The 69488-nt window shown below is 42.0% G+C and overlaps 5 protein-coding genes and 1 long non-coding RNA gene across 13 annotated transcripts in view; all 6 read left to right on the top strand.

The window, feature by feature from the left end:
- The window catches only part of dnmt3bb.1 (DNA (cytosine-5-)-methyltransferase 3 beta, duplicate b.1), a 32224-nt gene extending 27023 nt beyond the window's left edge, over window positions 1-5201 (top strand). For 3 of the 4 annotated variants that reach the window (XM_031566086.1, XM_031566087.2, XM_031566084.2), the window contains 6 exons: window positions 596-686; window positions 927-1075; window positions 1326-1411; window positions 1638-1707; window positions 1994-2112; window positions 2695-5201. In XM_031566086.1, coding sequence (XP_031421946.1) covers window positions 596-686; window positions 927-1075; window positions 1326-1411; window positions 1638-1707; window positions 1994-2112; window positions 2695-2857 — 678 coding nt within the window. In that variant the 3' untranslated portion in view covers window positions 2858-5201. The remainder of the gene's footprint in view (window positions 1-595; window positions 687-926; window positions 1076-1325; window positions 1412-1637; window positions 1708-1993; window positions 2113-2694) is intronic. The other variant, XM_031566085.2, reaches the window with a different exon arrangement.
- A 6069-nt stretch (window positions 5202-11270) lies between these two features.
- LOC105906750 lies at window positions 11271-24340 on the top strand. Of its 2 annotated transcripts, XM_031566081.2 has the most exons (26): window positions 11743-12402; window positions 12504-12703; window positions 13106-13228; window positions 13467-13612; window positions 14013-14193; window positions 14324-15855; window positions 15973-16132; window positions 16278-16343; window positions 16431-16522; window positions 16614-16661; window positions 16947-17096; window positions 17295-17402; window positions 17561-17711; window positions 19378-19668; window positions 19888-19932; window positions 20061-20140; window positions 20536-20648; window positions 20838-21021; window positions 21164-21248; window positions 21370-21515; window positions 21703-21793; window positions 22189-22337; window positions 22447-22532; window positions 22762-22831; window positions 23032-23153; window positions 23354-24340. In XM_031566081.2, the coding sequence occupies exons 3-26, from the start codon at window positions 13114-13116 to the stop codon at window positions 23529-23531; spliced, it is 4389 nt and encodes a 1462-aa protein (XP_031421941.1). In that variant the 5' UTR covers window positions 11743-12402; window positions 12504-12703; window positions 13106-13113; the 3' UTR covers window positions 23532-24340. The 2 variants fall into 2 exon arrangements, with proteins under 2 accessions (XP_031421942.1, XP_031421941.1); XM_031566082.2 differs by lacking the exons at window positions 11743-12402; window positions 12504-12703 and adding an exon at window positions 11271-11730.
- Window positions 24341-25757: 1417 nt separating this feature from the next.
- Window positions 25758-34792, top strand: mapre1b (microtubule-associated protein, RP/EB family, member 1b). Of its 2 annotated transcripts, none has more exons than XM_012835032.3 (7): window positions 25758-25894; window positions 26864-26991; window positions 27153-27298; window positions 28203-28401; window positions 28687-28796; window positions 28934-29086; window positions 32925-34792. In XM_012835032.3, the coding sequence occupies exons 2-7, from the start codon at window positions 26871-26873 to the stop codon at window positions 32985-32987; spliced, it is 792 nt and encodes a 263-aa protein (XP_012690486.1). In that variant the 5' UTR covers window positions 25758-25894; window positions 26864-26870; the 3' UTR covers window positions 32988-34792. The 2 variants fall into 2 exon arrangements, with proteins under 2 accessions (XP_012690486.1, XP_012690487.1); XM_012835033.3 differs by lacking the exon at window positions 32925-34792 and adding an exon at window positions 30960-31133.
- Window positions 34793-34907: 115 nt separating this feature from the next.
- LOC122132839 (WD repeat-containing protein on Y chromosome-like) lies at window positions 34908-47902 on the top strand. Its single transcript, XM_042707520.1, has 24 exons — window positions 34908-35470; window positions 35633-36227; window positions 37081-37184; window positions 38402-38588; window positions 39478-39595; window positions 39762-39846; window positions 40054-40178; window positions 40387-40457; window positions 40907-41037; window positions 41338-41405; window positions 41482-41630; window positions 41871-42008; window positions 42091-42204; window positions 42736-42963; window positions 43318-43388; window positions 44358-44562; window positions 44851-45030; window positions 45340-45465; window positions 45603-45818; window positions 46246-46504; window positions 46566-46805; window positions 47036-47168; window positions 47387-47558; window positions 47891-47902. Exons 2-24 carry the CDS (start codon window positions 36117-36119, stop codon window positions 47900-47902), a joined length of 3243 nt encoding a protein of 1080 aa, XP_042563454.1. The 5' UTR covers window positions 34908-35470; window positions 35633-36116.
- A 22-nt stretch (window positions 47903-47924) lies between these two features.
- LOC122132844 lies at window positions 47925-48715 on the top strand. The gene is made up of 2 exons (XR_006152343.1): window positions 47925-48112; window positions 48428-48715. It is a non-coding gene; the product is annotated as an uncharacterized LOC122132844 (long non-coding RNA).
- A 1677-nt stretch (window positions 48716-50392) lies between these two features.
- acss2 (acyl-CoA synthetase short chain family member 2) lies at window positions 50393-67214 on the top strand. Of its 3 annotated transcripts, none has more exons than XM_031566079.2 (20): window positions 50393-50590; window positions 51076-51242; window positions 52073-52268; window positions 55455-55546; window positions 55963-56066; window positions 56314-56386; window positions 56933-57008; window positions 58350-58458; window positions 58944-58988; window positions 60786-60923; window positions 61386-61556; window positions 61809-61942; window positions 62210-62342; window positions 62579-62635; window positions 62820-62900; window positions 63524-63632; window positions 64034-64102; window positions 64395-64571; window positions 65015-65089; window positions 65321-67214. In XM_031566079.2, exons 2-20 carry the CDS (start codon window positions 51116-51118, stop codon window positions 65446-65448), a joined length of 2094 nt encoding a protein of 697 aa, XP_031421939.1. In that variant the 5' UTR covers window positions 50393-50590; window positions 51076-51115; the 3' UTR covers window positions 65449-67214. The 3 variants fall into 3 exon arrangements, with proteins under 3 accessions (XP_031421939.1, XP_031421940.1, XP_012690485.2); XM_012835031.3 differs by having other exon boundaries at window positions 50394-50590; window positions 58941-58988; XM_031566080.2 differs by lacking the exon at window positions 58944-58988.
- The last annotated feature ends 2274 nt before the right edge of the window (window positions 67215-69488 follow it).

Below are 69488 nucleotides of genomic sequence, written 5' to 3'. Positions count from 1 at the left end.
ACTCATACCCTCCCCCCTCTAGGCTGTAAGAAGAGTAAAATGGAGGAAAGGAGGGAGATGAGATAGGGGGGTGGGGGTTGGTTTGTGTGATGTTCTACCACAGGGGTGCTCGGAGCACAGTGCCACTCCTCTCTCTCCCCTCAGGCTGAAAAAGAGCTTTTGTTGTGCGAGGAGGGTATGGGGAGCTGAGGGGGGAATAGGTGGTGGTGATGGTTGTGTGTGTGTGCATGTGAGGGGAGTGTTAACAGGAGCAGTACACCATAGGGGCATGAAAGTGACACGGGGCTCTATGGAAGTCAGTAGCACTGGACTCTGACATAGTGGCAGCAAGAATGTTTGTGTCTGTGCATGGGTTTGCATGCTTCATTAACCAGTAGTTTTGCATGCCACACAGATATGATTAACCTATGCCAACAGGAAATTGCCATGTGATTACTTTATGTGCTTCATTATTCAATGAAGCGCTACATCCATCTCCAAGTTCTAAGCTGGATTCCATAAGACTTCATGGACAATCATTACAGGAAATAATTCACACACAAGAAACGTGTAGTATACTGTTACTAACAGTAGATGGCACTGTTGTGTTACACAGATTGATGAGTGGGGCCCATTTGACATGGTGATTGGTGGAAGTCCATGCAATGATCTCTCCATTGTAAACCCTGCCAGGAAAGGCCTCTACGGTAATTGCCTTAACTATTCCATTGAGTCAAAGTGCATTCACAAAAGACTTCCCTTGCTGTAGAGACATTTCTGAGCAAATAATTAGCCATTACTATAAATACACCTTATTAAAGGGCCTCGAGCAGCCATCAAAGAGGCTGTTGGACTTTGATCCTCTTTATTTAGAGATTCATTTTGCAATCATCCTCTTGAGTTCCTAGTTTAACCCAGCGTTCCTGTCGTGTGGTGTTCTTCTGCAGAGGGTACTGGCCGGCTGTTCTTTGAGTTCTACCGCCTCCTGAGCGAAGCAAGGCCCAAAGAGGGCGAGGACCGACCCTTCTTCTGGATGTTCGAGAATGTGGTGGCCATGGGTGTCAATGACAAGAGGGACATCTCCCGCTTTTTAGAGGTTTGTCTCTCAGCCCATCATCAGAGCGTGCTGGATGTGTTGCGGCCATGCAAGCGCAGGGACATGACTCCATCCATATCTCCAGCTCTACCGTTAACTTGAAATGTTTTGTTCAAAGTAGGAAAACGATGTTAGAAGAAGTGAACCCAGGCCAATTACAGTATATGCCCCTTCCCATAATTAATAATAATGCCCTGTTTGTGTGTGTGTGTGTGTGTGTGTGTTTGTATGTTTGTACTTGTGTTTACAGTGTAACCCTGTCATGATCGATGCCATTGAGGTTTCTGCGGCTCACCGGGCACGTTACTTCTGGGGAAATCTGCCAGGCATGAACAGGTATGTGGATCCCGTTGTCAGAGGCGCCTTTCACACACGTCTCACCCTGACATTTAACTGCCTTTAACCAGAGCCTCATTCACCCAGCCACCCACTCGACTGATTAGACTGCTCATCATTCCAGACATGATTAAATTAGTCTTCATCCAAAACTAATAATTACATAGTGAGTGCCCTGCAGATTGACACTGTGGAGTTTAACCCGATGAATTTACCCATTGTTCAGGCCTCTCTGTGCTTCTGGCATGGATAAACTGGAGCTTCAGGACTGTCTGGAACATGGACGCGTTGCAAAGGTAAGAAAGCTGTAAACTTGCCAAGAAAAACAGCACAGAATGATTGGTGCAAGAATGAACCAGTATGGAGGAATAATTGGGGCACAGATCTTTAGTAAAGACAGATCTGTCTAGGTAGGTCACAAGCCTCTTACCCCTAGGTCAGAAATTCTTAAGGGATGATTATTAAAGCAAGTACCAACCTAAACACTGAACTGGGGGGGGGGGAATCCCACCTCTAAAATCACGAGAAGCTAAGCTAAGTTCTTTGTTTCTGTTGCTGACTCACATGCCCTCCTCTGTGTAGTTCGGCAAGGTGCGCACTATCACCACACGCTCCAACTCCATCAAGCAGGGCAAGGACCAACACTTTCCCGTCCTGATGAACGGGAAGGAGGACATCTTGTGGTGCACCGAGCTGGAGAGGTGAGGCACCTACACACCAGTACACACCAACGCTACCATGAAATACCTCACAATCCTGCAGAGACCAGTGCATCTGTCTGTCTGTCTGTCTGTCTGTCTGTCTGTTCACCCCTAGATGAATTTGATCTCACATAGAAACATTTTGTGGCCCACAAAACCCTTTTTAAAGCTACCTTCATCTCAGTATTGTGATAACTTAATTTAGTCATTCTGTTGCAAAATGAACATGTCTGACTTATTTCCTTATATTTTCCCCCTAGTAATCCCACATCTTCAAGCCTTCTGATATGGTGTGTGTGTGTGCGTGTGTGTGCGTGTGTGCGTGTGTGTGTGTGTGTGTGTGTGTGTGTGTGTGTGTGTGTGTGTGTGTTAGGGCCATTAATGACAGGAAGCTAACCTGAGAAATCCCCGTAGTGTCAGCTTTTTTTTTAATTGATTGACCATTATGTTCAACTCAGCCAACAGGATTCTGAAATTAAATGAGTCTAATCAGAATGACTAGCTTTTATTGTGTGCTTTGTACTTGCTTATGTTTGAGACTAAAGACGTGTCTGTGCTTGTGTTTTTGTGTCCTTGACTTAGTCTTACCGTGCATTTCCACAGGATTTTCGGGTTTCCTGTCCACTACACAGACGTGTCCAACATGGGCAGAGGCGCTCGGCAGAAGCTGCTGGGAAGGTCCTGGAGCGTGCCGGTGATCCGTCACCTCTTCGCCCCACTGAAGGACTACTATGCCTGTGAATAATCAGCCCTTTGGCATCAAGTCCTGCTCCTCCACTGTCACATACACACACCGGGCGTCTGTCACCGCAGCCCTTCTCTGATGGTAGAACAGAGCTCAAGGCGCCATCAATAGCATCCAGGCCCACGTAACTATCCCTCTCTGGTGGACCAACCAAGAACCTCAGTTTGAAAATACCCAGCAAAGGCAAAGCAACCTGGCCCTGAATGTGATTTTGTGTGTGTGAGAGAGAATGTTTGTGATTCATATGATAACTACTTGTTGTCAAGCATGTCCAGGGGCTTCACTAAATGACAGGAGTAAGGTTAAAGGCAAAGGTGCCCAGTTCAATAGCCAAGAACGGCAGGTGTCACGTTACTGTATAGTGACCACATGTCAGGCTCCAAGTTCAGCCTCGGCATCATTCCCAAACTCAGGGTAAGATACATTTAGTTTATAATTGTCTGTAGACACTGTGCTGTCGATAACCCGTGTCATTTATGTCAGCAAAGAAAAAAACACTTTGTATAAAAAGATAATCAAAACTGAACATGTTTCATCATAAATGAATGGGAACATTTTTTATTTTTATGTCCAGTTCTAAAGAGATACTTGAAATTGTAATCAATGCAAAAAAAAAGGCCTTTACTAAGCGCAGACCATTACTAGCACCAGTTACTTTTGGACTGGATCTGGGCACTTTGGTCTATTTCCATGTACATTGCATGGCATACCCCTTTGCTAGAGTGGTGTGTTTCCTTTGCAAAAAAAATGCAATTGTACATTTGTGCAATGTCCACCAGAAAAAGAAAATATAGAGTATTATCCAAGAAGAAATAGAGTAGTCTTGGTATCACTTTGAAGGGTTAAAAAATGCATGCAAGAAATGCATTAAAGTGCAAGATATTTTAAAGTTTAAGATATATCACTTAGACCAATCACTTAGCATACGTATAATCAAACTCAGATAAAAAAAGTTCCCAATTTCAAAGTGCATAGATTCAGTAATGGCCTGAATTGTTCCATTGTGTGTGTTCCTGGTTTAGAATTTGTATGTTTTTATCCAATGAGAACATAATTATTTTAAGTATAAGAGACATTTATGTCATCTCCACAAGAGGGCATTATCTTCTTGCATTTTTTGAAGATTTTTGAAAGCATGTCCATACATTGTCTTGACACATCACCTGTCATTGTAATTTTTAATTGAGATTTGTACTGTACTGTATCTGGTCTTTTGACAAAAACCATGTTTACAACTCACGATTGCTTTTTCAATGTAAAAGTCTTAAGAAATGGAAAGTCCAACAAATCAAAAGAATGCCAGTGTTTGGTAGTGAACACGGAGAACACTTTTAATGGCTTAAAAACCTCTTGTTTTTTCCGTAGTGACAGGTGTAAGTGGTGGGAGAGATTAAAAGGTGTTAGGTTTGCATTAATAACAGAGCACTCTGCTGTAGCTTTTTACATTGAAGAAAATTGGTGTACTTAATTCTTGCTTTATGCTAATCATTTCTGTAATTAGCCTCTTTGTCCTTTACCTGTATGTATACTATGCCTTTTGAACAACTGCTAGTATATTCTCTATATGTAAGTTGTATTTTCTTGGTCTACATACCAACTGGACATTACAGAGTTTTATATGATCATTATCAAGAGAGGTGTTAGCCTGTAAACAAACATTTTATAAGTCTTAAGTGCACTACAAGAATACACATTGTTGGAGTTACTGTTCTCATTCTTTCTAGTCTTTCAGTCTTTTGAAAGTGTCTATTACTTCACCCCTGGTGCCTTTTGGTGGACAGATTTAGTGAATGTCCTCATGCATCACAGCATGTAATGAAAGATTCCTTCAAGTCAGTTACTGAAATATGGAACTTTCACAAGTCTCATCCAGTCGAATTCCTAGTGGATATGCTTGAAAAGACAACAGCTTTCTCTTGGCTAATGGGCGTTCTGCCCTGCAGATATCATATTCCTAACCCACTATTTTTTACTCGTGTTTTTGAAACTTGCTTGCTTGATGTATACATAAAGCCTTTATGTTTAAAGAAACAAAGTAGAAGAAAGGACAGCTTTTTAAATAGCTTTGAGTAGTCTTTGATTTTATATTGTGGTATATAAATATATTTGTGTTTTTTAACTTCTGTGAAAGAATAGTTTGTGGTATACTCATGCCTTTTCCTGTATTAGTACCCATTTGTTTTTTCTTTAACCATAGTTGTGGTTTTATTCTAAGAATAAAACATGTATAAAACAAGAGTTTCCTTTTAACATAAAAACACCCACAACTCTATTTTTATACCTTTTTACTTGATCAGTATTTTGTCGAACACTGCCAATAAAACTGATAAGACGTTATGTTACACTTTGCTTGTTGTGAATCTTATTTTGTTTTGACATCCTACAGTAAAGCTACACTTTTCAGCGAATAGAATTCAGGATGGGCCACGAGTATTGCAACCATCCAGAACAAATAATCAACATGTTTCTCATTTAGGACAAATTAAAAGAGAAACTAATTATTTGACACACTCTTGATAAAGCTGGTAGAGAGCCCTCTCCTGGCCCTCTACTGGTATAGCAGTCCTATACCTTGTAGCAGTCATTTTCAGGGTCACCACATCATCGGCACTGACTGCCTCATTGACTCTGGATGACCAAGTGAGTGACAGACAAGGTCATCAAGGATGGTAAATAAGGGCACTGACACAGGAACTAGGAACCATATGAACAAGCTTTGTATGTCAGATTTATAAATCTTTCTAAAAACAAAAAATATAGATTAAACCTATTCTCAGCTGGAACTACATGAGGCCTGACACAAGAGAACAGCTAATCAGCTATGGTTAAGATCTTTCACCAGTGGCTTTTTGACTTCAGTCTCCAGTCTTCAGTCTCCAGATCAAAATAGAAATGTTACCTTCAGAATGTTAAATATTACTGTACTGAAAGTGGTACTCCATGGACAGACATCAAGTTTTCTGTGTGTCCTTTTAACCGGCAATTGTTGGTGTCAACATCTTCGCTGCTTATCAGTTTAGCTTTCCATCTCAATTTGTGGATATATTGAAAGCCACGGCATACATCCAACGGGGGCCATTCAGAACTGCTGTAGATGGGGAGAGTTAAAAAATATTCTGTCCTTGAAATCTTCATGGAAACAGACCTCTGCCATTCCATAAGAAAAGAAAATCTTTAAATAAGATCTCCTTATTATCTCCTTAGTTTCTCCAAGTGCTACCTCCTCTGTTTCTCTCTCAATGAGTATGAGACACAAATTTTCACACGAAAGTGCATTTAACATTTAACGATTTTTTTGTCAAGTGCCTTGTCTCATTTCTATCTCAAACTGTTTCACCTCAGGACTTTTAGGAGAAATATCTGTGATTAAATTGAGACATAATTGAAACAATAATGACATCACATCTAGGTCTCCTGAGCTATCAAAAAATGATCCTGTGGTACAATCTATAGTTCAGTGGCAAGAGGGGTTCCTGTGCAGTTCCGGCCCCATAATTCATCTCCAAGATTTTGCCTGTAAGAGTGACATAAAATACTGCCCAGTCTATATTCATTTGTGCTTAATACAAAATTATTTTTGCATAAACCTGTTTGATTACAAAAACATGTTAAGGGTCCAGCTTCTTGTTTTCTAGATAGCTGAATATGTAAGCGGACTAAAAGACAAACAATCTAATTAATTTCAATTCAATTTATTTTATACAGCACCAAAACAATACAATTGTCTCAGGGTGCTTTACAGAGCCCAGTGCCTGGACCCCCTTAGAGCAAGTACAATGGCAACAGGGGCAAGGAAAAACTCCCTGTTAATCAGGAAGGAACCTTAAGCAGAACCACGGCACATAAGGGGGGACCCATCTGCTTGAGGTCGGCTGGTTGGAGATAGGAAAGAGGAGTGGGGTGGGGGTTGGGGTTGTGTGGCAGAAAGGGAAACAGCAAGTGGTAGATGTACACAGCATGCATTTGGTAGATGTACATAATATATATATAAAAACATCATATGATATATATACAAAAATTGTATAATATATATACAAACATTATATGGTATGAAACATGATACATACAAAAACAGCTTATTGGGTAAACAATGTGCTAATAGGGTAACTGTTACAGGGGTAAGAAAAACAGAAAAACGAAAAACAGAAAAGTCGGTGGTGACAATAATAATAGATATTGCATATAAATGCTAGCATAGGGTATGGGGTAAAGTAAGTGTACGGCAGTACGGTGGTGATGAGTGCATATGGGCCGAGGGTTTCAACAGTGTGCCGTAGCGAAGATAGTTTAGACTAGGGGAGATAGAAGAAACAGAGTGAGTGGGTAGAGTTTGGCTGTCAATATGTGTAGATGAGGAGCAGTGATGGTGCGGAGCAATGTTTCCACATCCATAAGCATTTGGATCATGCTATAAGGGAGAGAAAAACATTCTGTTAGTAGACATCAATTTGATAAACAGATAAGGAGATACTTTTAGGTAGTCAATTAACAGATGTTAATATGGCCATTTTATCAGTATTAAATCTATCTAGCAGAATTGCACCAGAAATTGTAGACAGTAACAAAGCACTAACACCAGGAAGACTTTCATACATTATGTTACACATTCAGAGCTCTTTGAAACACATACCATTAAGACAATAATTATAGGTATGCCAAAACTTGCATCCATAATATTAAGCCATAGTAGAGATAGAGACAGTTGGAAGTTTTTCTCTCATTATCATTATATCATTCAGATAAGCAATGGTAATTGTAATATTAAAGCATCAAATACATATTTTATGAGCACCTTATGTAGGCTATATCATGACTGGATCATGGTCACAATAGTAAAAGCAACCACTAAAAAACAGTAAGCAAACGTACTTGTTCACTAACGATATATGCACACTAATAAGATGCTAATCATGCAAGAGTTGTGAAGAATATGCCTTAAACCTCACTAAGTGCCATATCGGTCCTGCATTCATCATAATTATCATATTATCACTTCTGCCAATCAAGAAATATATAAAGCCAGACGCCTCTCAAAGATATTATCTCTTTTTCCATACACTTGAATAGCATTACAAGTCGCGCAAACGCTTGCTGTAAATTTGGACACACTTCATAACATGCCTTAGCATTTATTTCTTGCAAGGAGACACTGGTTAAGGACATCTGATGAGACTGCAATGTGTACCTATCTCATGCTGCCTTCCCAGTGTACTGGGGCATCAGTCATACATCGATAATCTATTTATAAATAGATATTCTTCTGCTGATTTCTTACACTCACAAAATAAAGTAGGTTCAACTGGCTTCTAACGGCATTTTCTTCATTTAATTGTCTTTTATTCAATGCTACTTTTTTATTCTTACTGGAATTTGAGACAAAGCCTGACTGGTAAAGAAGCACCTGGGAGCCCCTGACGGTGTGCAGGCTGTGTTTACTGATAATGGAGCATCAGAGGGCAACACGTAAGTGGCCTCGATATGCATTTGCTAGATTCTGGAATGTTTGCTTGTAAATAGCTAGAATATCTAAATGTAATTGTAAGCTCTACTTGGAGGCTATAAGGAGGTTGGGAGTAATTTCTCATTAACACTTTTTGCCCTCCTGTTTTGTATGGTTAGATTAGGCTACTTCCTGTTGTTTATTTGACTTTTGCACTGTGTTATTCCACTCAAAATAGCTATTTTCTATCCTTAGGCCTACTTAAGCTACTTGTACTTGGCCTTTCCCCATCTTGAAGGCTTTGTGAGTAACCTGGCATGCTGGCTATGTTCCCCAAACCCCTTGAGTAGTGAGGAACATAACCACCATTTAGCCTAGGTAGTTTCTACAGCCAGTTAAGTTATCAGACCATGGTTGGAATTTGAAGTTAGTCTCGTCATTTGTAAGGCTCAGTTTGTCAATTTGTCGCAACAAAATTAAGTTAAAAATGAAGACCTTATTATTCAAAAAATGAATCTGGGGCCCCCTGCATTCTGGAGTCTGTACTTTGTGCTTCATTTACATTTAGTCATTTAGCAGACGCTTTTGTCCAAAGCGACGTACAAGGGGAGAGAACAGTCACGCTATGAGCAATAGAGACCTAGTGTAACAATAAATACTATTCATATGCTTCATACGCCAGACGCCACTGATACATATAGGTAGCGTACAATATACAAGGTCATACAGGATGATGCAAAAAGGACAGATTTTACCCTGTAACTGAATGGTCTTGACCCCGTAACTGAATCGCCCAGCACAGCAGAACATCAGTGATAATGTATTGTCTCTTCTAAAATGAGCCCTGTAGGCCTAGTTCTGATTGGCTTAGAGGTCTGCGCCAGATAGCCGAACAAAACTCTACTCACGCTTGCCTCAGGGGTGCAATACCATATTAGTCCAGGCAAAGTAGCGTTTTACGACAGACTAATTGTAAAATAATTTTTTTCAGCGTAGTCCTAAGAAATCTGAGATGTGTGCTAATAATGCCAGGCAACAATATACCCCAAAAATGTAATTTTTTCCCTTTACTCTTATCAAAATGAAACTTTACACAATGAAAGTACCCATGAAAAGTAACATTTTTTGTATTACAAGTTTCTTTGAAAATGTATTTTAATATGCAAATGAGCTATACACTAATCGAATATGCCCAAAATACACCCAAATAGGCTTCATTTTTTCCTTTACTACTACCACAATAAAACTTTACATAGTAAAAGTATACATGAAAAGTAACTTTTCTTGTATTACAAGTTTCTTTTGAAATTAATTTGAATATGCACATGAGCTCCACACTTATTGAATATGTCCTAATTTGCATAGGCTGAAACACCATTCATGTGTATGACAAATAAATCGGCCCAATCTTCATCCAATCATCCTACTGCCAATGGGTGATGGCAATGCTGCTTTTAGACTGGCCTCTAACCTGAAAACTGCCTGGCTTGGTAGTACCTGCCAGGGGTATGCTGTTTCTGCCTATGCAAATTAGGACATATTCAATAAGTGTGGAGCTCATGTGCATATTCAAATTAATTTCAAAAGAAACTTCTGATTTTGATGGGAGTAAAGGGAGAAAAAAAATACATTTTTGGGATGTTTTGTTGCCTGGCATTATTAGCACACATCTCGGATTGATGAAAATTAAACATATTTCCTCAACTAGGATTTCTTAGGACTAGTATGTTGTTCTTGACACCTCATAGAAATTATTTTTTCAAATATTTTACCATTAGTTCTATTTTTGGCTCCAAAATGAGTTACTTTGCCTGCACTATATGCCGTTTCATCATATTTGGTAGAATGAAGGACAAATTAGTTGTGAATACTATCACCGTGTTGTGAATGTATTGGTCTGTTAATAGCTGAGTGACAGCTGATTTTCCAAAGTGAAGTTGGCCATTTTGCAACTTTTCCGATGCGCCATTTTACCGCAGCTAGTTCGACGATTTTATTTATTATGACCAATTTTCTTTCATTTAGTGTGGCGTAATACTAAGCATACTTCGTGGATTATACAGTAAATAAGTTGCGAAATGAAACAAAAACACATCACAGTTAAAGTTGTATTCGTATTGATTGATTCACATCGATATGAATTGATGACATGACTAACAAGTGGTGGAAAATGTGAAAGTATTTGTTCGGTAAATTAGCGCGTTTGGTTATTCGGCGCGGACCTCTAACAGTCTCATTACTGTGAAAGATAATTAATTTAATTGTGAAATAATTGCGTAAAGTCGTATGATAACTTCAACAACGTTTTGGTTTAGGCCTACCCATGTGTGATCTAGCGGACAAATTGTCATTGAACACGTCTAGTCAACCAAACAACACGTGGGGCTGGCGACATAAAGCTAGCTAAAATTCAATTTCCACATTTACTTAGCCTAAAAAAGATAGCCAATAAGTAGTGTAGGTGCTATATGTAGGCTATATATATTTTCAGTCGATCACATATAGCCTACACAAGATAATTCCATGCAGAACACTAAATACTAAACTGTTTTGCCTCTTTGCCTACAGGTCAGAAAACCTCCTAAAATTACAGATAACAATTGTCCTTGTTATATGAATGTTGTGTGCTGTCTGGAATTGCGCCTCTGTAGACTGGAAACAGCAGGACTGGACAGTTTGTAATCTGTCTGCTCTAGACACTTAGCACTGAGAGGATTTCTTAAGATTCGGAATCCAGTATTCCAATAAGAAACATGATGTTAAATATAGCCTTCAAGTTAAACCAGATAGACGTTTAATCGACTTCACGCTACTATATGCTAAGGTTGGGGTTTTCTTTGATTTGAAAATAAGCCTACCCTGCGCCTATTCCTGTTAAATAGATACAATTGACACAATGTAGCTAACTAACCCAGATCAATTCAGGCTGGATTTGACAATGCCACGGTCTGATTTATAGCATTTATTCAATCATAGCTTTGATTTGCAGAGGCGTCATGCTAATTGTGTCGCAATGTGATATTTTACTTGTCATATTCAACTTTGCAAACTTGTAGCACTACAGCGTTTTTCCATGGGCAATGGGCCAAACGCATTGGTCAAGACGTAATGTATTGTCTACCCCATCTAACACTAGGCTACCAAACACCATGTATGACATGCATGAGCTACCCTTTTTCAGTGAAACACCGTTTACGATTTTTTTTTTTTTTTTTTTACCATCCTTTGTTCTTCCATCATGCTTGGCTAGCTAGCCTTTTCGGTGTAGCACCGCTTACGAATTCTTTACGATCAATTGTTATTCCCATATGCTTTGCTAGACCAATCACGAGGGAAGGGTGTTATCCCAAAAGGTCAGGGGGAGGACGCTGAAAGATTTCAGGGTGTATAGCATAGCTTTTAAACCAGTCACATAATCGAAGCTCGGGTGGTGGTAAGTCACGGATCTCTCTTGACTGCTATGATTGTAATTACAGGCTACTAGTAGTTAGGCTACTTTATTAGTTAGGCTACATGTAGGCAAGCCTACTTTTTAGGATAGCCTATGCACAGGGAAGACCAAGGATGCAGGGAATGGTTTCAGCTTACCTTTGCCAGCATTAGCCTACAACATTAAATCACACTAAACAAATGACTTGTCTGAGCTCTTACAGAAACACGTGTAGAAGAGTATTTTAAAAATCCAAATATATAGGCTATGCGACTGTAATGACAACAGACATTTAAATATTTGTGTTCTTTGACTGTTTTCCAAAAAATACACCAACGGCATCGAGGATTGACATTTTGGCAATATTAGAACATAATAGTGCAACATTAATTCAGTTTCGCAAATTGTGTCACAAAGTAGCCTATTTGGGGAACAGATTTGAATCTGATGGATTAGGCTATGCCAAAAACTGCGGCTCTGATATGTGACTGTTTTAATGCTCCGAGGAATATTTAAGTAATCTAATTTATAATTTGGTCTGATTTACAAATATTCAAACAAGTTGATTTTTACATTTTGTTTGCGGATTCGATTTTGGCACATACCTACGAGAGTAGACTCGGTTATGACCAAAATAAGCGTAAATAGCATACGGGAAATCTGTAGTTGGAAGAGGTTAGTTGATTTAATGTTTAAAGATACATTTCTACGTAGTTCTGTTGTCTCGACATGAATAACTGGTTTGTCGTGTGTGTACTCTTTGTGCTTTTAAATAGAAAGAGATTTTCCCAGAATGCAAAGTGGAACATGGCTGCTCGCGCATGTTTCTGACAGTAACTTCTGGGATTGGTTAGAGCTTGATTGGTCAATAGTTTTCTGCCTTCCGTATTTTTTCGCGGTAAAAATACACTGAGCATGAGAGTAAGGAGGACGCTTGTCGCTTTAAGACCAGATGTATAGCCTATCCTGATTTACGGTAAGTTTTCTCGGGGTGAAACATAGTCTGCATCAACGTGTCTTTAATCTTTCAGAAGTGCCCTTTTGAATTTTTGCGAAGGCTCTTTGGATATTTTCCATTAGTGTACCATGCTGTGTTTGTTTACCTCTGTGTTTGTTTTCCTACACATGCAGAATCCGCATTTCCCTTTTACAGTTGTATTGCGGCTTTGCAGTTGTACAAATATCTGAACATTTTCTATTGTTATCTGCTATACGTGTTGCAAGTTATTGTCTGTAATTGCTTTCATATTTTTAGTTACTGTCACAATCTTTGCCCATTCCTTGAATACATAAGCAAAATACTCGCTTTAACCTTAAGGTAGGACTCTGTCAGTGTCTTACCTCTTTAACCAGGTCAATACAATTTTCCTCAATGCAGGTGAGAAGATGGTTGTGGAAGTGGAACTGACACCATGCCAGCAGCACAGTGAAAATGAGTTACTGTGCTGGCTCAATCAGTCACTGCAAGCAGGGTTCACCAAGGTGGAGGAGACATGCTCAGGTAACCTTCTGTTGGCTGCTGCACTGTCAGGCTGTCAGTGCTATATATATATTTTTTTATTAGAGCACACAATTGAGGTGTTACGTTTATTTCTTGGGTTACTGCCATGATTGGGGTTTGTCAGACGAGGAAACATATATATGTTTTTTTTTTAATTGGGCAGTACCTTTTTATTTTATGAGTTCTTTGTATTGAATATGTCCAGCGGATAATCATAACTGTGTGTTCTGACTTTTAGGTGCTCCTTTTTGCCAGCTGATGGATTTATTGTACCCTGGTTCTGTAAATATTGAACGCGTCAACGTTCAGGCACAGCAGGAACTGGATATCCTCCACAACTACAGCCTTCTTCAGGTGGCCTTTAGGAAGAAGGGGATCACTAAAGTAAGTGGTTACAGCTACGGTTCTATACTCTATTCCCTATTTTGTTTCATTTTTTTGTCGTCTTTATTGATTTGTGTTTCACTTCTAGTTAGCAAGCTGGCTATAAGGCCGCTTTGCTGAGTTGTACCTTAACAAGTCAACCCTGTGTCAGCCAGTCAGTGGTGTGCTGTGGTTTTATTCTCCCTTCTTTCCACTTTCTATTTCTTATTTTTTTTTTTTTTGTTTGAAGTGATTAAGGTTTAGGTAGGCAGCCTAACACGTGTGTGAATGTGTAGATGTATGAGGCGAGTGATCTAATGAGTAGAATAGCACAATGTAAATGCAGTCCATTTACCATTCATTTAATTATACTTTGAGTGACCATGTTTTTGAAGGTATTTTTGTACTTTTCTTCCTGCAGATGATCCCTGTGGAAGCTTTAGTTCAAGGAAAATCTGAAGATGCCTTCAATCTTCTGCTTTGGTTCAAGGACTTTTTCAACATTGAAGGACGGAAATGCACTACTTTGGAAACCTGTGATGAGGAGGGGTTGGTGTCATTACCTGCTCAGCGACCAAGAGCAATCACACAGCTGCACTTCTGTAAGGCGCTTCTTTTAACATTTCTTTTTGAACCTTTATGCAAAGCTTGATGGAAAATAACGACTGTTTTGATCGTCATTGAGAGATACTTTTCACATCAGCATTATTTATTCTTTTCCCCTGGTCACAGTCCAAGAAGAGGGCAAATCCGATAACTCTGAGGATTGTGAATCCACACCGACTCTTTTCACCAACACAGACATGGCGGAGACGGACTCGATGGATTCCTTCTCCTGCAGCCTAGCCACATTAAGATTCATCCGCAGACACAGGCCAGAATTATCAGCTGGCTCCAGCTCATCAACGTCCTGCAGAGATGCCAGGTCCACTCTTGGTCATGGATACCCAGAGGACATTACATCCATATGTTCCCACACACCATACTGCTTGTATCTGTATGTGGGTGTGGAACTGGGAGAGAAAGAAAGGGCAAGTGTGATCTTGATCGGGTTCTTTGATCAGACAAGTGGAGCCTATTGTTTGCGTGTGCTGGATGTTATCCAACCCCTGGAGGATGCAGAGACAACCGAATTGACATGTTTGATAGAGACACTGAAAAAGTTTGAGATTCCTGTGGAAAACCTCGCTGTATTTTACTCCAATTTGGTGGACCGTGAACAGAGCAATGTTTTCACATTGGGTCTAAAGGCCATGAAGCCTTCAATGGTGTCACTGTGTGGCCTTGTGAGTTTAACAGCACAAGCATGTCATGAGGGCCTCACAGCAACAGGAATCTATGACCAGGTCTTACAACTCATCAGGAAGTTGTCTTTGCACACCTCTTCCTCTGCCAGCAATGACGCTCTAAAACAGCTCTTCAGTGACTTGGCAAAACTAGACACCAATCCCCCCTTAAGCACACAGAGTTTGCTCTTCATCAGGACTGTCTGTAAAATATCCAACCGGTGGTCTACACTGACCAAATTGTTCGGCTCTCAGGTGGTTGAGGAAGAGGGCATGGGTCAGATCCATTCCTTGCTCATTGATCAGAGGCTGAGGCTGATGTTCATGTTCCTAAGCTTTGCCCTGGAACCTCTGGCTATTTTTCAGGAGACACTGGAGAAGGGAGCAGATTTGGGCCAGATGCTCCATGATTCTTCTGGTCTGCTCCAGGTCTACACCTCTAGTTTCCTCCAGCTGACAGCCATTGCACGTTACCTCAGGAAATATAATGAGGCTCTTCTAAATGACAAGGCAGAACATCTTCCGATAGGCAAGGTGAAGGTGGGCCAGCAGGTGGAAGATTTCCTTTCGCTGCACAAGGTAGAACTTGTGGATTTGTTGGAAGATTTCCACAAGAGCACTGTCTCCTTCTATGCAGCAGTGACGTCTAGCATTGTCAAGAGTCTGCCTCTTACCACCGTGGCCTTTGTAAACATGGCCGCCATCCTGAAACCTGACGGAAGACTGGAGGTGACGAGCAGAACGGTGACTGACATCGCCACCCAGATGGGCATTTGCCAGAACCCGGAGGAGGTCACCCAGCTCTCTGATGATTTCCTTGAGTATCAGCTCTGTGAGGATGTGGACAGCCAGCTGGATGTGGCTCAGCATTGGAGAGGAGCACTGAGGATCATGGGAAAGTCGTCCATGTTCGGTAAACTCATCCTCAGCCTCATGGCTTTCCCCAGAGCGCTAAAAGAGGACCAGGTCTTTGCTCAGGTGTGTATCAGGAATTTTTTGAGTTTGGAAGACATCACACCAGTTGTGTTTGAAATAAACATTGTGGCTGAGGTGTCCTGCAATTTTGAAATCTGACCTGAACTATATATGTTGCAGGTATTTCAGAGGGTTGCTGAGAACCAGAAGGATGAACCAGTGAAAAAGATTAAAGAGGATCCCAAGAAACCAGTTGCTGAGGTAGGCAGTACCACAGATGTCCGTACAGATGTCGCTACCACACAGAGTCCTCGAAAAGAATCGGAATCCTCATCGTCAGGTCAGTTGGAAAAATGCGTGCTAGTAAAAGATGTTGCTGTTGATGATGCATGCTGTTAATGGGAAAAAAAATGTATTGTGTTACACTGCCTGAATGGTTTCATGTTTTAAAAGTAATTGTTTCATTGTCATTATGTTATTTCTAGATGTGATGGAACTTAGCGAGATGGATATTGCAGAGGAGGATACACCAGATGTTGTGCAAGATGAAGGTAAGTCTATGGTTTGGTACAGGGCATCCAAACCGTATTGAAAATCTAATATCTTGTATCTAATATCTTTCTACTGTTTGTCTGTAGTAACACATCCAAACGTACCCGAGCCCATAGTTATTGATGATGATGACGATGACAGTGATGAGATCATTTGGACAGATACATCTTACAGTGAGGTAGGTAGTTCATCGTGTTTTAGCTGCTTTTGATTTATAATAATATTCTTCATACAATCTTCATATGTGAAAATGAACTTCATTTCCACAGAGCCTTACATCAACACCCATTGGGCAAAAAGAAGCTCACTCATACCAGGTGAGAGATTCCTTTTGATATTGTGGTAAAAATGGAGATATTTGTCTTGCAATTCTTTATTGGAATCTGACTTTCATCTTACTTGTATCATGTACCCCATTTACCTCACCACTCATGCAAGTGATCAACAAATGTGCATTTTTACACTAGATGATTCTATTCGCATAATCTAATATTTAAACATGTTGTCGTTAGATGGTTGCCTGTAGAGCTGTTACTCCAAGCATATGCGGTAAGCTCTGCCACTGTGTAAAAGTCATGTAACTATGCTCTTCTCCAATGCAGGATGGAAAGGGCTTTGAAGTTGGTGAGCTGGTCTGGGGTAATGTAATCGGGTACTCGCGATGGCCAGGGGAGGTGCAGCCATGGAGGTCCAGGACCACTAAGCCGTCCATCCGCAAAGTGAAGTGGTTTGGGGACGGGTTGTTCTCCAGGGTGAGAACAAAACAAAATATATTAAAAAAAATTTAATTTGATTATATTTTTACATTTGCAATATTCAAAGTGATACCTGTGGCAGTCATTGATGATTTGCATGCTGTTGATTATTGAATGATCTGTATAACTTGTTATGCTTTCACCATCAATGTTTTATAATGGGTAAATTATTCTTTATTATTCTATCACCTATAGATTCATGTTGGTGGACTTCACCCTTTCTCAGCCTTCGCTGAGTGCTTCTGCCCCAACTCTCTTGCTACCCTTGCCCCATATAAGACTGCTATTCTCCATTCCCTGCAGGTGACCGTGCACTCTTGCTCACTCACATCCATTTTATTCATGCTTATATATCATGTCATTGACAGTTTTGTAGTTACTTACTGCTGACCTAGGCTGAGTAACACGACTGTTATTGTTCTAAAATTTCACCAAAACGTCTTCTGTCCTTGTCTTTGCAGACAGCAGCAGAGCGTTGTGGGAAGGAATTCTCATTGCAGACTGATAACAAAGAGGAGCTCCTGCGACAAACGCTGGATTGGGCTTTTAGTGGCTTCAAGCCCACTGGACCAGATGGCTTCAAACCTGCGCCCCAAACAATCAACCTCACAGGTGATCAGCAGAAAAGATTTTTACATTAGGGCCTGTGTTCATATAGCGTATGTATATTATTTATTTATATATATTTTTAAATAGCGTTTCCTTTTTGCGTATACGGCCTCCTGGAGAAAAAGTGCTGCACCCAGGAGGGTGCTACGCCTTTATGCGACGCCTAGCAAGTCAGTTGAAACCTGTGACTTTTAACACGTAAACAACGCTCAAACAACATGTAGAAAACATCAAACATCTTGGGTGATTTGGTTTTCTTGGAAAACATAGGCGATTTGCTATAGGCTTATGTTTTGATCTTTTTAATAATATTATTTCATTTACTGTACATTAGTCTACTACTACGGAATTTTGCCTTACAATTGTCTATCCTACAATTTGTTATGTTGTAGGCTAATGAAGGTAGATAGGGTAATGGAGTCCTATGCTAGCCTACGGATGCTGCTTGAGGACTGGGTCTTCCCTTATGAAAATAATACACTTAATTTCATAATATAATATTATGTATAATAACAAATCAATTGGGGACTATACCATAATATTTTAATAATCAATGAATGACTTGTCTTCGGATGTGCACACGTTCAACTTTCTACACAGAAGCCGACGTTAGATTAACACTAAATACCCTCAAAACGCCAAAAATTACAAAGAATGTCCAGTAGGCAATAGAAATTATTGTTGTCATATCCAATATGAATAATCTTAGTGAAGATTGCAATCAAATGGCAACAATATCTTTACTTCAGAAAACGGTTGGATTTAGCCTACTGACCTAATCAAAGCTCTATTCACTGTCATGCAAAATAGTCTGAGCGAACTGGAACACAGTGTTCTTGTATCCTTATGGTTCTTTGGAAAAAATATCAGTCAGATGATGCTGCTACCTGATTACTCCTTTCCGCCATATTTGGTTGTTGCAAGAGGAAATTATGTGTTTTATTTGCATATAGAGCGAGGAAGTGAGATCCGATCGCAAGTGAGATCCGATCACTCAGCCACATATGGAGCCTGGCTCATTGTTAATAGCAGCAGACTTTTTCCACTTTTTGACAATAAAATAATGGGTCAATCTGTTAACTTCGAGTTAATTTGGTTTATAGTGTCTTTTCCTGTTATGCATTATTATTCTGAAAACCATACTGACCACTCTAGCATCAAATCTGGGTTGGAGAGATGCCCAGCAGTAATGTGATAAATGTATACAGAGAAAACATAATGGATGGTACCATGCAAGCCTCTGCAAGAAGGAGTTTCAATCCAGAGGCCAAATTAAGTGTCATGTTTATGGATGACTTCCTGCAGGCAGAGGGTGCAGTGGATGAGGGTGACCCTACACAAGAGTTTTTCTGAGTGCTTATGGTGGCTCTCAGGGACAGTACCCTATTTACAGGGCCTCAGAACAGTATGGACGTGTGCTGGACAGGCTTATCTAATATATTCAAATTGTGTTTCTGCCTTTGTCCAAACTTTAGGGGGAGAATTTACATAGTCAAATCTTGCCTGTGGTCAACTGCTTGTGGAATCGTGTGTTTTTCTGCTCATCGCTTTTCTGATGAAGTGCTTCACTGTAGCCACACAAAAACGCGATATGGACACAAGCCTGTGTTTTGAATATATATGTACAACATTTGTATAATTCTAAATACAAATTTTTACAAAATTGCAGAAAATATGCTGAATGGGAAAGGCTTGCCAAACTATCTGAAAGACTTGACGACCCCTGTGAAAAGCAAACTGGACACGGCTACCCTGAGCAGCTTGAAGCAAGTGTCTGTGCGTCTGACGAAATTGACCTTAAACCTTGAGAATGGCACCATAGCCCTGAAGCAGAAGCCAATCTATCCTCGCAGTGGTATTCTGGGTCGCCCCAAAAAATACAAAAATGGCCACAAGAAGGACAAGGCCCAGAAACGAGCTTTAGAAAAACAGCCAGAGCCAGAACTAGACTTCAATAGAGGTGAGTCCCTACTAAACTCATTAAAAGAGGAGTCATACACTTTTGTGTTCCATAGTATTCCATGAGATGTTTTACAGAGAATTGATGTCTTGTTTTATACATCCATTTTCCACTGCCTGCCACATTCCACACATGCTCTATACAACATTGCCACCTAAGTTTCAGACTGCTTGAAATAGACGACACTCATTTTATAGAGGTCTATCAACTGTTTTTCAGAACAAATGATACATGAGGTTTCAGTGAATGGGAAGAATATTGAAGGTAAGATATCAAAATATGTTTCCTGTTCTAAAAGAATATGTGTGGTTTATTGTGGAAATTATCATTATGCTCCTTGCTTCCTGCATATGGTGAATCCAATTTCTTTTTCTTTCCTTCTTTACCTGAAGATTTCTGCTTGTCCTGTGGAACAGCTCAGGTTAACATTTTTCATCCACTATTTGAAGGGAGTCTATGTTCAAAGTGCAAGGTGAGTCTTCCAGTCTCTCTTCTGAGTCTTTGTCTTAACTCAATCTTGCATGTCCAAGAACTTCCTCTTTTGACTGGAAGTGGCCTGTTCATTTTAAAACGTTGCTCTTTCATGATGCATATTTTCTTGGAATGCGCCATCTGTGATTGTCTTGGTCCTATGTACTCATTGATGTTGCAGTGTGACTTGCTGAGAGTCAACTGGCTCAGTTTCTTTCTTGTAGTGTTGAAATTTGTAAAACAAAATGTTGAAAGCTGTGCCTGCAGATATCAGTCAGTCTGTCTCACTCTATTGTAAATTAAGCTGAGGTTAGTTTATATGCTGAATTTTCCTGATTGATAGTGTAACAAAATTGCATGGCAGTGTTATTTGATTACAATACTGGTTTTTCCCAGGATAATTTCACGGAGACACTTTACCGCTACGATGAGGATGGCTACCAGTCCTACTGCACCGTGTGCTGTGCTGGGTTGGAGGTCATCCTGTGTGGAAATCACAACTGCTGCCGGTACGTGTACAGCTCTATCTCTATCTCTCTCTCTATCTCTCTCTCTGTGCCTTTGGCTGTCATTGAGCTTCTGTTCATGTCGCTTTCTCTGAGAAGGAACAAGCCTAGTTAAACCCCTCCTCCTTTCTTCTGTCCTTCAGAAGTTTGCTGTAGAAAAGTGCATACTCACATGTCATCTTCACTGTACAGGTCGTTCTGTGTGGACTGTCTGAATATCCTGGTGGGTGCAGGCACCTTTGACAAGCTGAAGGAGCTGGATCCCTGGATCTGTTACCTGTGCGAGCCAGGCAGCGCAGGTGGTGCCCTCACCCCTCGGGGGGACTGGAGCATCCGTGTCCAGGATTTTTTTGCTCACGACAGCGGCTTGGCATTTGTAAGTGTGTGTGTTACAAGGCCAGGCCAGAGGCTGCTATTAATCATTAAAGCGATTGGATGTTCAAAGCGAACTCGCACAGCTAGAATGAGATTTGTTTTTAGAATTACATTTTTTTTTTCTTTTTTTTTTAACCTCTCAGGAACCTCATCGGGTTTATCCCTCAATCCCAGCCATCCAGCGGAAGCCCATCAGAGTTCTCTCCCTGTTTGATGGCATAGCCACAGGTTAGTCTTTGGAGATTTAATGAGCCAAACTATTCAATAATGTTCAACTGTTGGGTTTGTGAATTAAAATGAATGCACACAATGGTCAATTCAAGTGTGTGTGTGTGTGGTTGCTTCTCAGGTTATCTGGTTCTGAAAGACATGGGATTTAAAGTGGAGACGTATGTGGCATCTGAGATTGATGATGAGTCCATTGCGGTATCCTTGGTGAACCATGAAGGCATCATCGTGCACGTGGATGATGTTCGGTTCATCACGAGGGAACATGTATGTCAATATTTGTCTTTTTCAACCCTTCCTCAGTCATGTTTAAATATATTTGTAGTTGGTATAGGAGCATAGTCAGTTCTGTCATTGAGTACATCTGTGAAAAGGATTCATCCAGTGCTTTTGTCGGAGTCCTAGTTTTGAGCTGAACTGTATTTCATAACGCAACATCATATGTCTTGCATAGGTTGAGAAATGGGGCCCGTTTGATCTCCTCATTGGGGGAAGTCCATGCAATGACTTGTCCATTGTCAATCCTGCACGGAAAGGATTATTTGGTAGGTTGCCTTGTGTTTTGACCCATATGCATTTGTTTGGCATACAGGTTAGGACATTTTTTATAAAAAAAGAAATCGCAAAACTATCGAGACAAATGCGCCACTTGTTGAAACTGAACATAAAAACATGAACTGCCTTTTGCTAAAAAAATAAATAGGTATCTTTAAAATAGGAAATCTGAGTAGAAGAATTAAAAGGATAAATTGTTTGCAATGAGTACAGTCCCCAACAAAAAAAAACAGGTGTGATGGTATTCAAAAGTCACCAGAGGGCAGTATTGTACCCTTTTAAAAAAGAATCTTTTATGTTGTCTAATTTCCATTCTTATGTGAATTTCATTGCTGTTATGTTACTGATTGTGATTGTGTCCTCTTAACGGTATCCTCTTCTGTAGAGGGAACGGGTAGACTCTTTTTTGAGTTCTACCGAGTGCTCCACGTCTTAAAGCCCAAAGAGGATGACCCCAAACCATTCTTTTGGCTGTACGAGAACGTGTCGTTCATGGCTAACAAGGACAAGACTGACATCTGCCGCTTTCTGGAGGTGAGGCTTGTCAAGTTTGGTTTTGGTTGATATAGGTATGGCTTCATATTAAAGATCAAATGCCTCATCTGTTGTCATCCCAAGTAATCCTTGTGTTTGTGCCCTGTAGTGTAATCCAGTGCTGGTCGACGCTGTGAAAGTCAGTCCTGCTCATAGAGCTCGCTGCTTTTGGGGAAACCTTCCTGGAATGAACCGGTTTGTAGTCCATGTTGTTCCAATGTGTTTATGGAAATTGCTTAGAAAAAGTGCTTAGCCTTGAGATAGCATAGTGTGGACATTATTGGCGAGTCGTCTTTTCCTCTCTGTAGAGTGAAGCCCTTTACAGCGTCATTTACAGCCGTATTTAGGGTGTGTTAAGGAACACTGTAAGCTGCACATGGTGGTATGTTCCTAGAAAAAAAAACTAGTATTCTATGTTCTGTAGGCCCATCATTGCTGCTCAGAATGATAAGGTGACCCTACAAGACTGCTTGGAGATTGGCCGCACAGCAAAGGTCAGTCATTGGGCTTTTTAAACTTAACCTTCAATATAGCTATTTCTTAGTTCATACATAGTTCTAAAGTTAAAGAAAGTTTAAGTCTGTGTGTGTGTGTGTGTGTGTGTGTGTGTGTGTGTGTGTGTGTGTGTGTGTGTGTGTGTGTGTGTGTGTGTGTGTGTGTGTAAAGTGATAATATAAACACAATTTTTAAACAGGTCACCAAGGTGCGGACCATTACCACAAGGTCGAACTCTCTGAAGCAAGGCCCAAAGGAGGACGTGTTTCCAGTCACTATGAATGGGAAAGATGATAATTTGTGGATCACTGAGTTGGAAAGGTATTTTACATTATAGTCATTAGATTACAAGATTAAAGATTTTATGGGATTTGGTTCCATGTATCCAAACATACAATTTGGGTGAATGTATTAATGATGTATGATTCACTCACTTTCCTACATGTTTGATCTATGTAATTAATATTTTTTTAGATTCAATAAACTCAATACACTCAATACATTTTTATTTGCATTTCCAGCATCTTTGGATTTCCTAAACACTATACGGATGTGAAGAACATGAACCGTCAGCAGCGGCAAAAGGTCCTGGGCAAGTCCTGGAGTGTTCCAGTCATCAGGCATCTCTTTGCGCCTCTCAAGGATTATTTTGCCTGTTATGATAAGGCTTCGGCCACCACCACTAATTCAGTGGAATGATCTGGCATGTCTGTGTCCAGAAATAATGCATTTGCATTTTGATGAAATTTAACATTTTTATTATTTAAATTTTCATAATGGTTTTCTATGAATGAAAAATATTTTTTTAAATAGTATTGGGCAGCATCTAATGGATTTGCTGTTGACTAAATTGAATGTCATTGTTTAAACCTTTGGGTTTATATTGATTTTTTTAACATTTTAGGATTAAAACAATTTTGGGATAGAATTTTATGTGCATATGCAATTGTTAATCCAGTTTTTGTTTTTTCAATGGAAATCTAAAATGTACGTGCTCAGGTGATTTTAGATTGTTTAGAATGTTCTTAATGTATTCATGAATTTCAAGTACAGTATGATCTTGTAAAACAACCATTGCCAGCCAGTTTTATTTATGAAATGTGAAACACATTGACATGTTGAAGTGCTTGAATCAATTGTGAGTTGAGATTTGCTGTCGTTGATAAGCCTCAGTTGTTCATCAGACCTCACACAGATTGAGTAATTACCCTTTTTAATGTCAGATGTGAGATTATAATTTATCTGGAGAACTACTCCACAATAAATGACAATGAGACAATGAGCCAGTGTTCCTGCAGGTCAACTGGTTGAGGAAAGCTGCTAAGACAGGGTCATATTGTTTATTCCCAGGTTGCACACATAATGATAATACCTCAGCTATATTGTAAGTCGCTTTGGAAAAATGCATTTGCTAAAGCGGTAAATTAGAACAAATGTTGCCTATGTAATGAATGGATATTGGTGCTGTCAAATAAATGTTACCTCAGAGAATCGCTGTATGACATTTCTGTTTGAGGTTGTATAATGTCAATGTTTTTTACAAGTCGTTGATCAAACCACTCATTGCTGTGTGTATGTCAGACAGTGCCATGCACTCTTTAATGGTGGCAAGGTCAAAAGAGTCTATTGAGATGGTCTGGATGTTGCGCAGAACAACCCGGTCAAGCGCTCCTCCGTAATATATGGTCACTGCAGTTCATAACCTGAACAGCATTCATGAATCATTACACATACCAGGTTGGTTTTGAGGGTATTTTGAGTGCCGTTTTGGTTTGAAGATTTGAGTGTGCTGCATTCTATAACCACAGTATCTCTCAGCATCACATCATTCTGCTGACCCTTTGCAGATGTAAAGTTTCACTGAATATTTCAAACTATCAATTGCAACAAACTAATGGCAACATAGGCCTATATGTATTAGGGTTGTCAGTCCTGCCAGTGACCTGAAAAGACTAGTTTAAAGTGTGAGGATTGCACTGAGGCAGTTTTTGCAGCCTAAGAGCAAGCATTAAGCATCATGTTAGTAGAAACGGGGGTATACTTTAATTCAAATGACCTTAGAAACAGCCCAACATGCAAAAGAAGCATATCCTACATTAGAATAGAATAGAATAGAATAGACTTTATTTGTCATTGTGCATTGGATACACAACGAAATTTGTTTGTGCAACCACTAAAAAAAGTGCAGTTGTGCTGGGTGGAGGGTATGAGGGTTGTGTGATTGTTTAGTTCTGTGATGGCCCTGGGGATGAAACTGTTCTGCAGTCTGGAGGTGCGGGCTGTAGTGGCCCGGTAGCGCCTGCCAGAGGGTAGCAGGGTGAAGAGATGGTTTGCGGGGTGAGTCTCATCCTTCAAAATGCCACATGCTCGGCGGAGGCAGCGTGTCCTAAAGATGTCGTCCAGGGGAGGCAGTGGAATTCCAATTATTCTCTCCGAAGACCTTATGACCTGACTGAGGGATTTCCTGTCCTTGTCTGTGCAGTTGACATACCATGCAGTGATACAGTATGTGAGGACACTTTCAATGCAACTTCATTAAACACCAAAATGAAGTTGCAGGAATCATGTGTAGAAACATAACTACAAAGTAGCCTATGGATTCTGTGTAGTACACAGACTAGAACAGAGGTAGAAACAGAAACGACCAAAAAATAATTCCACCATGACATTTTTATTTTTATTTTACCAATTATTAATAGTTATATCAGTAGTTGTCATATTAGTCGTATTGCTGGTATTGTTTTTCTTGTGTGTTTTTGTTATGTGGGTATTAATCGGCTTGGCACTAGAATAGTCATGACAACAACCCATTTTCAACCACCCTATGAAAAAATGCCGCACCCTGTCTGAGTTAAGTGAACATGCTCAGACCTTACGTTACTCAGCTACGTGATGACGCAATTTGCCGCAAACACACCGCGCACTATATAACGTCTCTGGCAGTATCACAGGAAGACCCGCCGGCAAGAAAGAGTGAAATACCAAGGGAGGAACAAGCCGCATCCACGCTTCTTTTATGTGTCTTCTTTAAAAAAATAAATTGACATCTCCGCAACAACCAGGTAATACATGCAGGTTATGTTAAGGGCGATGATAAGAAATCAGAATAGATGCATTCGAACGATACTAAAGCACATTTTGCATGTAATCTTAAATTAGGAAACTAGCAAGCTAACATTAGCCTTCTAGTCAGTCTGTAAGTTAGCCAGCTAGCTAAGTTAGCTAACAAGAGGGTGGGGGAAATTGTAACACTGCTTGTACTGGCTCTCTGTTTAATACAAACAGTTAATTCCATTACCAACTGACCAGCCCTTGAATCGCTACCTGCTGTTAGTTGAGTCTATATCAAATCATAAAGCACCTAATGATATCCTTAGCCACCCACTCCGCATAGCCAGCTAACGTTAACTGCGTAGCTAATCATACTAATCATTAGCTAGCCAGCTAGCATTCCGCTACGTTAATTCGTTAGAGCAGTGACCAAACGTCAGGCCGAACACAGTGGTTTGCATCGAGCGAGTTGAACTACTCCCACTTCCAGTGAATGCCTCGGCTGTCCTAAACCGGCTCAACGTCATTAGTCGGCCTCACGAGTATAATAATCCGCTTGATTAAGCTAGCTGGCTACATCACCATGAAACGAGACCTCTCTTCAGTTAGCAAGCAAGCTAGCTAAACTGAACAACCAGTAGAATGTATCCAGTTAGCTAGAGTCCTAATGATCGTTTGGCCCGTGCTAGTAGCCAACTGACTTAACTCCGAACGATATTTCTAGTGTATCTGGTACTGTAATGGTCTACGCAGTGAGCCAGTGTTAGCAAGCCACAGGTCAACACAATTTTAATGTTTTTTTTTTTTTTTAAATGTTCTTACGGCGGTGTAAAATCTACAATATTGTTGTTTCGACATAACTAAGGAGGAAGACCTCCCTGACTGTAGTTTAGCATCTGAACACCTTGCTTTACACCTTGCTCTCATTCTTGCCATGAGTGTCAATTTTACGTATTTTCTTCTCTGTCCATTTGTCGCAGCTTAAATATGGCTGTAAATGTGTACTCGACCTCCGTGACCAGCGACAACCTGAGTCGCCATGACATGCTGGCGTGGATCAATGAATCCCTGCAACTCAACTTGACCAAGATTGAGCATCTGTGTTCAGGTAAGCGAGTTGGCATTTAGAATGATTCATGGGAGGTAGAAAACACAAGTTTTAGACCTCTTATAGTCTGAAAATGAATTGCTTTTGTGTTGGTTTTATGTGTATTTTGTCAATTACAAGACTTCACTAATACCTGTTATTCAAATAAATACAATTTATAGGTGCGGCATATTGCCAGTTCATGGATATGTTGTTCCCTGGCTGTGTACCTTTGAAGAAAGTAAAATTTGCAGCCAAGCTAGAACATGAATACATTCAGAACTACAAGCTACTGCAAGCGGCCTTCAAGAGAATGGGTGTTGATAAAGTAAGTACATTATTATTAATATTTCTTTTTACTATTTCAGCCATCAATAATTCAATACTTTCAATGGAAAAAAACTGCAAAGCTCATCTGCAAATGCGGTGTACCTGAGTGGGCTCAAAGTTTTGTGCTTCTGCATTAATAATTTTAATATGCATGGTGAGATGGAACACAGTTAAGCTCCACTATGCATTTGGCTTTGCTTGTATCCCAGCCATATTTTTTATCATTTTGATGTTGTAATTTGAGTGCAATTTAATGTAGCCTTTTCATATATGCCCCCCTTAATGCAGAATACAAACTTCAGTGACAATTAGTTTGACGAGAGCATGTTTTTAATAGATTTAAAGCACAAAAGGCCGTTTCTTTTCTTGACACTCGTCAAGCGTACTTATTTTCTCTGCACTTTTTCAGTCGTCCGCACTGCTAGTTGAGCTTATATTAGATGTTCTCTGATCTTGCAGTCCTATTTGCTTGTACTGTGCCTGTGTGTCCAAAGGGCCCTCATGATGTCAGCCATGGGTCTCCATGGTCCAGGAGAATCCTAATTGTGTTTACCACTGAGTAGCTCTGGCAAAATGATCTGAGGCCTTCCCTTGCTCTTTCGTGCATTTCCCTAGCTTTTGCTGAGCCAGAGGAACGGGTCAGAATCGCATCCCAGACAGACAGGGCTCTGTTTTGTAATTAGTCGTCAACTGAATGTTGGCCTTGATTACGATTCCTTGTTCATGCTGTCAATTATGCAAGAAGGATATGGGTGTTTGATCTGTGAGCTCTCTCGCTGACCCTAAATGTTAGCTGTTTTACTACTGTCCTCTGTGTGTTTTGGGACCTGATATTGTATCTTGACTGCTGTGCACGTTAAAGTATTACTAGCTTTCTGACAACCCTGCCCTGCTCCCCCCAGATTATTCCTGTGGACAAATTGGTTAAAGGCAAATTCCAGGACAACTTTGAATTTGTCCAGTGGTTTAAGAAATTCTTTGACGCCAACTATGATGGCAAAGAGTACGATCCTGTGGAGGCACGTCAGGGTCAGGACTCTGCACCTTTACCCAGCCCAGCGGTGCCAGCCCTGAACAAGCCCAGGAAAGTCATGGCTGCTGGTAACCCACTTTTTCTAAACATGCACATCTCCGTCTCCTCTCTCTCATGAGTAGCTCTTACTCTGTCTGATTTAAACATTCCAACTATATGCATGTTTTGAAATGGCTTAACACACAAAATTATATAAGATTATATAGAGGATTTTTACATCACCTTTGATTAGTTAGATTAGATGGGTGGATTAGTCCCTTGGTTGATTTGAGACAGTATTATAAAGTTTCTTATATTGTTTATAATGACCTTCTCCTGTGCACCACATACCAATGCTGATTGTTCTTTTGTAGCTCCACAGCGCCCAGCTGCAAAGGTAGCCCCTAAGATGGCACCTAGCGGTCTAAGGAGGCCAGGTAGCAGTGGTGGTGGTGATGATGAGCGGGCAGAACTTGTCCAGGAGGTATACCTACCATTGAATGCATGCAATGTTTCCTTCCCTGAATTCTGTCTCTAAATAGAGGTTTTAGTGTTATGTGTTTAATGTTTAAGTTTACATGTACGTATAATTTAATCGTTTTTGAATTTCTCTTTACTCAGCTTAATGTACTGAAATCCACGATCCAGGACATGGAGAAGGAGAGGGACTTTTATTTTGGCAAATTGAGAAACATTGAGCTAATTTGCCAAGAGAAGGAAGGGGAAGGTGACCCCACACTGCAGAGGATTATTGATATTCTCTATGCCACAGATGTGAGTATGATGACGTTTTGAGTTAATTCATTTGACTGGAAGAAGCTCAATGGGTAAATCTGAGGGGGAGGCGTAGTTGGGGCAACTTGCCTGATTTTGGGGTGGCTCAATGCCAGGCTTAAAGTGGCAGTATACTCTGTGTTTGTAGAGTTTACCCAGGTCTTCCAATTGTTTTCCTGTCTGTAGTTGATTGTATACACACGCCCATAAATCGAACATGTTTCTTGGGGTGCACACATTATAAGAACAGGAATAGCAATATGGTCCATACATAATTTTGTGCTGTTTGGGATCAGGGTGTGTATTCCAAGTACATGGTTTAGTGACAAACCTGGGTAAATTAACTCGGTGGTAAACCTCCTAACAGAAAAGCCAAATGGCTCTGTTCGGAGGTTTTAGCCCTTAATGAGTTAACCGGTCAAGGAACCAGGTTAACTTGTCAGGGATGCCTAATGGGCTCAGTCTCAGTTGTGTCAACACCATTCCTTCTAACAAAGCTTTACCTTCCGGGTTCCTGCCTGCTATGCATTCACAAAAAGCTTTGGAACATGTGTAAATCCTTTGTCGTCATAGCATTGGTAATATCACCTTACTAGTTATCTTCACCACTTGAAAGGGAATGACTGATATCTTGGCTGTCATAGTTTAAGGGTCTCTTTAGGCATTCATTTTTCAGAAGTATGCTTACTCAGAGGCTGACTGGAAAGTCATGTGCATGACTAAGTGGGAGAGCAAATATATATATATATATATATATATATGTTTTAGGTGCTTAAATAATGATGCCCCATCACACTATTGGGAATGTGAGTCATTCAAGCACCTTGAAAGGCTCGTGTGCATTGGAAAATATCTAGCCAATGAAAAGGCTGTGAGTGGACATGGGAAGCTGTCTAATGAGATCCATCATGATTGGTGTGTGCTCTGGCCACTCTTGTATCTGTTATACTTACCTCTCAATCACTGGCTGATCAAGTGTCATGGTTTAAATTCCGTTATCTTATTGCATTAATTTGCTGATGTTGACGATTCAAGAAAATGTGTTTCTTAAATGGTGTGGCATTTTTGTTTAATATTCTTTGCGGCAACACTGATGTTAAATTGTCTAGATATGTGAAATACTCTTTCCATTAAACCTGTACTATGTTGAAGCATAATGGTTTAAGCCATTTGTGATTTTATAAGGTGTTTGGTTGAACAAAGAGAGATCACTTGAGCCTTGTATCATTGTGGTTAAGAACAGGTGGAGCACCACCCATGTGATCAAAATAAATCAAATCTCTGACTCACCCCTGCTCCCTCCTCAGAGGGGGTTCGATGCAGAAGGCAACCTTCAGTGGTCTACAAGATAACAAAGCTGATATCGTCAGGTCAAGGGTCATTCATATAAATGCTCTGTAGATACTTGCTATTTGGAAGTGTTACGCTAACTCCACAACAAACAGATTTGTGTTGATCATGAATATTCAGATTAGCCAGCCTGAAGATCTTAACATGAACATTTAATAGCCCTGCAAACATCTTCAGAGAACAGTTTTCTGTACGGAGCAGGAGGCTTGATTCATGTCCGGTCATTACATCAAATAAAACTGTAGAAGTAGGGTTCTGACATGGTGATTATTTACCATTGGTCATAAAGTAAAAATGAAGGACGTTGCTGTCAGAATAACTGAATTATAATTCAGGAGAACCACTGTAAAGGTTACCAACCATTAATGTGTACATCCGAGTACCAGACGTTTTATCATATACATAATCCTCCTGGCCTCAGTTTGCATCCTGTTTTCATAAGGGTGATTTGCAAAGGGCTGTAGTTGTGGGGAATGTATCGTTCTTGTACTGCCTAAAATGTTGATTTTTCCCATATTTTCAGAGCCAGTGAATACCAAGTCCATCAGCTGGCAAAATACAAGACATGACATAAAACAAGATAGAAACAGCAGTATCTTCTGGACAACAAATCGTTTTGCAGTGTAGTGTGGTGATAAAAATAAAGACTGTTTTATAAAGATATTGTTTTATAGAAAATAAAGATGTAGTTCAAGTGTGTGAAGGGAAATGAATTATTTTAAGTGTAGCCTCATAGCTGCTATATTATTCACAAAATATAAATCTGCTTCGTAGGAACACGTAGAAACCCCTTGAATGAACAACTAGCACACAGACTAGCATATAGCGATCCCACAGGCTGCTTCACATGGCTCTCATTGCATTGAGGGTCTTGGTCACTGATTTTGGCCCACTGAGGCTGTACAGTAAATCACTTGCAGAAAGTGGGAACAGGGGCCTCCCTAGGCTTCTCCATTCTGATTTTACTAATGTGGTTGTAAATTGACTGTAATTTGACTTGACCACAGGTAAAAGGATGCCTCAACGGTTTTCTTTACATTTCTATTTTGTACGTCGGTAGTGTACTGTTGCCAACATTTGTTAAATGTCCCTCTACAATCCCTCCGCTTGTAGAAATGCTAAACTTTTTACTTGTGTGAAGGCCTTAAAGCTGGTTCTGGACAGTGACTATTGTACCAGATGATGGCATAGTAACACTGTGGCTGTTTGAGCAAGTGCTGCTCAGTTTACTTTCCATTTGACCATGTGCTGTATTTGTAGCACGTTTTTTTAAGTGACCAACATAATGTGAATGATCGATGATTTGATAAAGGCTGCTGGTAAGAGCCTATTGATTCATGTGTTGCATGTGGCTGTACTTGACTGTCTTGAGTGATGCTTCTAAGGCAGTGTATGGTACTTTGTAAACCACTTATAGTGTCTATAATGCACAATAGGCTCTTTAGTAGGTCTATAGCTATTGTTAAATTAAGTGTAGGCCTCTAGGCTCTCACAATTTGCTGTGATTTAATCGATGTTTTTCTTTAGACTGAAGCGTGTAATAATGGATATTGTGAAGTCCCAGAATAAATGTAGAAACAACACAAAGGAAGTGTATTCAAATTAAAATGTTATTGTTTAATAGCATACTTTGTTTTTTGAACACAGATTCTCTCCTGTGAATAATAAAATCAAAGTTATCAAAATTGACTGCCAGCTTGAAAGGCATATTTTTTGTGTAATACAGAAAATGTGAAGGGACCATTTTGAAACCGGGATTGCAATGAAAACAGAGAAGAGGGACTGACTTTTGGAGAGGGTGATACTTTGAAGGGAGCTAGCAACTAGATCGGCCGGTCAGTGATGAGCCTTTGAGGAAGCGGATGACTGCAGGAAGGCCGATGATGTTCATTTTCTCAGACAGTGCTGACTTGAAATTTTCAGTATCTGAAACAGAAATACCACTTAAGTTATGAACTTCAAACTTTCTGCATAATCACTCAAAGATAGTCCTACAGGATTCTGTGTTCTTGCATTTTCAACCTTAGACCACGATCTTATCAGTCACTTCACTCAATGCTAAGCTAAATGTTGCACCCAGTTGTGAGAAGAATTACACCCCCTCCCCCTTATTAGGATGGCATCTTGTGCAGTTTCCTGATTATTGTATAGCATTATTGCATTAGTATTGATGCTAGCCTCTTCAACTGCAGGCATGGTTCTAACTGTTCTTGCAATCACCTAAACCACTCTGCTAATTGGTGTAGTGGGAAGGTTGTTTGACAGAAGGAAGTCTTCGCCTGAAGCTGAACTTTTGAGATTTTTTTTTTTTTTTTGGCAACATTAATGGATGGGTCTGGTCCTCCTTGTCCTTTTGCGTCAGGGATTTTGTCAGCCTCAACTGAGTTTCTAGAGGTTACACAATGCAACCAACAACCATGTCTGTGATATCAGCTAAATCTTGTTTCTCCATTTCAATGCTGATTTAAATGGTTTCCTCTTTTCCTAGGAGGGCTTTGTCATACCTGATGCAGATGCAGAATCAGAAGACCAGGACCAGGAGGAGTTTTAACACTTCAAACTGGATACAACGTCACTCCTATCACCACCAACCACCTCCTCTTTCTTCTGGACACCCTGCCCCACGGCTATTTAAAGAGAAATGAATCCCAAATGTGTTCTGCCTTTGGGAAATAGTCTTTCCAAATGAACTGTCACATCAAACCATGTTTTAGAACCATGCAGCAATGACCAGCTGAGTTTGAAGAATCCCCTGTGAGGCTCCTCTGGCTGCTCTCCGGCCAGCTTCGGTTTGGAGCTCAGGGACAAGATGACCACCGTCTGTGTTCCGCCCCTGGTTGAGAGGAGAGGGTTGTTTGTCTGTAAGATTCAACTTCCTGTTGCGTTTCCTCTTCTTTTTTTTGTCTGTTTTTAGTGCTCCTTTTGCAATATCACAGTATCAAGTTCATTCGGACCTGCAATGTTAAGTCAACCCAGTGTCGCCCATCTTTTAAGTTTACATATTGGAATTTTTATGGTATGCATCATAAAATCCTTATTTTGTTGTTTCCGGACAGAATGATGTCGTGGTCCTTAACTTTGTAGTTACAGAAGTACCATCATGTGCTTTCAATCTTTTGGGCCCATAACGCTTGAGTTCCTCACCTCTCAGCCTGTTTGCCTTGTCAAAATGAAATGCAGTTAGAATTTTCTTCAAGTATCTGTAGCAGTTTTATAATGTTTTAGCAGTCAGGTTTGGAGACACCCAGTGATGGGACTGAAAATAAAGTCTTCTTGCCAAAGCATTTGGTGCATTGCGAAAGATGATGCAAGACTGTCTGTAGGGCATGTGTTTTTTGTTTTTCTCAAAGCAAACTAGAATCAGTGGTGACTGGTACCTTCCTCAAAACATGCCTTTACAAGAGAAATACTGCCAGTCTTTGTACAAAGGCCAGAGAGTTAAGACTTTTATACCGGTTTTGGAACTGCCTTGAAAGTGTTTCCTCATTAAATCTGATACCTGTCCCCTAATTACAGACCAGAGTGGTGTGGATTTTGAATGTTGCTGTTTTTTTGTTTGTTTTTTCCCTTTCCCAATAGATGTCAGGATGCCTGCTCCTACTTTGGTTGTCGGATATGAATTAGCTGCCTTTTAAAAGAGTATCATTTTCTAGCGTGAACTTCATTCACTATTTAAGAAAAGTAAATTTCATTGGAATGTATCGGAAGGAAATGTTGTTGTTTTTTTTCCCCTTTAGGAAGCATACCTCTGCAATCAGACATGTTAAATTGCCTTTGGTCAGTGCAGTGGCAACCCAGGTCAAACCTGGCCATGTGCTTTCTCTATACATGATCATGTGAACCGTGCTGGTGTGATATCAGGTTCTCTTTTTTTTTTTTTTTTTAATGGAAGGACATCTTGCACAATCATTTCAACATTAACAACTTCTGGAGATGCTGATGTCTCTGTATTCTGTGCCAATTTGATTTCCCACCCTTCTTTTTAAAATCCATTCTGTTGTGTGTGTGTGTGTGTGTGTGTGTGAGTGTTTTTATAGTTTTTATCTTAGATTATAATTTTGAAGGGAGGTTAGGCCAAGGAATGCCCATTGAAGAACAGTCCCATGTTCTTACATTGTGAGGGGTGATGATTGTCTCCTGTGGCCTTCTGGAACAATCTGCAGCGAGATGCTTGTACACTGTGGGGCCAATGGCCACAACTGCTTTCATTTTCTTTTTCTATCTTTTCTATGCTCACTCACTCAGTCCTTTTGTCCCCTTTTGTACTTGCAGGTTGTTAGGTTTTTTCCTTTTTAAATAGTATTTACTGAAGTCTGTTTCTTACAAACAATAAATCTGTATTTACATGTGAATGAATGTAAACGGTTTTTATTTGTCTTATTTCACCGAGATGACTGAGTTATGCAAATTAAGAGTTGGTTGTAGAGCATAATGGAAAAGGGAAATTTAAATGTTGATGTGTTGAACGATGGATGTTTTGAGGTTCCATTAATCTCCACTCACTCCTAACACGATCTGGAACTTCCTGCTTAAAATACTGGTCTTCAGAAGTCAAATCAAATGGAATATTCCTCTGAATTTCTTAAATTATTTAATTAATTCAAATGATCTAAATGTGGATTTGTAATGTGGTGATGACTAGCCTGTGATAATGGTTGATATAATCAAAATCATCTCTGTCACAAACCATGATCTTCCTCAGTGACATCATAGATGTTTAACACATTCCGGAATTTGGTCATTCTATCCTACTTGAGATATTGATTTCATTTCTGAACTTCAAAGGCAGATCTGAGTAATCTGGGACCCTTGAGATCATGGGAAGTTCTACAATCAATGACATCTCTGTGACTGAGAATAGGTACGTCATTTATCATACGTAGACGTAGTAGCTTATAATAAATATGCCGTGGCATGCCACTAACTAATTAGCTTTGCAGCTGAGGGATATTTCATGTTGCCACGTTGATTATTTGTTGCACATCTGATCTCAGGCTTTCAGAAGGAGACCGGCATAAACACAATGGAGCTCAGGTACACTGAATGTAAAAACCAGTTCTCTGATGAGAATGCATAGCAAGTGGGTGTATCATTAGGGTGGTATCTTCTTTTGACCCACTGTCTCTCATGACGTGAGTGAACTAATGAGAAGAAACCTTTTGGTTCTGCTCGCCTCTCCTCCTTGTGACATGGCAGCCTGCCAATGGGGCAGCCAAGACCAGCGAGCCGTCGCACGTGGGCGAGAAGGGGGTCCGCGTGGAGGAGCAGATCAACAACGAGCACCTCCGCCGCATCGAACGCATGTTCCACGAGGCCGACACGGATGGAGGAGGAGGCCAGTCAAACCCCACCACCACCATCACCACCACTTTATACGAGTGTTTTTATTCTGCCATAGTCTCCCAGGAACTACTGTGCTTCTTTTTTTTTTTAAGATATTGAATTAATACACATTATTTTTTTCAACAAAGGAGCCTCAAGAAAAAAGGGCTGCATAATGAGGCCTGTCTAAGATCCTTAGTGTTCTCATTATTTTCCATTTTCCATTATTTTCCGCTCCTCGCTCTATCTCATTCTCTCGCTCTTTTCTTTCTCTTGCTATTTCTATACCTCTGTCTTCCCTGGTGTGTCGTTCTTTCTTCATGTTGCTTTAAAAAAAAATCTTCTATTAGGTTTGGATATGGAGGAATTTCGAGAAGCAATGACGAAGATCATGGGTGTGGTTGAAGAGGAGGACGTGGACATCCTCTTCATGAAAGTGGACACAAACTGTGATGGCACTGTAGATTGGGTGGGTGTCTGCTTCAATGGCATCAGCTGTTACATATCACTGCAGACTCTCTTGCTCTCTCTGTCTCTCTTTCTCGCTTTGAGAATGAGGGAATGTGTGTGAGGGTTAGGGGTTAGGGTAGTATCCAAGCTTGACTGTGCATGTCGCAGAACATCGGCACGTGCCCCTCCACCCATCCCCAGGTCGCAGAGAGCAGAGACTGAGTCAAACGCCCAGCTGCCCAGCACATTCATTATTTATGACAGGCCTTTGCTAATGCCTCCACCCACCCCCTTTCTTAGAGAGAGCCGTAGACCAAAGGGGCTGTGCCCTGAGATAAGAGAGCGGAGGTTTTCCAAGAGAAATTAAGGGGTTTGCCTAGTCAAGAAGTGCAACCCCCAACATCTCTTTGAAATTGCATGACACAGATAGACAGACAGTAAGATTGAACAGGGTACCCATTAAGAGAAGGATGTGACCAATAGTGTGTTGATGATTATCTCAGTTTCCTTTAGGAAGTAATATACCCATTCATCTCATTTTAATGGGGTTTTAATTAATTTAGTTGTCATACACACAGCTGTCCTGGCTGTCCTGCTACAGTCCAAGAGAATGCTTTGCAATTCATATGTATAGCATCTTAACTCTCTACAGCCACAAAAATGAACAGTGATGAAATGTTGAAACTTGCTGAAATGGCTTATTTAGTACTATAAGACACACGAAAGGGTCGACTATCTCTTCACTGTAGTGTAATATAATATAGTATAGCATAGCAGTGAGCAGCTAAGTGCAGTATAATTTAGTGTAGTACAGCACAATACAATGTTGCGCAGCAGCCTCTGTTTATTAACTGTTTATTAATCCACCTTAGGACGAGTACCTGAACTACATGCTGCTGGAGTACCGAGAGAAAGACTCCCTGCAGAAGCAGAACAGACCCCTCTACTTCCCCAAGCCTCTGAAGGTGGTCCCTGTGTAAGTGTCCTCTCCGCTGGGGGAGGTGGCGTGTTGGACATGCTTCCCAGCCAGACTAAATATGTTATGTCTAGATATGAGGAGAATGATGCGGAGGATTTATGTGGGTTTGTTTTGTTGAACAGAAAGATGAATAGATGGGTTGAGAGAAAGCAGGGAAGATTGGAAGCATGGAGCGGGGTAGGAATGGGGATGGAATGATGAAGGATGGTTGGACAGATGGAGGAAGGGTGGGAAAGAGGGAATGGTGGTGCTGTAATGATTATCCTTTGTCTGGGACATGCTGGGAATACAGGTTCCAGGAGAGATGAGATAGGGTTTATGGATCCTCTGGTCGCGGACTGGTTACCCTACCCACCTTAATTACCTCTTAGTCTCTTAATTTCTCTTCCTTTTTTAGTTTTACTTCCAGTTTAGAGAAAGCAAAAAATCCCTTGCTCTCAAATATGAAACGTAAAAGTGTTTTAGATTGCTGAAGATATTTCCAGATTTGTGTACAGGGACATATCCGTTAACTTCTGTCCGTGTGTGTCACAAACGTTTTGCTCTCTCTGTCAGTGATAATGATTCACTACCCTTCTTTTCCACAGTCTATCTGTATGTAGACGTGTGTGTGTGTATGTGTGTGTGTGCGTGTGTGCATAACCACACTAATTCCCCGCCACACACAAGATGACACATGCCCTGACTGTGCACTTAATCACTCAGTAATGGCTGCAGACTGCAGTCAGCTTTTCAGGAAGCTTGACTCTCTGAGACAGGAGGCACTGTGAATTCAGATCAGATCTCACCAGTAGCATATAACCCTCTGGGCAGAGGATGTGCAAAGAAATACACGCCACACATTGCATGTAAACATGAATGTTCACATTTTTTGATAGTGTTGTGATGGCATGGTCAACTTTATTCTGTGTGATTCCATTGTTAAAACATAATCTGCAAATCAGTCTATAATGCTCTATTGTAAAACCATACACTGTATTTTTTTTATCTGGAATTGACATACTTTCCTATAAAAACTGACCAAATAAAAATAGATTTCACTCATGTATTCAGATCCCCTTTTGTGAAATGTATGTTCACGCGTTAGCTTCTTCAGTGCTGAGATGGATGAGTGTGATCATGTGTTATTGTAAGTGTGGGTTGTGTGTGTGCAGATATGTACTTGGTATGTTATAGTGCGTGTGTTTGTGTTTTGTGGGTACGTGTGTGTTCAGTGCCCACTGTGAGCCCATTGTGAGGATCCAGTTCCACCCATACCAGGCTCCACAGGCCGACAAAAAGGTGGGGGAGGAAGGGGCGGTGCCTAAGACACGCATGCAGCTGGGCCGCTACCTGACCGTTAGCCGTGATGGCATCCTCAACTACTATAGCGAGAGGTTTAAGCTCACCCGCACCATCAATGTCAGTCCCCTGAGTGTGTGTGTGTGTGTGTGTGTGTGTGTGTGTGTATCTGTGTATCTGTGTGCGGTCGCAACTTTGTGGTTTGGGGTATTTGTATGCCTGTGATAAGATATGTATCTACTAAAAGACCAAAAAAAATGATATGTTATGTTCATTTGCTTCCATATAACCTGCTAAGAAGAAGACACTACTGAATGGCTCCGTTTTCCCAGATGCTCAGCTCCTGTTAGCACCCACAATGCTGCATCCATTCCTGCCCAATAGTTACCCAGCTTTCTTTTAGTGCCAATGCCCCAATGCCTGACTGGATTAGGACATCTGCCACGTAGATAAATCACCACTGCTAGTGCTAAGCTAAGCTCTAGGGGACAGTGTGTGGCAGAGACAGCCCCTGCTGCTGGACAGACACAGGCCACTGTGACAGCTGTTCCGGCAGGATGCTTGTGCTGGGCCAGCCCTTTCTGCTGCTGCTCCCCACTGTAGTTTGGCCACTAGCAGGCTGCCAAAGGCTCAAATTCTCTGGTCTCGTAGCTGTTTAAAGATCAGTGAAGGAGTGCACCCGGGACAAGGGTGTCAGCTGGATAAACACATTAAGCGCCACTGAATCAACAATTTAAGCTCGCTGCATGAACCGCCCAATTGAAATTGAGTGATCAAATTAGTTTAAGTGGCATTTTTTGTTCAAATAAATGCTATTGAGTAAAATAGGAAATACTGCATGATGATGGAGGGGGCAAGTGCGTAGTGCTGTTTTAAGTGTGTGATTTGAACATCAGCTTCTGTGTGCTGAATTTGAGTCCTTCTGGTGGATTTTTCTGGAAATGAATGTCCTTTAAGTACTGCATCTCTCTCTCTCTCTCTATCTGACTTTCTCTCTCTCTCCTATCAGTTGGAGCACCTGAAGCGCACCAAGCTTACTTCTCCTTCACAGAAGATCTGGGTGACTGACATGATCTGCCTCAGCAACCTAAACCTGCTGGCCCTGGCCTCCACAGGAAGAGACGTGGGTGTGTGTGCAACTCACTTCATTTTCATCAAGTATTAAGCCAGTGCGTTCTCTAGCATGATTTTAAGACCCCTTATAACATGTTCAAAAAGCACGATTTGTGTCAGAGGTAGTGTTACAAGAGCAGCTGATACATATTGTGTGTGTGTGTGTGTGTGTCTTCTCAGAATTCTTTGACATCAGCGCCAACAAATGTGACATTGTGTTCTCGCTCACTGGCCTAGAGGGATATGTGGTAGTCATGGACTACTGGTGAGTCGTGTGATTCCAAACACCAACAAAATGGGAGGAGAAGGCTTTAAAATGTCAGTAATATAGTGTAACATTGTACTGTGAATCAACATTCTCCTATACAAATCATTTTGGAGGATTTCTGCATTATTCTGGAGCTCCAGCCCTGGGGCTGTAGAGGACATGTGCTGTCTTTCAGTGTGGTGCTGGGTCATCTCTGCCCTATAGGACGGATGGAACCAAAGGAGTATTTAGTTTGGGAGATGTGGATGGTGCCATCTCAGTGTTTATCTCACATAATGTTCTCCAAAACGGGCTTTTCAACAGTGGCGTCATTAAATCCATAAAACCAGGTACTTTATATGTTCTATGTGAGCTTTCATGTGTGTATGTGTGTATTTATGTTAGCATGATACATGTGTGAGTGTCCACACTTGTGTGTGAGTGTGTGTGTCTGTGTGTGTGTGTTTGCTTGCCTGTGCATGTGTATTTGTGTGTGAGAACGTGTTCATGTAGAAATGCAATTGTAAATGCACTGAGGTCTGTTCTCAATTATTTTAGGGGGGCGGACTCGCCTAGCTTTCCCAGCGCTGCTTAAAAACACCTCTAAGTACTTCCTCTGCTTTAAAGTGGTGAGAGAGCTTCCAGTCTGTCACTCAATCTATATCTCTATGTAGATAATATTCATTACATTATTCTTGATAAGGTAAGAAAATCCATTAGCAGAGCATTTCATCTCTTCTGTGCATTATGTGTGTATATGAATGTTTATGTTTTTGCAGATAGACCAGAAAGGCCAGTGTGTGAGAGAGGAAGAGTGTAGCGCATCGGCTCTCAGTTTGCTCATATTTTTGTGCTGCTGAATTCTGCCCTCTTGACTGTTTTTGCTTCCTCCAGTCCAGACTTTGTGTCCCTCCATAACTGTGTCTTTCATAGTAATATATCTCCATTTCTGACACAATGTCTCCACTGTCTCTTGCTTCCCATTCATTTCCATTTTCTTCTCTCTCTCTCTCTCTCTCTCACACTCTCTCTTCCTCTGCCTCTACTTATCCATTCCTCTGGTTCGTCTTGGTTGCAGACCTTGCACAGCACATGGTGCCATCAGATCCGCTTCTTCCCGGAACTGAACGTTGTCGCCACCTGCTGTGCCTCTGACCAAACTGCCATGGTGTTGACCAGCATTCCCCACTCACACAAGGCTAAAGTCTAGTAGGTCGCTATGCCTCCTCAGTCTAGTTATCCTCACATTGCTTGCTACATAACATCCAGTAAGAGTGTTTCTGGTTCACCCAAACACAAGCATCATGAAATAAGTGTAACTGTGTGGGGGTTGTGTAAATTAATATAGCAACAAATCTGCAGTTCACTTGTATGTGCTGTCACTAGCTGCTGTCATGGAAAAAAAACAGTTGTCCTGTCAGCACTGAATGAAATAGTCCCAACACAGTTAATGAATTAATTATTTCCATGTAATGTTGACATACACTCTCACTTGTTTTTATTCCTCAGCAACACTGCCTTTCAGCTAAGGAAAGGGATCCTGTGTTTTGATTACTCTGCAGATTTTAACATCATAGGTAAGTCATTCTGTAGAGCCGCATGAGAATGGAAAGTGTGTGTTTGCCATATGTAACTGGTAGTCATGTCCCTCAGTGACTGGAGGCTTTGACCGGATTGTGAGGGTGTGGAACCCCTACGTCACCAACTGTGCCACCTGCCAGATGAAGGGTCACTCCACGGCTGTCACTCATATTTCTGTCAACAGCGAACTCAACAAGATCATCAGCATCTCCAAAGACAAGGTGAAACTCAGTTATCCCTTTAATGAGACATATGAGAGAAGACCAAAGTGATGATCAAGATAGTAAGGGCTCTCAGATATTAAAGTCCTATTCTGTAAAGTCATGTCAAATTATTCTGTGAGTTTTAGACTCAGCCACTGTAAAAATCATCAATTTTGGATTTATTAGACAGTATTTGATAGATAATCAAATCAGACACACAGATCTTTATGTTTACGGTGTTCTTGTTTTTGTCCCCAGAATGTCCGCGTGTGGGACCTGCAGGACTGTGCCTGCCTGCAGAACATCCACTCTAGAAACATGCCCTTGGGCCGATTCCCCATCTTCAGCGTCCATTACAACCAGGACACCCACACACTAGTGATGGGCACCTTTCTGGTGGGTAAACATTCAACCTGAAATTACATGTCACTATGACAATATGCTGTTGTATTTCCTATGTGTTTATGTTTTCAAACAGTTAGGGGTTCTCCATGGAGTGGTAGATGATGTGGATACACTTGAACAATACAACCTGAAGACGTCCCATGAGCATCCTCTGTGTACCGCTGTCTACAACTCCAACTTTAAACAGGTCAGAGGCTCTAATTTAGTCCTCCACGTTCCTGTATTATGGCCAGATCCATGTTTAAATACACAAGACTGATGATTCAGGTCACACACTGCCATTACCAGAACCAAGCAAATCCAGACTCCAGGTAACAAAGGTATTCAATCAAAGTCCTTCAAATCTGCTAGGTATTCCTATACAAGATAATCCTACAGGATTTTTCACAAGGACAACGGGATTACAGTAATCCGAAGGCATGAAAATTACAGTGATACTGGTCTCTGGGTTAGGGGAAATTTGATGTTATATGTAATGGACATGACACATGAAGTTGTAGTTGAGGATTTGTCTGACCTTTGTATGACCTCCCGAGGTACCAGCAGAACGTAAAACAAATTACTTATTCAAATACAAAATGTTGTGTATACTGCTCGGACTGTTTATTTAACCCACTCTGTTTAGCCGGAAACGTGAAATAAAATAAAAAATAAAACAACAAGTACAGCAACACATTAGATTACGTGTAATCTGACCTTTCGACCTGTCTGTGTCTAGGTGGTGAGTGGCTGTCATAATGGCATTGTTAGTGTGTGGGATATCTTGACCGGTGAGAAGGTCATGCAGTTCCAGACGTCCCCAGAGAAATCTGCGGAGGTGACTGCTATGTCGATTGATGGGAACAAGAGACGCCTCATCACCGGTTCTAAAGATGGAGTGATCCGACTGTGGAACTACAACAACGGAGCCTTGCTGCTCACACTCCCTGTGCTGCACGAAAATGAGGTCCTACGCCACACTAACACAGATCCATTCCTACTGATACCAACCCTCCAGTTTGTTTGTACCGGAGCGCTCTGTTGGTCATAGTGGAGATAGTGAGAGTGAAAACCAATAGATACTTGTGGATCTTTGTGGTTCCCAGCACAACTATTCAACTTAACTTAACTAAAGGAAAAACACACGGTGCCTCATTTATTGTATTTGTCATCTCAGAGAAATCAACTGCCTGACTACTCTCACCTGTTACAAATAGAACACAAATCGTTCATAAGAAGTATAAAGACAGTGTTGTTGACCATGTTAGATATTATGGACCATTTAGTTTACTTTGTGCCCTTTCTGTTATGGTCCCCCCAGGTGACAGGGATCCTATACATTAACCAAAGGATCTATGTGTCTGGGTGGAGCAAGAAAGTCATGTGGTATCTGTGAGTAAATGCATTCTTTCTGGGCTCCTTTAAAACGTAAAATTGGCAAATAATTCAAATAATTATTGTTTCCCTTGTACGTCGCTTTGGACAAAAGCGTCTGCTAAATTACTAAATGTAAATGTAAAATAATAAATCTTATTACAGATAAAATACTACAGTATAGTTTCTTCAGAATCATCTTTTAACTGTTAAAAATACTATACCATGAACATATGTTGTTGCTTATAACCAAGTGTATGCTGTCTTGACCTATGGGGCACTCTTACTAACTGTCTTTAGCACCTCTCTTGGGATAAAACAAGGTCCTTTGCTGTGCTCCAGGCAATCACACAATGCAATCTTGGGTTGGGATAACCTAATACAAACACAACAAAACAAAACAAAAAGGGGGGGGCGGGGTGGAGATGAAAAAGGGTAGAAGTTGTAATCTAAAGGCCGAAATATACTTCTACGACCCTGTTACTCCGTGGTCACGCAGTTGCCTCGATGGACTCGTTTTCATTTATTTCATTTATGGTTCTCCGACGGTTGTGGGTGTTGCAAAGCAATACAAAAAAAAAAAGATGGCGGTGGACCAAACTCCGTAGATGGTCGTATTTGTACATAAAAGTTGATTTTTTTTTAAAGTTACCGAAAAATAGAAACTGTGCAATGTAAAAACCCTGTTATTGTAACTGAAAAATGTCTGAGCCAGCTATCTAATGTTGGCATACTACTACCCACAAGGTAAACAGCGATGTATTGACGGATTGACAGAGTCGGATAGTTAAAAAATTTGGGAGGTGCACGTCAGGCCATGGAGAGGTGCTCGGAGAGGGTTTGCAATGTCGGAGAGGGCTCTCCGTGTCTCCGTAAACGGACGACCATAAATCAGCCTTAACTCACTGCCTCTGGTCTAGTGCTTGGATATAAGGTAATGTTCACAATGGTAAACAAATGCGATGTAATGGAGTTTGTCCTCTACAGAGATGTGAAAGAGGACATGGAGATGGAGTACCGTGTGTGGAACCAGTATCACACTGAAGACATCTACTCCATGGATGCCCATGGCAATAAGATGTTAGTAACTGCCTCATACAGTGGTGACATCATTGTCTGGAACATCGACTCCGGACGAGCCTTCTGTCGCTTTAATGCTTCTGAGAGCCCTCGACCACTGATGCCAAAACGGGTGAGAGGTCAACACTGAATCTATCCACCATTTTGAACTCAGCAACTTTAACTTATCTCTTTCCATACCATTGGTATTATATTTAAAACACTTACAATGCGTTACATTTCCTAACAGACATTTGTAACCAGATCCCTGACAGGACAGTATAAGTACACATTAACTCTGTAGGTAATGAGCCTTTGATCTTTGTGAGTAATTTTAATACTGTGATTCAGACTGTTTAGGCTGCTGGTACTATGCCCCCTTTCTTCCATGGCTCTGGCTTCTGTTGTCATCTATCTGCAGGTGATTGCCGACAGCAGTAGCTTTGAGGCCTATGAGGCCTGTGAGTCTTGCCCGTCATTACTGAGTAGGAATGATGAAGAGGATAACATGGAAGGACCTGAGGGCTTCAGTGAAACCCACCTCCACAACCCTTCTCCCCAGGCAGGGCGGTCAAGCACCAGCCAGATTGAGATCCCACAGGTCAGTGATGATAGGACCCAAGCCCTCATGTGTAAAAGTTATACTCACATTGTGAACTGCAGTCTTTCAACCTTCATTTACACTTTATTACCTTCATGTCTAATTAGCATATCTACTTATGTGCAGTTAGGAGTTAGCATTAATACAATGGTTCATTTTTGTCTTCCAGAGTGATTTTCTGCCTGTCTGAAACCTTCATACAATCTTTTTGCATATACAAAACCACTGCCTTGTGATTTATTACAAACGATAAGTTCTCTGAGGGCTGTTGCAGATGTTTTACTTCAACTACATTTATTTCTATGACAGGAATTCAAAAAGGATGTGGAGAATAAGTCCACTAAGTCACCTGGACCAAATCCAAAGGAGAGGAAAGCTAAGCCAGAACCCATTGGTGATGAGGAGCTGGAGAAGCCTAGACTTGCTGTGGAGAAGGTCTCAGACTCAGTCATTCAGACTTCATGACACACACACACACACACACACACACACACACGTCTAAATGTGACACTTCCAGCAGTGTTAGCTTCAAGCACCTATAGCTGATATCTGATATCTCTCCTACCTATCAGGCTCTCTTCTTGGGTACACGAGAGAGGAGTCTTGACACAGCCATCCTTTTGACCAGTGCTGCTGATGGCCACATCTACGCTTGGTCTATCCACCACCAGGGGGGGCTGCTGGGCAAGTTTAAAGCAGTGCACGGAGAGGATGTGTCCATTAGCTCCATGTCTACTGATCTCCAGGACCAGATGCTACTCACTGGGGACAGCAAGGGATACATCATGGTGAGCCAGTCTGGAGATCTGAGACCAGAGAGCTTAGATTAGACTACTTAAAGAGCTTAGACTGACGCTGTGTCTGTGTGACAGTGGATTTTGATGTGTGTATGATGGTGTTTCTTGGAAGATAATTCCTCAGTTGGGGGTGGCATGTAAACCATATGTAAATTATTACTTCTGTGATATTTGCATTTGACAGTTTGCCTTTCACCTACATAAATGGCTACTCCCAGAGTGGTAATGCTTTTTTTAATGTAAGGGCAGTAATATAAGTGTTGTGTTTAAGTGTTGTCAAGCTTGCCTAAGTTGGACATGTTAGTGCAAAAACAAAGCAAACAATAAAAACTGAAACTGGCAAGTCTTAAATGTATTTTTCTAACACTGTGGGCCTTTCTACTGATGTCCCTCATGCACACACTCTCCCTGTCACCAGCTCTGGGACATTGGGAAGTACTGCTACTGCATGCAAGGGGGACAGGAGGCCCCAGCCCAACAGAAAGGAACCATTAAACTACACAGCCTTATCCCCAAGTACTGCAAGCTGGACGGGCCACGGAAGATTGTGCCACAGGATGTAACAGAAGTAAGGCTGGGAGGAGCGGAGTGGGAGTGGAAGAATGCTTTAAAGCTCACTACTATGCTTGCCTCATTTGAATGCACAGTTCTGTCGTTAGTCAGAACATTCTTAAATAGCTCTCTTTTCATATCTGATAGTCATATTGACATATTTCTGTTTCTGTGTCTGTTTGTCAGTCTATGTTATCTACACAGTATGTGAATTTGTGTGCTCATACATGGATGTGTCTGCATTTTCACCTCAGGAGGTGATTGATGGATGGGCCATATCCCTGGTCCCACCCCGTCTGCTGAGCTCCTGGCGTGGTCACGTGAAGAGCGTCGTCAGTCTTGATTATGTGGAGCGTTTCCGTCTCATCGTCACGGCAAGCCTTGACTGTAACGTACGCGTGTGGACCATCAAAGGAGGCTACGTGGGTGAGTGTTCTGAGAATAGCAACTCAGTGTGAATATATCATAAAGTCTGAAACACAGTTCATGACTGGGCAACCTGAGTGTGTGTTCAGGTAGAGAAGTGCTGAAGCTAGTAGATTAAATGAATGTTTTATCCTATTCATTGTCAATGTTTGTCACTGTGAAACTACTTCAATGTGTATAAAAAGAATGAGCCCAAGGTAATCTGAACTGCACTGGTTGATGCCTTTCAGGTACGTTTGGGCAGGCAACCTGGTGTGTGAGAGACCGTAAGGATTTCCCCTCGGATGTGCCCATAGATCTCCGCAGGGTAGGGTCCTCCCAGACACTGAAGGTGCTCAATCAAGGCATGAGACCACACTGGAAGTAAGTTTCGGTGGGAACGAGTGAGAAAGAACTAAAAAAAGAAAATATAGCCTAAATATGATTCTCTGTATCTATTATCCCATTACCACTTAAGTGTCCTTGGTGAAGTTTGTCAGTTCTCATGTTTGCTCATGTGCAAGCCACAATATATGTAAACAATGCCGAATATAGCCCCTAATCTTAGCTATCCCTCATTTTCCATTCAACCCTATTTGTAGTTATGCCCGGCGTATTTTGTACGCCCTCAATTTGCAACGGAAGCAAGCCTCCTCCATGTCCAGTGCAGCAGATCACCTGCCGGAGCTGGTGGGCAGTGACCCGCGCATTACCAATTACACTGATGAGCAGATTGAAGTGACCTGGGATAAATGGGCTTTGAAGGGCAAGCAGGTTTGTACATGCCTCCATTTAGGAACATACAGCTAAAAAATGTAGCAGATGTAAGCAAATAGAGTTAAATGTAAGCATTGTAAATGTCAAAGGAAATGTTAGAAAATTATGTTGTTTTAAGGCAGTTTTCAGTACACATGTACAGCCACTTTGTTGTACGTTATGTTGCTAAGCAATTCTGTTCATTGATGTTTCTTTGTATCACCTGCCCATTTATTGACAACAATTTACTCAGAGCACACAACCAGTTTCCCCTGAGGGTAGTGCTATTCTCCAATTGGCCAATGAGAATAAATCTTAATTTTTCTATGATAGAGTTCTCTGTGTTGTAGTTCACTGTCTAATGTCAGTGTGCAACAGATGTAATGGCCCAAAATCTGAATTCTGTTGACTAACATTCCTTCCTCTTGTGGGCAGCAAGGTCTCACAAATAACACAGTATCTTTTTTTTGTAGAAGAGCTGCATTCTGGGAGAGTCTTACAAACAGAAAGTGAGGCATTATTTACCCACCTTCCCCCCTAATCTGCAATCTACCTACAGCAGCCGTGAGCAGGTATGTCATAGTTCAAAGCTTTCACCTCAGATGTCCAAATGGACAAAGTTCTATATTGTGTTTTACTAAGTATGGATGATTGTGTATCTAAGGTATTAAGCTATGGAATTCAGGCAGTTATTCCTTCGACAAATTCATAATGGTAATGTTGTTCTGGCTTATGTATGGTTTAAATCTGGTTTATGTACCCGTAGGTTGAAACTAATGTTTGTGAGTCTCGCTCACTCTCTCTCTCTTTCTTTTTTTTCTCTCTCTCTGTTTATGTGTGAGCCAAACTAACTGCCATATTATACTGTTTCTTTGCCATTTCTGTAGCTAAGAGTTTACAAGGCAATGCATATGAAAAGCCTCCTACCCATAATTCAGCCTCCGGTGCCTGATCTGCTAAAGGAACAGCTGCAGAAGACCCAAGAGGGTGCAGATGCCACCAAGCAAGTCAAGCCAAAGAGGCGCACTCCTATGCGCTTTCTGGCTGCCAGCAATGCTGTAGTCAAAAGACACCGTATTGTGAGCCAACTTCAAAGAAAATGAGTCTGTTACCTGGAGGCACATAGCCTGAAATTAACAAATGTACAAAGCATTTCTATAATATACACTTCAGTACATCCAAAATATTTGTTTATTGAGATTATTGTTTTGCCTTGGTTGCATTTACTCTCACTGTGAAAATGTACCTCTACAGTAGCTGATTTAAAAAGTGGCTGTCCCTCTTACAGCTAAGAGGCCACTATTTGGCCATCTTGGCCCTTGACCTTGTTACCATGACCGCAAACCATATAATCAGTAGGGGGTTGCATCGAGGTACATTTAGCAAAGCTGTATCGAGGTACATTTAATTATAAGTGTGCAACTTCAGAATGGGGAAACATCGATACAACAGAACAGAATCCATTCACTATTCTAATAGTCACCATCCGAGGGGAGGAGGTGGAGGCGGTGGACAACTACAAGTTCCTGGGTGTACATATTAACAACAAACTGGACTGGACTGACAACACTGAGGCCCTTTACAGGAAGGGGCAGAGCAACTTTACTTCCTGAGGCGTCAGGTCCTTTAAAGTATGCAATAGGCTGCTGCAGATGTTCTACCAGTCTGTAGTAGCCAGTGTCCTCTTATTTGGCGTGGTGTGTTGGGGGGGGGGGGGTAACATCAACACAAGGGATGCAAACAAGATAAACAAGCTGGTAAAGAAGGCCTGCTGCGTGGTGGGAATAAAACTGGACAACCTGGAGGCAGTTGCGGAGGAGAGGACGAGGAGGAAGCTGTCCCTCCTCGGCACACCACAAAGCGCCTTGGCCAGTCCTTTGTGCCAGTAGCCATCAGACTCCACAACCAACACAACCGAACGTAGGTTTTATGTAATGTACGCCAGCGGAGTTGTGCTATGTTGTCTATTTTTTTATCTATTTATTTTATTCTTATTCAAATTTTTAATAATTTATTTTTGATGTTATGTATATAGATACTTGATTCCTATTCCTACTACCTTGCTGCTATGACACCTGAATTTCCCTCACGGGATTAATACAAGTTTATCTATCTATCTATCTATCTAATGCAGCCCTACAACATGTTTAGTCTTTCATAAAACAGGTATTGTATATATAATGTCACATTTTGTGTTTTAGTACTTGTACTGTGTGACTGTACCAAAATTGTGACTGAACACCGAAAAGGATTATTAAAATGACCAATAACCCTCCTCTGGTGTTCCTCTACGGTCATCTAAGAAGCTGCACCACACCCATGTCTTCTCACTGCATGTGCAGCTCCTTTTCCCCCTTGAAAGGAAGCATTGGAGCCATTGTCTCATTTTCTGGGGGTGATTGTGTGACTGAGGGCGATTGTGATCCGGTGGTTTCTGAAGGCTGTTATGACACCAGATAGCTCTTGGGCTACAGTAAATGACTGTGTGTCTGACACAGCCTGGCACTGTCTTGTTTTTCAGTAGAATGTTTCATGTATGCTTTGTCTGTTCGGCTGAGAATTAACTAAACAATCCCTCCATGACGACTACATTTTAATGTACGGTACACTATCCCCCATAACTACTATCCAATTTGTTCAGGCCCTATATGTGCCTAACGTGTCTGTGGTTGTGATCAAACATAAAACCCCAAAGAACAACTGTAACCCAAAAGAAACCGCTTCCCCAAGTTCACAGACGTGTGTATGCTACTCGTACTGTCACATGCAAAATAGACAGTTTCGTCATCTTCATTTTCTCAGCCGATTGGTTACCTTTTCGCCCATCAGGGGCTACTGTTTGCTCACGGTCACGGAGGAAAAAATAGGAGGGACAAGCATGCAAAGCCTCGTCTCTCTGTCCGTGGCTGCAGCACGTCGTTGTCTTGCATTCAAGGCAGAGGGAAGAGGACACAGCAGCATTTAAGCTTTCAGAGTAAAATAGGTCTACTCTGGGGGCTGATGGTGTTCTTGGCGCACAGTGTTAGATACTTGCAGTAAAACTAAAAAAGGTGAGACTTTAATCGAAAGCATGGTTTCGCTTACGGCCTGATCTCGCGCGTTCTGACAGTCGAAGGCTAGCCACAACACAGGGCTCGTAACTGCTGGTAACTGGCTTGCTAATAGATGTTCAATACTATTGTATGGCCCGTAAACCATTTATTTGCAGCTACTGACTAGTTGACGAGCTATATCTGTAACGCTAACAGTCATGGAATTATGACGAGGAAGGTTAAACCAGATTCAATCAAACAATTTGAGAGTAAGGCTAGATAAGTTAGCTGACATGTATCAGTTCCTCGCTAGTTAACTGTTAGCTATATGGCTAGCCTTTTTTTATTAAGTACCAGTCAAATATGCTAATTGACGTGTTTTGAATCAAGAGCAGAATAGAGTGTCAGTTGACAAACCAAGCTGAATCATCAAACACTGCAGGAAATGTAATGTTACCCAGTAATTACTCCCGCCAGCTTGCTCATAACAGTTTTTTTTACAGACTTGACAGTGGTGAACACTAGCTAGCTAAGCAAGTCAAGATGATTCCAGACAAAGCGCCAAGGGAGGACGTATATCATGCTGGTGGCGATTTGAAGAAAGAGGCCCATATACCCAGCTTTGAGAAATACAAGGAAATGTATATGAAATCGATTGAGAACCCTGACGGTAAGTAGCCTCTATTTTCCTAAAAGTGAGGCAGCTGGCGTCTCCTCTGTGGGTTGTTATCTGCGACCAAGCTAGCTTCTCCTTCGCGAGGTAACTTGAGTTGGAGTGGTTGGCATTCTTAATTTTCATTAATTTGCACACCTGGGTGTTATAATAATGGTTATCATGCGGTGCTTATTCACCTGACGTTACAAATGCGGTGTTCTGTAATGGAGATGGATCATTTTCCAGCGATAACTATTGTGCACAAATGCACGTAAGTTGCCTTCACCGGTGGCAGTCTGCTTTGCGCCCTATGTATCAGTACATATGGTTTAACTCTGAAACATTTACCCGCTATTATTGGATGTTCGTCATCTGCAGGGTCTGAAAAATAGCGTTCCGTTTTTAAATAGCATGTGATGGCGCCTCTCTGTCTATTTTTAAAACGGTCTGTCAAATGGAGCTTTGTTGTTGTTTAGACTTTCATTGTCAACGTGCAGCTCTCGTGTGTGATGATCCACGTCCTTAGGCCTACACTTACTCTATTTCACTGAAACTGTGCCTAGGGACCTATAGTCCATTTAAAGCATTGACTAGCTTGTATGAGTGAAATACTGACCCCCCCCCCCCCCCCCCCCCCCCCATGGTTGCAAGTACGAAACTCTATAAATACTCCTGCTATTATGTTTGACTTTGATGTAGTGTGACAGAGCAAATCGTTTTGAGTAAAAGGCCAGTGTTAATAACTAATTAGTGTTCCTATAAGCTCTGAGAAGATCTTTTGTAGATTCATGTAATGAGTATTGTATATGGTCGTTGACTTAAAGATACAATTCTTTCCTCTGTAGAGTTTTGGGGAGACATTTCCAAAGATTTCTTCTGGAAAACGAAGCACACAGGGCAATTCATGGACTACAACTTCGATGTCACCAAGGGTGAGATCTTCGTCAAGTGCATGGAAGGGGCCACCACCAACATCTGCTACAATGTGCTGGATCGCAACGTACATGAGAAGAAACTGGGGGACAACATTGCCTTCTACTGGTCAGTGTGTCTGTGTTTGACTGTTTGAGTGGTGTAAATATTTAAGGCATCTTGACCTTCATTTTATGGACTTTAGACTTGACTGAAGGTGTTGGCTCATTGTATTATGTTTAGAGCCACGTGCAAGCACTAGATCTTCCAATCTATGCACCAGCACACGCACCTTGCCACTCATTTCATTCTGAAATTACATCTTGGTCATCTAGGTTGTTAGGTTTGTTATGGTATAGCAAGTTGGTCACATATGAATACCTCACAGTTGATATGCTGGTCTGGAAAATAAGGGCTAGATGTTTTTCCCATATACCATACAAGACATTTCACTGCACATTGCAGTCTGGAATTGCTCAATTTCTTCTTCACTACACTAACTCTAACGTCAAATGAAAATGATTAATTTTAATACAAACTCACTGTGCAAGCCTGAAGCAGAGCCTGTTTAATCAATCGTACTAAATAAAGATGAGTGAAGTTATGTCATGTAGCCTATTTACCCCAACAGACACCAGGTCTTCACTGTATTATCAATGTAATGTCTAATAGAACAAATGTAATCGATTCATCTTTACCAACCACACTTCTCTTCACCATGGTTGTTGTTGCTGGATTTCAGATGTCAGTGCTTCCTTTTTGTCATCAACTGAACTACTATCTTCACCTCGCTGGTTGGCTGGTTAAAGAAATGTATTGGCCCCAACTCTTCTCACTTCAGTGTTTCTAGACTATAATCCCAGCAAAAGCTCTTCTGTTGAGATATAGCCTGACAGTCATCATTGCCTCCAGTATCCTCTCTGCCTGACCTGTGTGTGTGTGTGCTTGTGTCAGAGAGTGGGGGCTGCTCCTCCTCAAGCCTTTCAAGTTGCCGATCTGTCAAGTGTAAATTATATGTCCTTTTGGATAGGCTAGGTCCTGTCAGCCATTCCCATTGTCAACTTTAGTTCCCATCGTTGGACCTGTTCACTCTCATTTCCCTCATCCAGCTTGTGCCATCTCCACTGTGGATCTACTGTGTCCTTTCCCCCATTTAAGTTATCTGCATTAGTCTTAACGCTGACTTACAGAAGGCATTTATGGTTGTACTCTGCCCTAAGTCATATGACTATTCAACTAAGTTATCAGTTACACAACCTACTTGTTTCCTAAATGACATACCCATTGTTTGACATACTATGGGCAACAGTTGTGTAAATGAGGTTCTTTCAGGAAGTGAGGTCGGTTAAGGAGCATGCATTGCATGGCGGTACAGTGCTTTGCCATGGCGTATGATTTAAATGTTGGTTAGAGGCTACTCATAGTGAATCATCTGCTCATGTAAATTGACTGGGCCGGGTTGCGTCCTCTAGCCGCTGCACTGCTCTGATAGGCCGCACCTGAAAATGCATTACTGCTGATGGGCTTTCAAACTCAGTTCTGCCTCAGCACAGGCAGACAAAAGGTATGGATGTGTCTGCACCCATGCAGAAGTAACACAGAAATATCCTTAAGCCTTAGAGGCTTACTTACTCTTTGGCCTTGTGTGCACAGGGAACATTTCCCAAGCAGTTCAAGCTCTCGTGGTTTATCACAGAGAGATGGCCCATGCTTTGAAGTGTAAAGGCTTCCTGTGTCTTCATGGTAGATTTGTGCTGTCACCCCATGGCACCTCTTCACTGTTGTCAGCTGACTTGCAACTTGGGCGTTACCAGCCAAGTAGGCCTGCGTGTTTGTTGTATCTCTATGTGCAGGGATCCACATACAGAGATGTGTCAATAAGAACTACTACATTGCTGTCATGTCCACTGTGTCACATATTGCCTCCATCCCCTCCACAGAGAAAGTATGTTTGACTTTTATTGCAGCTTAAAAGGTGAAGGCAGGACACTTTTGGACTGCGTACAGAGCAGCATACAGGCTCGCACTTGTATCGGCCCCAGGATCAACAGGAGCAGTGCTGCTATGTAAACAGCAGCCTGATCTGGGCAGTGCGGGTTGGGCGGTACTGGGAGGTTGCTTTTGGGCACCATGACATTATTTCTCCTTCTCCTGTGTGTTTTGCATTTGCTCAGGGCTCAGGGCTTCATCGGATTGCACCATGACTCCTGACTTTAAATATGGCAGGGGGGAAAAGACCTGGCCTGAAAAGTTGAACTTGGTCTTAGTGGGCCTTGCTCTGTGTTGGAATGGAGCACGTGTTTGCTGCCCTGCTGCCTGAAATTACTGTTACAGCTGAGGTCCAACCTACCAAGGGAGACTTTGTGTGGGGGAAATTACGACATCCCCCCGTTGTCCCCTGTGGCTGCACAGGGCAGAAATGACTCCATCAAGACATCCGCTCTATGCAACAAGGTTCACTTTTTAGACCCATGCGCTGATGGAATGCTGCATGTTGATCTTGGCACAGGAGGTGGGGAGCAACAGTACCTGCATTTATCATTGCTTCTGCAGCCCTGTGCTATTTTTAGCATGTTAGCGTGGGGGTTTCGTGTTTGTGCACATCTGGACATGTATTGTCTCTGCGTTCAGGTCCTGGTGCTTGTAATGAGTATATATTAGGTCCATGTGTTTGGAAGTCATAATAATGGTAGGCAGTGCTAATCCCACTGGATTTCCTCTGTTGTCCTGAATGCTCCTTATTTAAGATGTGGAGGATGGAGTTTGCTACCAAAGTTGGCTCCAGCTCTGTGTGTATGTTCAGCTGATTCTTTCTGAATATCTTTTACCATTGACGGGTGTTTTATAGAAATAGCCTACTTGTTTATGTTGCTTATTGTGAATCTTGTTCTGTACTACTCTGAAACTAAGAAACACAGTCTGACTCCGGGTATAACCTGTTCTCTCAGCTATGTGCCAAGAGCTGCACATTTTTTTTTGTCAAACGCAACTGGGAGCTTTCAGTTGAAAAGATTGCTACACCAGTGATGTTGCATAAGTCAGGCCTCTAAAAAGGCAAACGTAAATCATTGCTGTATTTATGAGCACTTCTTGGCCCAGTGGACACAACATACACACCGTTAAAATGTGATAAACTTTTTTATATGTCTGTCTGTAAGATCTACAATAGTTTTGGAGTGCTGTCAACACTTGTTTCAATCCCAGTCTGTTACTACTGAAATTAGACCATTCTGAAAACAGCCCTAATTGAATATTGGGTCTCAAAATAAGTATGTATTTTCATTGTCTGATGTAGTTGTGCATCTTTTCCAACAGGGAAGGGAATGAGCCAGGGGATGAGATGACCATAACATACAGGGAGCTTCTCCAGCGAGTCTGCAAGTTTGCCAATGTCCTGAAGTCACAAGGTACAACAGCTTCAGGACTGTGTGTGTGTGTGTGTGTGTGTGTGTGTGTGTGTGTGTGTGTGTGTGTGTGTGTGTGTGTGTGTGTGTGTGTGTGTGTGTGTGTGTGTGTGTGTGTGTGTGTGTGTGTGTGTGTGTGTGTGTGTGTGTGTGTGGCTGTATGTGCGTTTATATGGTGGCCTAATTTGTTGGTTTTACAACTTTTTACAATAAGCAACTAGGGTATTAGTACAACATGCTAAACATTACACCAATATACAACATACTACTGGTTTATTCAGTCATGTGTAGTGTTTGGTAAAATGATTGGCTCTGTATGTTAAATTTGTCAAATCCTTTTTTTCCTGTGTGAATGAAAGGGGTTTCTTTTTTCTCCCAATGACTGTCATGTCCCCCCCCCCCCCCCTCTCCTCCCACAGGTGTGAAGAAGGGGGACCGTGTGTCCATCTACATGCCCATGGTGGTGGAGCTGGTGGTGGCTATGCTGGCCTGTGCTCGCATCGGAGCCGTGCACTCCATCGTGGTGAGTGGCCTGTCAGCACTGTGGCTGGACTAGAGGGAATGGGGAAAGAAATGCGTTAGAAACACCAGCATGATGGTTGAACTTGACCTTTGCTGTGTCATGATGATTCTGCCACAGGGTTTTTATGGTATGACTTCATAAACTTGGTGTTTCATGGGTAATAGACATTTCCCATATCAGTGTGTAGATGCACTGACGTGTGTGCGTGTGTGTGTGTGTGTGTGTGTGTGTGTTTCTGCACGTTCAGTTTGCCGGCTTCTCGGCGGAATCCCTGTGCGAGAGGATCTTGGACTCGCAGTGTTCGTTGCTTATCACTGCTGGTAAGAAAACGAACTGAAAATGTGCCTGCTCAGATGGTTCATATTCCCTGAGATTATCCTTGCCTCTTTAACCTTGGTGTCAATTAGCTGATTTTCATTCCTTTGAAAAGGGAAAGGTCTGCAAACCACACTCCTCACCAGACTGTGGATTTGGAGTGCTACTAATCGGATTATGGTCAAAGCCCATTTAGTGAGGGGCTTTGGTTTTGACTAAAGGGGTGGTCAAGGTCCAGCGTTTCCTTAGCGCAGGCTGCCAGTATATTCAGGGACCTTAGATGATGTGTGTTGGAACTTTAGCAGCTGAATGTTTGTGATAGAAGTTGTAGTGCTTGTGTCACATTATTTCAGTGGCATACTGTACATGTTTTGGGCTTTATGAATAGTCATTCCTGTCCATGGCTATTTTGAGCCATTGTGAAAAGCACTCTGCACAGGAAATGCCTGTGCGTTCCGATTATTTGATTTGTCTGTTTTGAGTCCTTCTGTATTTAATTATGTTGTCTCTCGTGGTTCCCTGCCTGCCGCCCCCTCCGCCCCCAATCTCAGATGGCTTTTATAGAGGAGATAAGCTGATCAACCTGAAGGTGATCGCTGACGATGCACTGCAGAAGTGCAGGGACAAGTAAGACCCACGCAGACACCCTACTTACAGCCTCCCTAACACACACACACACACACACACATATATACACGTACACACACACACTCTCTCTCACACACACACACACACACACATACATGTACACACATACAGACGTGGACAAAATTGTTGGTACCCTTCCGTCAAAGGAAGAAAAAGCCACAATGGTCACTGAAATAACTTCAAACTGACAAAAGTAATAATAAATAAAAAAAATACTGAACATGAACTAATGAAAATCAGACATTGCTTTTGAATTGTGGTTCAACCGAATAATTAAAAAAAAAAAAACGAATTAAACTGGCCTGGACAAAAATGATGGTACCCCTAGAAAAGATTTAAAATAATTTGACCATAGAGACATGTTAAACTAAGGTGTGTCCTCTAATTAGCATTATAGGCTTCTTCAAACTTGTAATCAGTCAGTCTGCCTATTTAAAATGGTGAAAAGTAGTCACTGTGGTGTTTGGTATCATGGTGTGTACCACACTGAACATGGACCACAGAAAGCTAAGGACAGAGTTGTCTCAGGAGATTAGAAAGAAAATTATAGACAAGCATGTTAACGGTAAAGGCTATAAGACCATCTCCAAGCAGCTTGATATTCCTGTGACAACAGTTGCACATATTATTCAGAAGTTTAAGGTCCAGGGGACTGTAGCCAACCTCCCTGGACGTGGCTGCAAGAGGAAAATTGATGACAAATTGAAGAGACGCATAATACAAATGGTAACCAAAGTGCCCAGAACAACTTCCAAAGTACATCAGTGCCAGATTGCACCATCAGTCGCTGTTTGAGCCAAAGTCGACCGACAAGGACACCACTGTTGAAAGCAAATCATATAAAAGCGAAACTGGAATTTGCCAAAATGCATATTGACAAGCCACAGGGCTTCTGGGAGAATGTCCTTTGGACAGACGAGACAAAACTGGAGCTTGTCAGTTTCAAGTTATTTCAGTGACAATTGTGGGTTTTTCCTTCTTTAAATGAAGGGTACCAACAATTTTGTCCACGTCTGTATATACATGTACACACACACATACACCGTATGTATAGCATAGCCTATGTTGCACACACCCATGCATGCACACATAAAATGTCACTGAGTTTGTCAGATTAGTCTGCACGCCTTGGAGGATTGCCCATTTATTGCAAATCTCATTCATTGCCCCATCTCTCCTCACTGTGAATGTGTTACAATACTGCTGGAGTTTCTTAAAGGAAAATGTTATGCAAGTGGTTTGTGGTTAATGAGTGTTCTCTTTCACTCCCTCTCCCTCTCCCTCTCCCTCTCCCTCTCCCCCTCCCCTCCCCCTACACAGAGGTGTTCCTATTAAGAGGTGTATCATACTGAAGCATCTGTCTAAAGAGGAGGCCGCTGCCCCGGGCTCCCAGTCTCCTCCTGCCAAACGCCCCTGTCCTGACCTGCAGGTGAGGGCTAATCCTCCCCCCTCATCACCTGTTCCTCTGGTTCTTCAACAATGGCTTTTCACATTTTATTTCATCTATGCCCCAACTAACTACTATAACATCTTTATTTCTTCATGTGTACATTATTTTCGAGACCCTTTTCCCTGTCATGTTTTGTATCCAATAAGCTTGCAAGCCTCTTGTTCTCATCTTGTATGGTTTTGTACCAGTGCAGTAGAACCATAAATGACTGGTAACATTTAAGCTGAGGGGTTTGATGTCATAGACCCTTCATATGCTCACAGAAGCTTTCCCTGACACTGCTGGCCTTATGCGTGGTGGAGCATGTTCCACAGCAGTCTAGTGTCACTTGAAGGCTTGTGTCAGCATTCGAAATGGAGCTATGTGTTGGATCCTGCATTTTAAAGTGTTACCATGTACCCCTTTTTCTCCTTTTTTCAAATTTTACGTTGAAATAACCTTTCCATTAACCCCTTTTCTAGCAGGAGAAACAGAAAGAAAGAGTAAAGAGGGTCCGCCCCGTCCCCCAGGTATTTCACATAGACCACCCTGTGCTTAACTGTTTTCACTCACTCACTCTTTGTATATATCTCACCCTCAAGCACCCAAACACGCACACATCACCCCCACCCCCTCAAACACACACCCTCTTTTTTTTTTTTTTATCTCTATCACCCTCACGCTCACACCGTCTCTCTCACCCCTGGGTGTTGCGTTTCCTTCTCCGTCCTTTAACACCTGTCTTGTCTGCTTCTCAGCAGCCGTAGGGCGGGGAGGCTGTTTCCTGTCTCTTGCTCCTGCCACATGCTTACAACTGACAGGCTGACTGTCCTGTGTCCACTAACGGCCCATACCACTCATGACAATGTCACCGCTGGGAGGTCACTGTAGGCATACAAACCCCAAAATGTATCCCATAATGATGTCCTGCAAGCAAAAAATACTTTTGGTTTATTTCCCATTTTGTTTCTAGTGCTCATTGTTTAACATAGCTTAAACTGTACTTATCTTATATATGTTTTATACAGTATTTATATTTTAGTATAGTAGTTATATATAGTATATCAATTGTATGAATAGTACTTGTATTTATCTTCTTTTGATTATATATTGACCCCCAACCGTGACTGTTATTTTGTTGATCCGACTTCAACACATTGCAGCACTGGTCCGTGTTCCTGTCCAAAGCCTTTTTGAACCGTCCACCCCTGATACAAGTCCTCTCACTCAGTCAGAGCATTATGTAGTGAATGAGGGCTCCAGGCTCTTAAGTCAATGCTCTGTAAAACTGGCTTCGTTGTCTCATCGATTTGACCGCTCGCTGTGCAGTCGGTACAAGGTTGCGTCACTTGTACTTTTTCCTCTTGAGCTTCATTTAAATGAGACCGTCACTTAAATGAATTGCTGTTGAATGTCTTTCCGAGCTAGTGCACCTCTTGTACACTGCACAGGGCTGCATGAGGTAGCCTACGACGTTCTGTACTACATGTCTTCTTGCAGTAGTTAGTAGTCACCTGTTTCTGATCATCCCCCCCACCCTCCTCTTTGATCTGTTCTCAGCCCCTCATCCACATGTCATATTTAATCTCTCTTTTTTTCCCCCTGTCACCTTGAGTAGAATCAGATAGATCATGGGTGATCTAATCACTTTTCTCTCTCTGCATAGATGTAGTTGTCAGCTAGCACTGCTTTTGGATGTGGAGTTTATCTTCACAGGGTCTCTTGATAACTCACCGCGCTCGGCTCGACAGTTACAGAATTACCAGATGGGTGTCGAGTCCCAGAGCGCTTCCAGAACAGATCAAAAACATTTTTAACAAGTCTTGTGTTTTTTATTTATTTATTATTATTTATTTTTTAAACAAGTCTTGTGATCATGGAAAATGTGCATTCTCCGTACATTTTCTCAGCATATAAATACCTGCATGCACACTCACACACATTCGCTCACACAGACACACACACACACACACAGACACACACACACACACACACACACACACACACACACAGACACACAGACACAGACACAGACACAGACACAGACACAGACACAGACACAGACACAGACACAGACACAGACACAGACACAGACACAGACACAGACACAGACACAGACACAGACACAGACACAGACACAGACACAGACACAGACACAGACACAGACACAGACACAGACACAGACACAGACACAGACACAGACACAGACACAGACACAGACACAGACACAGACACAGACACAGACACACACAGGGTAATTCTGTGTGTGTGGAGATGTTGATGATGGTGTGTTCTGTGGTAAACTCGTGCCTCTGCGCTGCGCCCAGGTGCCATGGAACCCGGACGTGGACCGGTGCTGGCACACGCTGATGGACGGAGTGTCGGACGAGTGCGAGCCGGAGTGGTGCAACTCGGAGGACCCCCTCTTCATCCTCTACACCAGCGGCTCTACGGGGAAACCCAAGGTATTACTCCACCCTCATCCCAACACACACACACAAACACACACCCCATCTCCCTCCACGTAATGTTTCTCTTCCTCAAACCTGCAGTTCTAAGTAGCCCCCTCCTTCAGTTCAGCTCCTTTTATATGTGGCCGCTCCCTCCTTTTTTTCTTATCTTTTCTTCCGTATGTCTCCATTAATGGTTGCATTGTTATGGTTGTCATTCTTCCTCCATTGTTTTTTTTTCCCCTCCCCCTCCTGTGTTGTGTTTCCTGATCCAGTTTGTGTACCCTTTCTAATGCTCATGTAAGAGGCGTTTCACAGTCCTGGCTCCTCCATATTTTTCTCTGTCTCTTAGTTGACATCCTTCCTCCTCCCCGGCCAACTTTCACTTCTTCTAATGCAGTCTGTTTCATCCTCTGTGTTCTCTCTCTCTCTCTCTCTCTCTCTCTCTCTCTCTCTCTCTCTCTCTCTCTCTCTCAGGGAGTACTGCACACAGTGAGTGGGTATATGCTGTACACAGCCACCACCTTCAAGCTGGTGTTTGACTACCAGCCGTCAGACGTATACTGGTGCACAGCAGACATCGGCTGGATCACGGGTCACTCCTACATCACCTACGGCCCCCTGGCCAATGGGGCCACCAGTGTGCTGGTGAGGGAACACTGCCTAAATATCCATTCAAAACTCAGCTTGCTTTCTTTGACTGTGAACAGTCAGAGGATTTGCCATTTTCATACATACTGCTTCATGTATGGGCAGAGGTCTGTGTGGTTCTAAGGTTACAACAGGAACACATGAGTAGTGTAATGGGAGGAGGTTATTCCTGTATTTCAGGCCTCTCTAAGGGTTTATATGAGATAATGTATCAGCCTGTGCTTTGTCTCTGTTTCCTGTTCAACCCAGTTTGAGGGTCTGCCCACCTACCCTGAGGTGAGCCGCATGTGGGAGATTGTTGATAAGTACCGCGTGACCAAGTTCTACACGGCGCCCACCGCCATCCGCCTGCTCATGAAGTACGGCAGTGAGCCCGTGAAGAAGTGAGTTTCTAGTCTGTGAGCAAAACCGGCTCTGTGTTCAGGAATTGGGAGCGGTGTGATGTGTGTGTGTGTGTGTGTGTGTGTGTGTGTGTGTGTGTGTGTGTGTGTGTGTGTGTGTGTGTGTGTGTGTGTGTGTGTGTGTGTGTGTGTGTGTGTGTGTGTGTGTGTGTGTGTGTGTGTGTGTGTGTGTGTGTAGCATCCTTACACACAGCTGAGCCTTGAAGTCCTTGAGCTCCTCTGACATGTCCTTTGCCATCTGCCCCTCAGGTGTAAGCGGGACTCTCTGAAGGTGCTGGGGACTGTGGGGGAGCCCATCAACCCGGAGGCCTGGCAGTGGTACTACACCGTGGTGGGGGAGAGGAGGTGCCCGGTGGTGGACACCTTCTGGCAGACGGAAACGGTGGGCACTCTTTCTCTCACCTTACCTCACCTCATCTTTCTATGACTCTCTCTCTCTCTCTCTCTCTCTCTCCCTCTCTCCCCCCCATTATATTTATTGAGTTTAATGTCTTTAGATGCCTGTAAATACTGTATATTGACAATGTTTCACTGTCACTTAATGCCCTGCAATTGTCTAGAATAGCATCCCTTTCCCATCAGTCCTCACATTTGTTGCTCTTTATCTTGTTCAAATAGGGCGGACACGTGTTGACACCGCTTCCAGCAGCAACACCCATGAAGCCGGGATCAGCAGTGAGTTATTCTCTTCTTAGAAGATGCTCTGATTTAAAGATGAAAATCAGCTTCATCAACTAGAACATAAAATCACCTTCGCTCAACTAGAACAGCAAATGAGTGTGTTCCTAATTGTAATATATCTGTAATACACATGTTGCGTAGTATGTACTAGTGTAACATCTTTTCGTTTCCCTAAAAGACCTTTCCATTCTTTGGAGTTGTTCCTGCCATCCTGAATGAGTCAGGAGAGGAGCTGGAGGGACCAAGTGATGGTTACCTGGTAAGTCTTCCCACCATCCACGTTTCTGCTTGATTGTAGTTCCTATATTTCTTTTACTTAGGTACAAAGTACAGAACCTCATTCTCATTCACACCAGTGAAATTTGCTGTGGCTTTATAATCTGCTACTTATAACCTCATTTGATCAAGTCTCTTTGTTACGTACAATTTAAAGAAGCAGGAAAATGATATGCTTTTTGCAAAAGAGTGAAAGAAGCCAGACTATTTTGACCAATACCCCCTTCCAAATTCTACTTGTCACCTCTTCACTGTAGACACACTTGTTTTGCCTCAGAACATACCATAAGGTTTTGGTTCCCTTGATTTTCCAGATCGTAGAAACTATTTGGCTTACAGAGTCCTTTTGAAGAAATAAGCATTGTCTACATGTTGCTCCAGGTCATCACCCTAGGTGTGGTGACATTTTGCAATGCATAGTTATTTGGCAGACCGCAAGGACATGGTAATCTGTTAGACCGTGAATGAGGAAAGGACTGCCCATTCCAGACAGACAGGTTAGTGAGGATGATGTTGAAAGAGAGGGTTTTTTAGAGGCTGCATTGGCCATAGTCCCATATTAGAGGCTATAGTTTAAAGGTCTTCTTCCCTCCCCCCTCCTCACAGGTGTTCAAACAGCCATGGCCAGGCCTGATGAGGACAGTGTACAACAACCACCCAAGGTTTGAGACCACCTACTTCAAGAAATTCCCTGGATACTATGTCACAGGAGATGGTGAGAAGCTCTTTCTCTCGCTCTTGCTCTTGTGGAGATATCACACAAGCAGATAATTTTAGTCTGAATAGGACCGTATCATTTAGTGTGCAACACAGGCACTGGATTTCAAGTCCAGTCAGACAAAGGCTGAATGTGACCCTCTTGGCTGTTCACTGCCAGACCCCCCCCCCCTCCCCACGGTTCTCCTGGATTAGAGAACTCACCAAATAAAACCCAGCTTGTTTTTTCGTCAAGCCCGGCTCTGTTGTTTGTTGATCGGTTTAGGGCTGTGGCTAAGTGAAATTACATTTCCTTTTGATGAGAGTCTTTGCAAGCATTTCACCCCTCCTGCCCTGTTGGAAAATGTAAATGTTGTCATGGAGACCCACTTGACGTACAATCTGATATTGTTCCTCCAGGTTGCCGTAGGGATAAGGACGGGTACTACTGGATCACAGGGAGGATAGATGACATGCTAAATGTGTCTGGTGAGTTGCAGTTGTCTTAGCTGACGTTCTTCCCATGCATACTTTTGTAGTACTTCATTACTGGAAATTGGTCCATACATTTTATTTCAAGACCCTATTTTAAGTCTATGGCAACAAATCTATGCCCCTCTTTTAAACTCCGCTCTTCTGTTTATGTTTACTCTCTCTCATTGTGCTGATGTCTTGGCACATTTTTCTCTCTCTCTCTCTCTCTCTCTCTCTCTCTCTCTCTCTCTCTCTCTCTCTCTCTCTCTCTCTCTCTCTCTCTCTCTCTCTCTCTCTGTTCTTTCAGGTCACTTGTTGAGCACAGCGGAGGTGGAGTCAGCACTGGTGGAGCATGAGGCGGTAGCGGAGGCAGCGGTGGTGGGACGGCCTCACCCGGTGAAAGGCGAGAGCCTCTATTGCTTCGTCACGCTCAACGACGGAGTCAACTACAGCCGAACGCTGGAGGCCGAACTCAAGCAGCAGGGTATGTGTGTCTGTCAAAGAGTCAGCGTGGGTGTGTGTGTGTGTGAGACAATATGATTTATACGTAAAAAGGAAAGGATGTGTGTGTGGAGAATCCGAGTGTGCGCGTGTGTGTACATAATCGCACTGCGCTGCTTATATTTAGCTGTGAGTATGATGTACTGCAGACAGTCGGGGAGTGTAATTTGCTTCAATTGCATCTCAGGGATGGTTATAGTGAGTGCAGCCCTGGGACTGACCAGACGTGGCATTACATTAGACCTGACACAGGGCCCCCTCTTGGCTTTAACCACCTCCACAAATAAGACGTCTCCTGAGCATAATGTCTTTATCCCATATAATGTCTTTATCCCAGCAGAAGTGCTGAGGAATTATGTTCTGGTGGCCCTCACTGTGGGTGGGTGTTCTCTGGAGTCTGTTAATGTGCTGTCCTCTCTCCTGCAGTGAGGGAGAAGATTGGTGCCATTGCCACACCAGACTACATTCAGAATGCTCCGAGCCTTCCCAAAACCAGATCAGGTGATTGGACACTAAAAAGTTCAGATTGTCCTGATCTTTCTCATTTGTATGGCCATCTATTGTCTTGTCTTGTTAAATGAAGCTGTGCTACAGGGCTTCAAAATAGTCTATGTAAGTACCTTTTTGTCTAATTCTTAATGAATGTAGGTTTTGCTACTTTTCTTCTTTTAACTTAACCTCTTTTTTCTGTTCTCTCTTGCCTTCTCTCACCTTGTCCTCCTTCTCCCTCAGGTAAGATTATGCGGCGCGTGCTTCGCAAGATCGCCAGTAATGAGCGCGACCTGGGCGACGTGTCCACATTGGCCGACAGCTCGGTCATCGAGCAACTCTTCCAGAACCGCTGCTGCACTACCGTCTGACCAGCAGGGGGAGCCGGCCTGCAGTGGCACACTCCACGTCCAATAGGGGCGGCTAATGGGGGAGAGCAGAGTCTATGGGATAGGGTGGGTAGGGTAGAGTAGAGTTAGGGTAAAGCATAGAGAGATGGGTGAGGGAAAGGGCCAGAACAACCATGGAGATGTATAAATCGCGCTGTGGAGACCAGACTGCCAGGAACATCTGGGATCCTTTCAGATGGACAGGAAACTAAAATATGAAATAAGAGAAGAAATATCTCTGTTCTACACTAGGGGCAGAGTAGATCTGTATATTAGCATTATTTCGTTTTTAACCATGTTTTGTTTTGTTGTTTTTTTTTTTTTTTTACAATGTGTCCTTTTATTTTTTTTGTAGATGTATTTTGTCTTTCATGCCATTCTTACCATTGTTAGACACGCTTCACATTGCAATGACTGAGATCAGACCCGGTCCTCTCCAAGAGTTGACCCGGTAGGCTGCTGCTTTAACCGCTTGTGGGTCATTCTCTGTGTAGGATGATACAACTGATTGTATTTAAATAGAAGGAAAGGACTAAGCAGTCAGGGTGTCAGGTTTTATTTCTCTTTTTCTGTGAAGCGCTTTTTGTGGTCATAGTCATGCATGTCGTATTCATGACTTTAAAGCTCTTGTGTGAATGTGCCAACAACTTGGAAAATGGGTTCCTTATAATTGTGTCTGTTTTGACAAACAGAGTTGAGTTTGTGTCCTAATGTTTTTTCCTTACCATGAAATAATATTATACCCTTAGCTTGTTGTAAGGGTGCAAGTACTTTTTTTAATTTTATTAATGGTCTTTTATTTTTTAAACCCAGGGCAATAACATTATTCTCTAAAGAGGCCTCAATCTTTCAACATTGTCTGTAGACTTTCACAGTGGAGAATGTCAAAACCTCGTCAAAACTAGCTCCCACTTCAGCTTGAGTTCTCTCTTCTAGAGGACGCTTCTGAGACACACACACACACACACACACACACACACACACACACACACACACACACACAATCACACGCACAATCACACACATACAAACCACTCCTCTGTCCTCAGGTTCCTGTACTCTGCATGAGTTGTGTTTGTGCTTCATGTTCGGTTGTCCACCTGCCACACGTGACGTGACGTGGGTCTACATAAGTGCTCCTCTCCTCCTCAGGAGATCCCTGACGTGTCAATGCTACCAAACCGAGCCTTCGCGTCAACTACGTGGTTCCTCTTTAGAACCTTTTATTCCTTGTGCATTGTATCGCTTGAATAAATGAGTTCAGTGTGACATCTTTTGGTAAATGACTAAATGTAATATTTTTGTGTTAGTCAAGTCAAGCCTGTAGCGGTGTCTTACCATGAGACAAGAGTGTGGTGCTCCTTCACTTTTGTGCTTCATTGTGTTTGGGCTCTGCAATTGAGGTTCCTATTGTAGGAGAATTAACAGATTTGATTTATTCCAAGCCTGTAGTGCAACTTGTGGACCTCAAATAAGAAAACAAGAAATTTCCACTTTATTGTTGACTACCGACATTCAGCTGTCAAAACATTTTTTATTTCTTTTCTGTGTAAACACTGTAAAATACATTTCCAAAGACAGATCGGAGCCCTCAGATGTCATGCCTTTGAGTTAACGAAATGCTCTTTGTTGTTTTCCGATAATCCTTTTTTGTTGTTGTTGTTCGTATCATCTCAGTGCATCCAAGGGTCATAAACAATGTTTAATGATCGAAGGTGTGAAAGAATAAAACAAACAACTGAAAGGAATTCTGCTTCCGTCTCTGGTTATGTCTTCAGTGAAAGTTATTTGGCATTCTGGGTATCTGATTTGTCTTCCTGCCATTGTCCTGTTCAGATTTAATATTTGGCCTGGACACAGTCATCTCCATTGTCGTCTGCAGCCTAGTTGGGTCATGCCGTGTTGCTTAATGTTTGTTATTTTGTGCTGCGCTAGGGGAATCTTGGTAAAGATGGACGCTCATTAGCCTCTGCCTGACCATTGTGACCAGGCTGGTGATGGCTGGCAGTGTGCAAAGACCATTAAGGGGCTATGTTGTTGGTTTCTCTCTGTGGTCACATAATGAATAGTCTTTCTCCCCATCCACCTTAATTAACAGAGGCTAACCTGCTGACAACAGCTTACTGAGTGGGGCGTGAATGCTTGTCCCTACCTCTGTCCTTTGCTGACCCACTCCTCCACTCTGTTCCATCTTTTGGATTTCGCTCCACATCTTTCTTTTTTTTTCTTAATGTTCTTCTAACCATTACTTCTCATTTCAGTTTGAAGATGGAATGTCCAAGCATGTGTACTTGGTGGTCATTTATAAGTAACAATTACTTACACTGTCTCTGAAATGGTGGCTAATGAGATGTTTTGAGTTCTCTTAATTGCTGGCCTTGAATAAGAGCTGTCCCATAGCCTTCATTGGGCACCGAGTACGTCAAACTGGTGAACTGAGTCAACCCCAAGGCCCCATTAGCACATGTACCAGCACACAGCACCCCATTTATGTCAGGAACTGATGAGACTTGCACATCAATCCATTTTCAAAGGAAACCAGCGCCCTCCATAGTTAACCCGTAAACCATATCTGTCCAGAATGCTCCCAGCGGCAAAAGCATAAGGTGAAATATAAGTCTTCACCTGGTACTTGCAGGATATAGTATATTATAATTGGAATATTAATGAAAGTGCATTTCTCTGCACCTCCTTTTGTCAATGGGTTTATAACCATGATACAACCTTCAGCAATGAGTCTAGACAGCAGCTGTGTCTTGTCATTTTGGACAAAGAGAGACCACAAGATGGCAGTAGAGTCAAGACTATGCACAATGACAATGTGCTTCATTTGTTAGCCTTGTGAATGAACTGAAGAGAATCAGTTCATTACAGTGTGGGACCCCTTCCTTCTGGGTTATTAACCCATCACATGAGAACACACAACTGGGGTAGATGTCTCAAATTATGAATCTGTGCACATACATACACAGTAACACATGCACACACACACATGCACACAAGCCATCTGCCGCTCTTTGGGTTACCTCCGATTGAATAATTCATGTCATGCTGCTTGTTTTGGTGTCTAAGGGTATGGAGGTGGGGGAGAGCCGTCCAGCAACAGCCTGCAGCCTGTTTGTGCCTGTCTGTCTGGCTGTCTGTCTGTATGTGTGTGTGGGTGTGTCCCTGTGTATTTGTGTTTATATGTCTTCCATCTCCTCTCTCTGCAGCCTAGTGCCCTTTGCCAAAGTGCTGGCCTGTGCATGAGCAACAAAGCCCTGATCATTAATCACCACGACAGCTTTTAGAGGAGGGCTCCCTTCGTCCCTGTTTTGGAGAGAAAGAAGGAAAGCTGTAGGGAGAAGAATGCTTTGAGTGAGAGGTTTTCGTTAGGATCTCTACTTGCCATGTGTGTGACTGCAGGGTTTTTGTGAGTATTTGGTCACTCACCTACACACACACACACTTATACACAGACAGACATGTGCTAGGTGTTTTCCTTTCCTTTACACTATGACATGGTGTGTTTATATCAACTCACTGTTTAGACGAGTGGGGGAAAGCAGCAGCCGCAAAAGCTCTCACCCATTCATTAACACTGATTCACTGTTAGCTTTCAGATTCCCACTGCCCTGCGAGGAGGTATGAGAGAACTCTTGGGATTCGCCCCAGTCTTGTGCTTTTGAGTCCACATCCATTCCCAGCAGGTCCTGACACAGCTGTCACACCACTCTTTTAGAAACCCGAGGCAGGTTCGCTACCTGCTCTCTCCCCACACTCCCCCTGTCTCTAATTATCGTGTCCTATTTTTCACCAGTCCTCCCAATCCTTCATCTCTCTACCCTTCCCTTGCCTTTCCTCCCCTTGTCTTCCTCCCTTCTAGAGATATTGATGATCTTCGATCCTGTTTTTTTTTTGGGTGGGTATGGCTCTGTTGGGAATCCATTGAGCTCCAGCATGCACCAAAACCACAGGCTGAGCATAGAATATCCCTATGAATCCAGACTCTATGTTGGGTAAGGCTATATCCAATCTAACTG

This window comes from Clupea harengus, chromosome 4 (assembly GCF_900700415.2).
Source record: "Clupea harengus chromosome 4, Ch_v2.0.2, whole genome shotgun sequence".
NCBI lineage: Eukaryota > Metazoa > Chordata > Actinopteri > Clupeiformes > Clupeidae > Clupea > Clupea harengus.
Note: the sequence above shows the minus strand (reverse complement) of the source record. Positions and strands in the feature narration are given on the sequence as shown.

What these genes read in the sequence shown, in the direction of transcription:
- mapre1b (XM_012835032.3), top strand. Translation starts at nt 26,871, where the DNA reads ATGGCTGTAAATGTGTACTCGACCTCCGTGACCAGCGACAACCTGAGT. An exon ending in AGAGAATGGGTGTTGATAAA is followed by an intron (nt 27,299 to 28,202) that starts GTAAGTACATTA and finishes TGCTCCCCCCAG; the next exon opens with ATTATTCCTGTGGACAAATT. An exon ending in CAGGAAAGTCATGGCTGCTG is followed by an intron (nt 28,402 to 28,686) that starts GTAACCCACTTT and finishes GTTCTTTTGTAG; the next exon opens with CTCCACAGCGCCCAGCTGCA.
- acss2 (XM_012835031.3), top strand. Translation starts at nt 51,116, where the DNA reads ATGATTCCAGACAAAGCGCCAAGGGAGGACGTATATCATGCTGGTGGC. An exon ending in GGGTCCGCCCCGTCCCCCAG is followed by an intron (nt 58,989 to 60,785) that starts GTATTTCACATA and finishes CGCTGCGCCCAG; the next exon opens with GTGCCATGGAACCCGGACGT. An exon ending in ATACTATGTCACAGGAGATG is followed by an intron (nt 63,633 to 64,033) that starts GTGAGAAGCTCT and finishes TTGTTCCTCCAG; the next exon opens with GTTGCCGTAGGGATAAGGAC.
- LOC105906750 (XM_031566082.2), top strand. Translation starts at nt 13,114, where the DNA reads ATGGTTGTGGAAGTGGAACTGACACCATGCCAGCAGCACAGTGAAAAT. An exon ending in AAGAAGCTCACTCATACCAG is followed by an intron (nt 16,662 to 16,946) that starts GTGAGAGATTCC and finishes TCTCCAATGCAG; the next exon opens with GATGGAAAGGGCTTTGAAGT. An exon ending in ACGACAGCGGCTTGGCATTT is followed by an intron (nt 21,022 to 21,163) that starts GTAAGTGTGTGT and finishes TTAACCTCTCAG; the next exon opens with GAACCTCATCGGGTTTATCC.
- LOC122132839 (XM_042707520.1), top strand. Translation starts at nt 36,117, where the DNA reads ATGGAGGAATTTCGAGAAGCAATGACGAAGATCATGGGTGTGGTTGAA. An exon ending in CTCCACAGGAAGAGACGTGG is followed by an intron (nt 39,596 to 39,761) that starts GTGTGTGTGCAA and finishes GTGTCTTCTCAG; the next exon opens with AATTCTTTGACATCAGCGCC. An exon ending in TCACACAAGGCTAAAGTCTA is followed by an intron (nt 41,038 to 41,337) that starts GTAGGTCGCTAT and finishes TTTATTCCTCAG; the next exon opens with CAACACTGCCTTTCAGCTAA.